The 72089-nt window shown below is 48.0% G+C and overlaps 1 protein-coding gene across 1 annotated transcript; it reads left to right on the top strand.

Annotated features, from left to right (window-relative positions):
* Positions 1–20220: 20220 nt before the first annotated feature.
* Positions 20221–34004, top strand: LOC143781323 (uncharacterized). The gene is made up of 3 exons (XM_077267869.1): positions 20221–20358; positions 33257–33407; positions 33612–34004. The coding sequence occupies exons 1-3, from the start codon at positions 20303–20305 to the stop codon at positions 33843–33845; spliced, it is 441 nt and encodes a 146-aa protein (XP_077123984.1). The 5' UTR covers positions 20221–20302; the 3' UTR covers positions 33846–34004.
* The last annotated feature ends 38085 nt before the right edge of the window (positions 34005–72089 follow it).

The raw sequence follows: 72089 nt of genomic DNA on the forward strand, positions 1-72089 counted from the left end.
ACAGGATTGAGAATTTCAGAAATCTTATAAGGACCAATGAAACGAGGTTTAAACTTAGGAGAAGAAACCTTCATAGGGACATAACGAGACAACAACCAAACCAAATCCCCAACACGAAGTCGGGGACCAACACGGCGACGGCGGTTGGCGAAACGTTGAGCCTTCTCCTGGGACAATGTCAAATTGTCCACTACATGAGTCCAAATTTGCTGCAACCTATCCACCACAGAATCCACACCAGGACAGTCCGAAGGCTCAACCTGCCCCGAAGAAAAACGAGGATGAAAACCAGAATTACAAAAAAAAGGCGAAACCAAAGTAGCCGAACTGGCCCGATTATTAAGGGCGAACTCAGCCAATGGCAAGAAGGTCACCCAATCATCCTGATCAGCAGAAACAAAGCATCTCAGATAGGTCTCCAAAGTCTGATTAGTTCGTTCGGTTTGGCCTTTTGTCTGAGGATGGAAAGCCGAAGAAAAAGACAAATCAATGCCCATCTTAGCACAAAAGGACCGCCAAAACCTTGAAACAAACTGAGAACCTCTGTCCGACACGATGTTCTCCGGAATGCCATGCAAACGAACCACATGCTGGAAAAATAATGGAACCAAATCAGAGGAGGAGGGCAATTTAGGCAAGGGTACCAAATGGACCATCTTAGAGAAGCGATCACAAACCACCCAGATGACCGACATCCTTTGAGAGACAGGGAGATCTGAAATAAAATCCATGGAAACATGCGTCCAAGGCCTCTTCGGGACTGGAAAGGGCAAAAGTAACCCACTGGCACGAGAACAGCAGGGCTTGGCCCGAGCACAAGTCCCACAGGACTGCACAAAAGAACGCACATCCCGTGACAAGGAAGGCCACCAAAAGGACCTAGCCACCAAATCTCTGGTACCAAAAATCCCAGGATGACCAGCCAACACCGAACAATGAACCTCAGAGATAACTCTACTAGTCCATCTATCAGGGACAAACAGTTTCTCCGCTGGACAACGGTCAGGTCTATCAGCCTGAAACTCCTGCAGCGCCCGCCGCAAATCAGGTGAGATGGCAGACAAAATTACCCCCTCTTTGAGAATACCAGCCGGCTCAGGAACTCCCAGAGAATCAGGCACAAAACTCCTTGAAAGGGCATCGGCCTTCACATTCTTAGAACCCGGAAGGTATGAAACCACAAAATTGAAACGGGAGAAAAACAGCGACCATCGAGCCTGTCTAGGATTCAACCGCTTGGCAGACTCGAGATAAGTCAGATTCTTGTGATCCGTTAAGACCACCACGCGATGCTTGGCTCCCTCAAGCCAATGTCGCCACTCCTCGAATGCCCACTTCATAGCCAACAACTCCCGATTGCCAACATCATAATTACGCTCAGCAGGCGAAAACTTTCTAGAAAAGAAAGCACATGGCTTCATCACAGAGCCATCAGAACTCCTTTGAGACAAAACAGCCCCTGCTCCAATCTCAGAAGCATCAACCTCGACCTGAAAAGGGAGCGAAACATCTGGCTGACACAACACAGGGGCCGAAGAAAAACGACGTTTCAACTCCCGAAAAGCCTCAACGGCCGCAGAGGACCAATTCACATCAGCACCTTTCTTGGTCAAATCCGTCAACGGTTTAACAACACTAGAAAAATTAGCGATGAAGCGACGGTAAAAATTAGCAAAGCCCAGGAATTTCTGAAGGCTTTTCACAGATGTAGGCTGAGTCCAATCAAAAATGGCTTGAACTTTAACAGGATCCATCTCGATAGTAGAAGGGGAAAAAATGAAGCCCAAAAAGGAAACCTTCTGAACTCCGAAGAGACATTTAGACCCCTTCACAAATAAAGAATTAGCACGAAGGACCTGGAACACCATTCTGACCTGCTTCACATGAGACTCCCAATCATCCGAAAAGACCAAAATATCATCCAAATATACAATCATGAATCTATCCAAATACTTTCGGAAGATGTCATGCATAAAGGACTGAAACACAGATGGAGCATTAGAAAGCCCGAATGGCATCACCAGGTACTCAAAATGGCCCTCGGGCGTATTAAATGCTGTTTTCCATTCATCGCCCTGTTTAATACGCACAAGATTATACGCCCCTCGAAGATCTATGTTGGTGAACCAACTAGCCCCCTTAATCCGAGCAAACAAATCAGACAGTAGAGGTAAAGGGTACTGAAATTTGACCGTGATTTTATTAAGAAGGCGGTAATCTATACAAGGTCTCAGAGAACCATCCTTCTTGGCCACAAAAAAGAACCCTGCACCCAACGGTGACGACGACGGGCGAATATGCCCTTTCTCCAAGGACTCCTTTATATAACTCCGCATAGCGGCGTGTTCCAGCACAGATAAATTGAAAAGTCGTCCCTTAGGAAATTTACTACCAGGGATCAAATTAATAGCACAATCGCAATCCCTATGAGGAGGTAGGGCACTGGATTTGGGCTCATCAAATACATCTCGGTAATCCGACAAAAACTCAGGGACTTCAGAAGGAGTAGAGGAAGAAATTGACAACAACGGAACATCACCATGTACCCCTTGACAACCCCAACTGGACACAGACATCGATTTCCAATCCAATACTGGATTATGGACCTGTAGCCATGGCAAACCCAACACGACCACATCATGCAAATTATGCAACACCAAAAAGCGAATATCTTCCTGATGTGCAGGAGCCATGCACATGGTCAACTGAGTCCAATACTGAGGTTTATTCTTGGCCAAAGGCGTAGCATCAATTCCCCTTAATGGAATAGGATACTGCAAGGGCTCCAAGAAAAAACCACAGCGCCTGGCAAACTCCAAGTCCATCAAATTCAGGGCAGCGCCTGAATCCACAAATGTCATAACAGAGTAGGACGACAAAGAGCAAATCAGAGTAACGGACAAAAGAAATTTAGGCTGTACAGTACCAATGGTGACAGACCTAGCGAACCGCTTAGTGCGCTTAGGACAATCAGAGATAGCATGAGTGGAGTCACCACAGTAAAAACACAGCCTATTCTGACGTCTGTGTTCTTGCCGTTCAGCTCTGGTCAAAGTCCTATCACATTGCATAGGCTCAGGCCTCTGCTCAGAGGATACCGCCAAATGGTGCACAACTTTGCGCTCACGCAAGCGCCGATCGATCTGAATGGCCAAGGACATTGACTCATTCAGACCAGCAGGCGTGGGGAACCCCACCATAACATCCTTAAGGGCTTCAGAAAGACCCTTTCTGAAAATTGCTGCAAGGGCGCACTCATTCCATTGAGTAAGCACAGACCACTTTCTAAACTTCTGGCAATATACCTCCGCTTCATCCTGACCCTGACACAAAGCCAGCAAGATTCTCTCTGCCTGATCCACAGAATTAGGTTCATCATAAAGCAATCCAAGCGCCAGAAAAAACGCATCTACATTAAGCAATGCAGGATCTCCTGGCGCAAGGGAGAATGCCCAGTCTTGAGGGTCGCCACGTAACAAAGAAATAATGATTTTCACTTGCTGAATGGGGTCACCAGAGGAGCGGGGTTTCAAAGCAAGAAACAGTCTACAATTATTTTTGAAATTCAGAAATTTAGATCTATCCCCAGAAAACAAATCAGGAATTGGAATTCTAGGCTCTAACATCGGATTCTGAACTACATAATCTTGAATGCTTTGTACCCTTGCAGTGAGTTGATCAACACTAGAGAACAGACCTTGAATGTCCATCTCTACACCTGAGTCCTGAACCACCCAGAGGTTAAGGGGAAAAGAAAGACAAAACACACTGCAGAGAAAAAAAAATGGTCTCAGAACTTCTCTTATCCCTCTATTGAGATGCATTAACACTCTGTTGGCCAGCTGTACTGTTATGACCTGGTGGTTAGGAGCACCTGGAATGACCTGATGGTTAAACTAGACGACAGGACAAGCTCTGGGGAGTGGGATCTCTGCTGACAGCAAACTCTAATCCTATCACACACACTAGAAATAGCCGTGGAGCGTACCTAACTCTCCCTAGACGCCTCTTCACAGCCTAAGAGCTAACTACCCCTAAAGATAGAAAATAAAGCCTTACCTTGCCTCAGAGAAATTCCCCAAAGGAAAAGGCAGCCCCCCACAAATATTGACTGTGAGTTAAGAGGAAAGTCACAAACACAGGAATGAAACAGGTTTCAGCAAAGGAGGCCAGACTTACTAAATAGACTGAGGATAGGAAAGGGATCTATGCGGTCAGCACAAAAAACTACAAAAAGCCACGCAGAGTGTGCAAAAAGACCCCCGCACCAACTCACGGTGCGGAGGTGCCACTCCGCACCCCAGAGCTTCCAGCTAGCAAGGAAATATCATGTTAGCAAGCTGGACTAGAACTTAGCAAGTACTAATAAATATATTCAGTACAAAATGAACAACAAATGAACTAGCAGGAACTTAGCTTCTGCTGAAGTAGACAGGTCATCAGAAAGATCCGAGAGAGATCTGAACCAGTGCCGATACATTGACAGCTGGCATGAAGTAATGATCTGAGTGGAGTTAAATAGAGAAACCAGCCTAGCCGCAAACGAGGGCAGCTGAGGAAGCAGCCTCAGAACCAGCAGTTCCACTCACAGCCACCAGAGGGAGTCCACGGACAGAACTCGCCGAAGTACCATTCATGACCACAGGAGGGAGTTCGAGAACGGAATTCACAACAGGGCCGGCACTAATGCCACACGGTCTCCAGAGCGCGCTGATCGGTCAAACCAGACCGATCAGCTTGCTTATTTTTCACCAGGCCTGACATACCCCTGGCAGATGCAGCACTGATGCCTGCACTGGGGTATCAGGGGTCAGGCCGTAGATGTGACAGGTCAGCTGAAGAGCGCATTGTTCGGTCCAATAGGACCGATCAATGCGCTCAACAGCTGCACAGCGGGAATCACTGTGTAATATTATTAAACACACCAAACACGGACACATTTACACCTCCCCCCACGGCCCAAATTCCTAATAAAAATTTTCCGTTAACCGCCGCCCCGCCAAATCCCAGCAATGGGGCTGAATACAGTTACCTCCTAACCCCCCCTTCTAAGTAGCACTGCGGGACTGTACACTGACAGTAATCCCCTTAGTAATAATGTTAGAATCCCCCCCATTACACTGCTAAGTAACGGCGGACGAAGGCGTAGACGCCAAACGTCCTCCCAATCTTCCTCTGATAACTCCCGTCGCCATTCGCGCTATCCCTTTAAACGCCCCTCCCGTCACCGTCGCAGACGCAGCTCCCATAGGAGCCGCCGCAGATCACGGCCCTCAGGATGGCTGTCATCAGCATCATCCGAGGGGTCCGATGCATCGCAGAGCCCGGATAGGAGTCATCGTGCACGAGACAAATCCTCTAAATCACGGGCACCCGCTAGGGCTTTCAGCCGGGGAGAACAATCCCCCGCGGCTTCCAGCCACAACAACCACCACGTAGTCGCTGAAGACAGAGCCATTAATCCGCCACGATGTGGTTGTAATCGGGCTCCAACGCACGATACTCAGTGCATCAGCCAGCACATCGGACAGTCCCTCGCTGTAGCGGGAGACAGAGTTTCCCCGTCCTGCGACATCACCCTGTCAACATCTGCGGGGGTTCCTCCAGGATCGGAGTACACTCGTCCAGAGTCACACAGCGGTGAGTGTTCCAAGGGTAGCGAGGAAATTTTACATTGCGGGGTTAACTTAAAGGAAATGGAGCTAACCTCAGCGTTAAAGGAGATAATCCTACAGCTATCACATTCGAGCGAAAAAGTGGTGAACAATACAACACCACAGTCCACTAATCTACATAAAGACGCCTTCTTTTGCGGGATCAGCCCGCTGGGCGCCCATATAGATCAGGAAACTAGACAGAAAATATGGAACGATTACATTGATATATGGTCACTGTTATCAGCGGACCAACTAACAGTGGATAAAGCCAACGATAGGGGTTTCAATAGGGGGAGATCGAAAATCGGATTAACAATGAATAATTGGCTCCAGGCCTTCGCAGTATTGGGCTGTATCATGGGCCAGAAACATCCGGAACGCTGCTCCGAATTGTTTATATATCAGGACATGATATATAGTTCATACAAGTCGCATGGCGGTTCAGCCTGGACGAGGAGTTCCGCAGGCGTCTGGCCCTACAGCCCGATCTAGGCTGGGGGGTTAAAGCGACAGACGTGTGGTTGTGACCGATGCTGTCCCAAAAGCAACCCCCCTTTTCAGCCACGACCACTAATTACTCCGCAGCCGCAGGTCAGAACTCAGTGGTCGTGCGAAAACCCGGGGCCCGCTGGTTATTCAACGAGGGAAACTGCCGACTCCACGCGCTATGCAAATTCAGACACGATTGCTCCGCTTGCGGGGGGGACACCCAGCGTCAAGGTGCACTCGTCAGCCATACAAAGCGCCTACACGGCAGAACCCCAGTGAGCGTAACCACGATGGCCCCCTGGCTAAAGCTCTACCCCAATAAGAAAGCGGCTCAGCAGCTGCAGGCAGGATTCTCCGACGGGTTCTTTATTCCCTTTAGGCTAACAAGAACGCCAACCCTATCCGATAACCTAAAATCGGCTCGCGAATTCCCCCAAATTCTTAGACAAAAAATTGAAAAGGAGGTAGAATTGGGCCCCTTTAAGTCGCTCCCCTTCAAAAACATTAAAATATCTCCGTTAGGCATCATACCAAAAAAGGAACCCGGTAAATACCGCTTAATCCATCATTTATCTCACCCAAAGGGCGATTCGGTTAACGACGCAATTTCCCCAGAAGAAGCTTCGGTCTCATACATGTTTTTCAATAAGGTGGTAGAGTTAGTCCGGGCAGCCGGACCCGGTGCCCTGCTAGCCAAATCCGACATAGAATCGGCATTCCGTTTACTACCCGTGCACCCCGAATGTTTCCACCTTCTGGGCTGCAAAGTGGACCAGCTCTATTACTTCGACATGTGCCTCCCGATGGGATGTTCCATCTCATGTCACTATTTCGAGCTATTCAGCACCTTCCTAGATTGGGTAGTTCGGTACGAAACGGGCAGTAAATCCCTAATTCACTACCTCGACGATTTCCTGTTCGTCGGCCCCAGAAATTCTAATCTCTGCTCCGATTTACTAGAAAAATTCAAACCTATCTCACACACATTCGGCGTGCCATTGTCACCGGAGAAAACGGAGGGACCATGTAATGTGTTGCCCTTTTTGGGCATCGAAATAGATACCAATTCGATGGTTTTCCGCTTACCAGAGGATAAAATACTAAAAACCCAGCAAATGTTGAAAGGCTTCCGCGTGGTTAACAAGGTAACCCTACAGCAAATGCAAGCATTATTGGGCCTACTGACGTTCACCTGCCGCGTAATGCCGGTTGGCAGAGCATTCTCGCGCAGACTATCTTTAGCAACAAAAGGTGCTTCGCAGCCCGGCCATAGAATTAGGCTCACTCGTTCGCTGAAAGCTGATCTGCTAGTATGGCTGACGTTCCTACAATCGTACAACGGTCACACGTGCGTCATGGCTAGAGAGATCACAAGCAAGGAACTAGATGGGTATTTCCTGAAGGAACTACAGATAGTGCTTTGGAATGGTGCCCGGGCTGCCCCTGCAAGACTTTCACACTTGGGTGCCCCTCAGGCGGTCCGATTTGGTGGGTTGGGTCAATCTGGGTCTGATTTTGTGGGCGGGGTAAATCTAGGTCCGATTCGGTGGGCGGGGTCACTTTTGGTCCGATTCTGTGGGCGCGGTCACTCTGGGTCCGATTTGGTGGGCGGGGTCACTCGGTCCGATTCGGTGGGCGGGGTCAATCTGGGTCTGATTTTGTGGGCGGGGTAAATCTAGGTCCGATTCGGTGGGCGGGGTCACTTTGGGTCCGATTCGGTGGGCGGGGTCACTTTGGGTCCGATTCGGTGGGCGGAGCCACTCTGGGTCCGATTTGTTGGGCGGGGCACCTCAGAGACCGATTTGGTGGGTGGGGTCACTCAGGGTCCGATTTGGTGGGCTGGACACCTCAGGGTCCGATTTGGTGGGCTGGGCACCTCAGGGTCCGATTTGGTGGGCGGGGTTACTCTGGGTCCGATTTGGTGGGCGGGGTTACTCTGGGTCCGATTTGGTGGGCGGGGTCACTCTGGGTCCGATTTGGTGGGCGGGGTCACTCTGGGTCCGATTTGGTGGGCGGGGTCACTCTGGGTCCGATTTGGTGGGCGGGGTCACTCTGGGTCCGATTTGGTGGGCGGGGTCACTCTGGGTCCGATTTGGTGGGCGGGGCCCCTGGGGGTCCGATTTGGTGGGCGGGTCCCCTGGGGGTCCGATTTGATTTGCGGGGCCCCTCTGGGTCCGATTTGGTGGGCGGGGCCCCTCTGGGTCCGATTTGGTGGGCGGGACCCCTGGGGGTCCGATTTGGTGGGTGGGTCCCCTCGGTGTCCGAATTGGTGGGCGGGGCCCCTCGGGGTCTGATTTGGTGGGCGGGGCCACTCGGGTCCGATTTGGTGGGCGGGGCCCCTTGGGGGTCCGATTTGGTGTGCGGGGCCCCTCGGGTCCGATTTGGGGGCGGGGCCCCTTGGGGTACGATTTGGTGGGTGGGGCCACTCGCGGTCCGAATTGGTGAGCGGGGTAATCTACTATATAATTGTTTAAGGGCGCTTCCGTCTTTCTGTCACCGTTATTCGTTCGCTGATTGGTCTCGGCAGCTGCCTGTCATAGCTGCCGCGACCAATCAGCGACGCGCACAGTACGGAAGAAAATGGCCGCTCCTTACTCCCCGCACTCACTGCCCGGCACCCGCATACTCCCCTCCGGTCAGCGCTCACACAGGGTTAATGGCAGCGTTGACCGCGGTGTAACGCACTCGGTTAACGCTGCTATTAACCCTGTGTGACCACCTTTTTACTATTAATGCTGCTTATGCAGCATGAATAGTAAAAATATCTAATGTTAACAATAATAAAAAAAATAAAAAATAGTTACATACTCATCCTCCGGTGGACCCTCCGGATCAGGAACCGGCCTTTCCCGCTCCGCGCAATGCCCCAGTCACCGCTGCATGCATTGCGGTCTCGCGAGATGATGACGTGCGGTCTCACGACACCGCTACGTCATCATCTCATGAGACCGCAATGCACTCTTGGGACCGGAGCGCGCAACAAGCATCGGGTACCGGCCGCTCCAGGAGGTGCAACAAGCATCGTGTACCGGCCGCTCTAGGAGGTGCAACAAGCATCAGGTACCGGCCGCTCCAGGAGGTGCAACAAGCATCGTGTACCGGCCGCTCTAGGAGGTGCAACAAGCATCAGGTACCGGCCGCTCCAGGAGGTGCAACAAGCATCGTGTACCGGCCGCTCTAGGAGGTGCAACAAGCATCAGGTACCGGCCGCTCCAGGAGGTGCAACAAGCATCATGTACCGGCCGCTCCAGTAGGTGAGTATGTAACTATTTTTTATTTTAATTCTTTTTTTTTTTTAACAGGGATATGCAGTATACTATGTGACTGGCAGGGCCGGTTTTAGGCAAAGTGGGGCCCTAGGCAAAAGTTTAAAATGGGGCCCCAAATACTAACATATTGCACATCACACAGAAATAGTAAAAAGATCTAATGTTAAAAATAATAAAAAAAACAAAAAACCTGCTATTCTCACCTTCCGTCATCCGCCAGTGTGCGCGGCTGCCGCCAGCTTCCGTTCCCAGAGATGCATTGCGAAATTACCCAGAAGACTTAGCGGTCTCGCAAGACCGCTAGGTCATCTGGGTAATTTCGCAATGCATCTCTGGGAACGGAAGCTGGCGGCAGCAGCGCGTGCATCGGGACAGCTTCGCTGGACGCCGGAGGTGAGTATATAACTATTTTTTATTTTAATTATTTTTTATGGTGCCCACACTGCTATATACTACGTGGGCTATGTTATATACTGCGTCGCTGCTATATACTACGTGGCCAGTGTTATATACTGCGTGGGCTGTGCTATATATTACGTGGGCTGTTATATACTGCGTGGCTGCTATATACTACGAGGGCAGTGTTATATACTATGTGGGCTGTGTTATACACTGCGTGGCCACTGTTATATACTGCGTGGCCTGTATTATATACTGCGTGGGCTGTGTCATATACTGCGTGGACTGTGTTATATACTGCGTGTCTGCTACAGTATATACTATGTGGCTGCTATATACACACATACATACATATTCTAGAATACCCGATGCGTTCGAATCGGGCCACCATCTAGTAGATTACATAACCACGATATGTCTGGTATCTGCTCTACATATACCATACATACATACAGATACACATATAAATACAGTATATGCAAACACATACATATACCATACGTAAAAAAAAGGGAAAAAAGTCGGACCGCACCAACAGTCTGGGAGAGATGTGGTGGGAACCGCTCACCTGCACGCTGCTGGCCAAGGCATCGAGTCCTGGGTGCCGAGTTCCACAGAAGAAATCCAATGGTAAATGTCAGTGAACGTAGAAAAGGAACGCACTCACTAGACGTCCGATGCAGGTGACTTTATTGATACATGAAACACATCTTCACGGCCGGGGGTGCTGGATGGGGAGTGCGGCGAAGCTGGACAACAGCTGTTTCGCGCCTGGCTGGCGCTTCAACAGGTCAGTGCATACATATACCATACATACACACAGATACACATACATATACTGTCATACATACACATAGCGTACATACACATGCATAAACCGTACATTCACACACATACCGTACATACATATACCGTACATACACAGATACACATACATATACCGAACATACATATACATGCTTATACCGTACATACCTACACACATACCGTACATACATATACACGTACTGTACATACACACATACAGTTATGTACACATATTGTATACACATACCGTACATACATATACCATACATACACGCATATACACATAAATACAGTATACCGTACATACATACACATACCGTACAGAGATACACCGTGCATACACAGATGCACACATATACCGTACATACAGATACACATACATGTACCGTACATACACACAGTATATACACATATAGTATAAACATACAGCACACATATACATACTGTATGTACATGCACATAAACAAACATATACCATATATACATACAAATTTATTGCACATACACAGATACACATACATATACTGTGCATACATACACATACTGTACATGCATACACACAGCCATACAAATATACCATACATACACACATATACCGTACATATATACACAGATACACACAGATAGAAACATACACATAGACACACACACATACAAGCATATACATACACACATACCAATCTGTGATATCAGCTCACAGGTGATCAGAGGAGCCCTGGATGAGGTCACATAGTTCAGCAGGAGAGGGCTGCAGAACCCACTACTGTAGGGGATGGGGCACAGAGCAGGCAGGACTGATATCAGCCCCCTGGTGCTGCCGTGTTGTGTGTTGTCCCGTGCACTGAGCCTCCTCCCCCATCTCTTCTCTGTGAGGTGCAGCCTGCTCTGATAAGAACAGTGGAGGGAGCAGAAGACACACACTAAGTCCTGCTCTTCCTCCATGATGGCTCTATGTGCTGTGCTGTGGGGCCCCTGACTGTAGGTGAGCTGTTATGACCCCAATGGCGAGGGTCTCAGAGGAACGTGGAAGTCTGCAGAATACAAAAATCCAGCTCATAGGGCAGTGGTAACTGGGTTGACCATATATCTACTCCTAACGCCAACACTAGAAGTAGCCGGGGATCATTCCTACGTTGATTCTAGATGACACGCGCCAGCCGGAGAATCTAGCTACCCCTAGTAGAGGAAAACAAAGACCTTTCTTGCCTCCAGAGAAGGGGACCCCAAAGCTGGATAGAAGCCCCCCACAAATAATGACGGTGAGGTAAGAGGAAATGACAAACACAGAAATGAACCAGGTTTAGCACAGAGAGGCCCGCTTACTGATAGCAGAATAAAGAAAGGTAACTTATATGGTCAACAAAAACCCTATCAAAATCCACACTGGAAATTCAAGAACCCCCGAACCGTCTAACGGTCCGGGGGGAGAACACCAGCCCCCTAGAGCTTCCAGCAAAGGTCAGGATGTAGATTTGGAACAAGCTGGACAAAAATACAAAACCAAAACAAATAGCAAAAAGCAAAAGGCAGACTTAGCTGATATAACTGGAACCAGGATCAGTAGACAAGAGCACAGCAGACTAGCTCTGATAACTACGTTGCCAGGCATTGAACTGAAGGTCCAGGGAGCTTATATAGCAACACCCCTAACTAACGACCCAGGTGCGGATAAAAGGAATGACAGAAAAACCAGAGTCAAAAAATTAGTAACCACTAGAGGGAGCAAAAAGCAAATTCACAACAGTACCCCCCCCTTAGTGAGGGGTCACCGAACCCTCACCACAACCACCAGGGCGATCAGGATGAGCGGCATGAAAGGCACGAACTAAATCGGCCGCATGAACATCAGAGGCGACCACCCAGGAATTATCCTCCTGACCATAGCCCTTCCACTTGACCAGGTACTGAAGCCTCCGCCTGGAGAGGCGAGAATCCAAGATCTTCTCCACCACGTACTCCAACTCGCCCTCAACCAACACCGGAGCAGGAGGCTCAGCAGAAGGAACTACAGGCACAATGTACCGCCGCAACAAGGACCTATGAAATACATTGTGAATAGCAAACGACACAGGAAGATCCAGACGAAAAGATACAGGATTAAGGATTTCCAATATCTTGTAAGGCCCAATAAAACGAGGTTTAAATTTGGGAGAGGAGACCTTCATAGGAACAAAGCGGGAAGAAAGCCATACCAAATCCCCAACGCGTAGTCGGGGACCCACACCGCGGCGGCGGTTGGCAAAGCGCTGAGCCTTCTCCTGTGACAACTTCAAGTTGTCCACCACATGATTCCAGATCTGCTGCAACCTATCCACCACAGAATCCACCCCAGGACAGTCAGAAGGCTCCACATGACCCGAAGAAAAGCGAGGATGGAAACCAGAGTTGCAGAAAAAAGGCGAAACCAAGGTGGCGGAACTAGCCCGATTATTAAGGGCAAACTCAGCCAACGGCAAGAATGTCACCCAATCGTCCTGATCAGCAGAGACAAAACACCTCAAATAAGCCTCCAAAGTCTGATTGGTTCGCTCCGTCTGTCCATTAGTCTGAGGATGGAAAGCCGACGAAAACGACAAATCAATGCCCATCCTACTACAAAAGGATCGCCAGAACCTGGAAACGAACTGGGATCCTCTGTCTGACACAATATTCTCAGGGATGCCGTGCAAACGAACCACGTTCTGGAAAAACACAGGAACCAGATCGGAAGAGGAAGGCAGCTTAGGCAAAGGAACCAAATGGACCATCTTGGAGAAGCGATCACATATCACCCAGATAACGGACATGCCCTGAGATAGCGGAAGATCAGAAATGAAATCCATGGAGATATGTGTCCAAGGTCTCTTCGGGACAGGCAAGGGCAAGAGCAAACCGCTGGCACGAGAACAGCAAGGCTTAGCTCGAGCACAAGTCCCACAGGACTGCACAAATGACCGCACATCCCTTGACAAGGAAGGCCACCAAAAGGACCTGGCCACCAGATCTCTGGTGCCAAAAATTCCCGGGTGACCTGCCAACACCGAGGAATGAACCTCGGAAATGACTCTGCTGGTCCACTTATCCGGGACAAACAGTCTGTCAGGTGGACAAGACTCAGGCCTATCAGCCTGAAATCTCTGCAACACACGTCGCAGATCCGGAGAAATAGCTGACAAGATAACTCCATCTTTAAGAATACCAACAGGATCAGCGACTCCAGGAGCATCAGGCACAAAGCTCCTAGAAAGAGCATCGGCCTTCACATTCTTTGAACCTGGTAAATACGAGACAACAAAATCAAAGCGGGAGAAAAACAATGACCAGCGGGCCTGTCTCGGATTAAGGCGTTTAGCAGACTCGAGATACATCAGATTTTTGTGATCAGTCAAGACCACCACACGATGCTTAGCACCCTCGAGCCAATGACGCCACTCCTCAAATGCCCATTTCATGGCCAACAACTCCCGATTGCCCACATCATAATTTCGCTCGGCAGGCGAAAACTTCCTAGAGAAAAAGGCACACGAGTAGCCAGCTGGTCCACACTTGTAATCAAGGTCTGGACATTCATGTCTGCAGCAAGCATAGCCACTCTGAGGTAAAGGGGAAGAAGAAAAAAAAAAAAAAAAAAAACTCAGAATCTTCTTTCTTATAATCCCTCTTCTGCAATGCATTAAACATTTAAAATACTGGCCTGGCAAACTGTTATGACCCCAATGGCGAGGGTCTCAGAGGAACGTGGAAGTCTGCAGAATACAAAAATCCAGCTCATAGGGCAGTGGTAACTGGGTTGACCATATATCTACTCCTAACGCCAACACTAGAAGTAGCCGGGGATCATTCCTACGTTGATTCTAGATGACACGCGCCAGCCGGAGAATCTAGCTACCCCTAGTAGAGGAAAACAAAGACCTTTCTTGCCTCCAGAGAAGGGGACCCCAAAGCTGGATAGAAGCCCCCCACAAATAATGACGGTGAGGTAAGAGGAAATGACAAACACAGAAATGAACCAGGTTTAGCACAGAGAGGCCCGCTTACTGATAGCAGAATAAAGAAAGGTAACTTATATGGTCAACAAAAACCCTATAAAAATCCACACTGGAAATTCAAGAGAACACCAGCCCCCTAGAGCTTCCAGCAAAGGTCAGGATGTAGATTTGGAACAAGCTGGACAAAAATACAAAACCAAAACAAATAGCAAAAAGCAAAAGGCAGACTTAGCTGATATAACTGGAACCAGGATCAGTAGACAAGAGCACAGCAGACTAGCTCTGATAACTACGTTGCCAGGCATTGAACTGAAGGTCCAGGGAGCTTATATAGCAACACCCCTAACTAACGACCCAGGTGCGGATAAAAGGAATGACAGAAAAACCAGAGTCAAAAAATTAGTAACCACTAGAGGGAGCAAAAAGCAAATTCACAACAGTGAGCACTCACCATTAGGACACGCCATGCAGGAGGACAGACGGCAGCCAGTGAGCGCTCTCCGTCCTCAGTCTGGTCACTGTGAGGTAAGGAAAGCGTTCATTGGCCAGCGTCTCTCCCTGCATGACACGCCCCCTTTTTGATCTCCTGCACTTCGCGCCCCGCTCTCTGATTACAGGAGGGAGTGAGAGGGGCCCGATCCTGCATGATACCGGGCCTGCCTCCAGGGCCCCCCCTCCACCTCTGGGCCCCGGAGCAGTGCCATCAGCAGTATGTCCAACCCTGGCTGGGGGCCCCTAGGCAGTTGCCTAGTCTGCCTGCCCCTAATGCCGGCCCTGGTGACTGGACAATATACTACGTGACTGGGCAGTATAACTACGTGGCTCTGCGCTGTATGCTGCGCAGCTCTGCGCTGTATACTGGGCGGCTCTGCGCTGTATGCTGCGCGGCTCTGCGCTGTATGCTGCGCGGCTCTGCGCTGTATACTGCGCTGCTCTGCGCTGTATACTGCGCGGCTCTGCGCTGTATACTGCGCGGCTCTGCGCTCCATACTGCGCGGCTCTGCGCTGCATACTGCGCGGCTCTGAGCTGTATACTGCGCGGCTCTGCGCTGTATACTGCGCGGCTCTGCGCTGTATACTGCGCGGCTCTGCGCTGTATACTGCGCGGCTCTGCGCTCCATACTGCGCGGCTCTGCGCTGTATACTGCGCGGCTCCGCGCTGCATACTGCGGAGCTCTGCGCTGTATACTCCGTGGCTGTGCAATATACTACGTGGACATACATATTCTAGAATGCCCGATGCGTTAGAATCGGGCCACCATCTAGTAATAATAATAATATGACTACAGATAGTGCTTTGGAATTGTGCTGTACTGTCACTTTAAGAGCTGATATTATCTGACAAAAGCTGTGACCTGGTGGGCTGATGTAGAGTTGATAGGCGTTGGCATAGTAACTGTGTCTGACTGCGCATATCAATGAGCTAATCAGCCAGGTGGCAGTTGGCAGATATTTTTAGAAATTGCCTCAGAAATCAGGCCCATTATAAACGTATGGGGAAATTTCCCTATTGAAATGCATTGAGACACTTTTTTCAAACGCAAGTTGCGCCAAAACTACAAATCCGATCGACACGAAAAATACTTAGCACACCTCTTGGGGACGCTGGCTTCGAAATGCCACCTCACTGGACTCTGTGAGTGAAGCGGTTCGGGCCGCATTAACTGCGGACTGAATAATAATAATAAGAAGAAGTTATCCACGATGGAATAACAATATAGTGCTTTGTGCCAAAGCACTATAATTAGGGCTGACAATAGGGTGGAACAAAAAAGAGGGTTTTGCAGCAATCTACAAAAACCAATGGTGCAAATCTGGTTGGCCAGAGAAATGGACGACAACAAAGTGGGGGCAAGATCCAGCCCTATGGGAATTGTTTGAGGTAGTAGCAGCGTTGGAGTTATGGGCCGATCTGTTGAGAAACATGAACATTCGTTTCCAAACAAAAAATGCCAAAACGGCGAAGAGTTTAAATCACATGTCATCTTCATCCCTGCCCATACTCGCTCTCTTGCGCCGGCTAGCGCTGATATGCCTAGAAAACAATATCTGGTGTAGAGCCACCGTAGTGGCGGACGTAGATGATAATATCATTAACCCACTGTTATTTTCCAATTGGCAGGCTTTCAGAATCCCGCAGCCCGACGCGCAACCCCGGGGTATTCTGTGTCCACTGTCCCTGTGGGACACAGTGGCCAATCATTGATGCCCTTAATCCGGGCCTCCGTTTCGCCAGCTACCTGGCAGGTGTATGGTAAGGCTTGGGAGGAGTGGTGCTCACTAATTCAGGGTAGGCCAGTCGATGAATGCGACGGAGCACGAAGCGCGGTGACAACTGATTTTCTATTACGGATGAGGGAAGGCGGGGCGTCGGGCACCTCGGCACAACGGAAGTTATCGGGGCTAGCATTTTTCTTTCAATTATTGGGATGGGTAGACGTAACTAAATCCTTCTGCATAAGACAAGCCATAAAAGGTTGGAAAAGGCTTCAGCCAAGCCAAGAATGTCGCCGCCCCATTTCTCTGAAACTATTGCAGGACCTGATTGCGATATCCCCGTCAGTCTGCTCATCGCAATACGAGGCGGCCCTCATGTCGGCAGCTTTTGCGACCGTCTTTTTCGGAGCACTGCGTATCAGTGAATTGCTTCCGCGGTCAAAGAACGCGTCGGAAGGAGGTCTAATTAATGAGGACATAGTTATATGCAGCAATGCCCTGCGCATCAGGGTTAGAAAATCCAAATGCGATCCCACCGGTAGGGGCACATGGGTCCTGGTTAACTCTACAGATGGCCCAGCTTGCCCGCTAAAAATGGTTAAAAGATACGCCGTAATAAGACAAGCTGGTAGATTTTTCTTCACTCATACAGACGGGTCCCCTCTGACCAAGTACCAATTCCAGGCAATGTTCAAGCGATGCTTGGAAAAAACCGGCGCAAATCCAAAGGAGTACGGAACACATTCGTTCCGGATAGGGGCGGCCACAGAGGCAGCTAAGGCAGGAGTGTCAGAGGCCGAAGTGCAGAGAATGGGTCGTTGGAAGTCCACATGCTTCGCCAGATACATCAGACCCGACTTGCTTAATTAACATATGTTGTCTCTTACAGGGGTTGAAGTTTGGGTTGTAGGAGATTCCTACGTATACTGGGCCAAAGAGAGGGCCAAACTGCGGCCAGGAGGAACAAATCTTTACCTCCCAGCCCCAGGCATAAAAGTTAACTGGAGGGAGATCAGAGGCCTCCAGTGGAAACAGGTGTTCAAGGAGATGGTTGGCATAGCAAGGATGGCGGAACGCCCTGTGATAATGGTGTTACACGCGGGTGGCAATGACCTGGGCAAACAAAAGGTGTCCGAGCTGTACAAATGGGTGACAACGGATATGGAGCGGTTCAGCTGTCTTTTCAGGAACATGATACTGGTGTGGTCGGATATAACACCGCGGTCCGTTTGGCGAGGCGCAAGAGATAAAAGAGCCATAGAGCGGACAAGGAGTAAATTCAATGCTCGGATCGGAAAATATGTGAGAGGAAGAGGCGGTGTCGTGATTCGTCACCGCCACCTACAAGGGGATAACACGCCACAATTAAGACCGGATGGAGTTCACCTAATGGACATTGGACTCGATATTTTTTTGTTGGGTTTACAGGATGGGGTTGAACAGGCCCTAACATCGATAGGTGGGGTCGGAGTCCCGCGTAGGTAATACACGGGACCCTCAGTGGCGGAATAAGCGGAGGAGGGCAAAGGTCGTAACCGCTCGTTGGGCCAATTCCCCTGTCGATCACGGACAGGAGCTCGGCGCGAGCGCCTGTTGCAATATGTAATTGTCCTTTCTCTGCTTATTTAATTAATAAACTGTGACCGACCTGTTCAACACACCTAGGACTGTGTGTGTTTCATTACGGGATTGATGGGAGGGGGGAAGGCACTGGTTATGACACCCAGGTCTCCACAGTCTGGCAGACGCGGTACTGAATAAGGTGCGCGTCTCTGACTGGGGAGCACCTAGATAGAGCAGCACAGAAAGGTTGTCAGTGCCAGTTCCCCCCTAGCATCACTCCCCCTTAGTGATGCACTAATTAGAAGACCCCCAGCCGGCCAGTGGTTACTGGAGGGGAGGGGTCCTACGGCCACTCCTACAGGGGTTAAATCCAGGTGTCCGGCCGGGAACTTCCTCTTTTCCTCCCGGCGGACACCTGGAAGCTTTTGTCCCACTCTCCCTCCCTTTTTAAAGGCTAATGATGATATTAACCTGTGGGATGATGTAAATTTGTAAATGGTATTGTAATATTTTATAAAAAAAATGTATACACGTATGTGATATAACTAACCCTAGTAACCTCTATTAAGTCACAGCGGAAGAAGCGGAGGAGGGCAAAGGTCGTAACCGCTCTATGGGCCAATTCCTCTGTCAATCACGGACAGGAGCTCGGCACGAGCCGCTCGTTACGATATGTAATTGTGTGAAGGAGAAAATGTCTAATGAAATCAATTATTAAACCTTATATAAGTCAGTTCAGATATTGTGTAGCAAAATGGAGTCTATTTCCTGATCAGCAGCACACTGGAAGGAACTTCTGGAATGTGAAGACGTTACTGAATATCGGATAAAGAAACTGAATACCATATATGGAAGTGAAGTTGAAAATGAAACTTGGAATGAACCAATCAGAGTGACACTAACTATTCTGAAGTTGTGCGACCTCCCCCATTTCCTGTGTTCAGTATGTTCCTTTGTTCAGAATAAAGCAGCAGTTTGAATAAGCCATCGCTGAGAGAGGCTGTGTGTGTATCGTCTCTGTGAATCTGATACATTCTGGGCCTCTAAGCTAGCACTCAGCTTATATTTGGTCAGGTACAAGCAATCATATAGATCTCACTTTAAGGGTACTGTCACACAGTGCAATTTTCGTCGCTACGACGGCACGATCCGTGACGTCGCAGCGTCGTATGATTATCGCTCCAGCGTCGTAGACTGCGGTCACACTTTGCAATCACGGCGCTGGAGCGATGCCGAAGTCCCCGGGTAACCAGGGTAAACATCGGGTAACTAAGCGCAGGGCCGCGCTTAGTAACCCGATGTTTACCCTGGTTACCAGCGTAAATGTTAAAAAAACAAACAGTACATACTCACATTCCGGTGTCTGTCCCCGGCGTTCTGCTTCTCTCCACTGTGTAAGCGCCATAGCCGGCAAGCACAGCGGTGACGTCAGACGTCACCGCTGTGCTCGCTTTCCGGCCGGCAGGCGCTCACAGTGCAGAGAAGCTGAGACGCCGGGGACAGACACCGGAATGTAAGTATGTACTGTTTGTTTTTTTAACGTTTACGCTGGTAACCAGGGTAAACATCGGGTTACTAAGCGCGGCCCTGCGCTTAGTTACCCGATGTTTACCCTGGTTACAAGCGAACACATCGCTGGATCGCTGTCACACACAACGATCCAGCGATGTCAGCGGGTGATCAAGCGACGAAAGAAAGTTCCAAACGATGTGCTACGACGTACGATTCTCAGCGTGATGTCTGATTGCAGTAGCGTGTCAGACACAGTGATATCGTAACGATATCGCTAGAACGTCACGAATCGTACCGTCGTAGCGATCAAAATTGCACTGTGTGACAGTACCCTAAGAGATCACCCTCACATCTTTGGCGTCCCAATGTACGGCTCATTGAGGATGTACACTCGCCAGACATTGACACCCGGAATGGATCGATGAAGATCATCCAGAGTGGTTCGACTAGGAGACTGATCACCTCCATAAAAACACGGTAAGTCTGCTGATTCCTTTATGAATCTGTAGTACTTGCCTGTGTTTCTCGAACCATTCTGTGTGTTCTGTACTTGTGTTTGCCGAGTGTCTGTGCCGCCCTGACACGGTGGGTGTGGGATACGTACACCTGGTGGCCTTAAAAGAACCCACGGCTACTGGCTGTGAGGAACACAAACTGTGATTGATTACTTGTAACCTGCATGTCATGTGTCATACCAGCACTGTGTTCTGTGGTATTGAGTCTGCTGCCTGTGTGTAGCAGGCAGGGGGACAGGAGGTCGTCTATGATACAATGAGCGCAAAGTTGCTCCTAGTCTCGGGTGCGGAGCACGGCGTGATAGAATCACGGGTGGTCGAACCACGTAGTGCAAAAAACGATAGAAACCTCTTTGAACCCTAGTGCAGCGCCCCAGAGTCCTGGTCGTTGCAGTACTGTGGCTCCGCCACTATGGGGAGCCATGGTGCGTTCGATGGCACTGAAGGAGTTCATCTGATCAGGTATCACAGACACCAATACATTTCACCGCAGGGCCTCCGGGGGGAGCTAAGGGTGCTATTCATTAGGCCACTCCCCACCATAGTGGGTAAACCGGGGGTCAGGCAGGAAGTTAGATCAGAAAGCTGACTGGATTGAACGAAGCAACACTCAGTGGCAGGGGGTGTTGTGGAGGAAGAGACAGTAGGGTCTCTGCCAGGGGTGGGATCCTGACAGAGGCTTGGCATTGGAAAGAACGTAACGGGACCATGCCTGCTCAGAATAGCGGCGGTGCCCTAAGAAAGGACTAGAAGTGAGATAGATTGTGCTGAGTGAGAAACGAGATCAAGCAATAGGAGAATTCCAGTAGGGGTCGTGCTGTAAGACCGAAGCAACACCCTACTGAGGCGCACTACCGGTGGCCGGAACGCCGAGGGAGTAGAATAACATTCAGCTTCAAGCAATACTCCAAACAGCGGCAGGACAGTCAGTTTAAGGCGGGCTGTCTAACACATATCACCTATGAAGTCTTGGGAGGCAATTGCGGGAGAGGGGCGTCTCTAGGGTCCCGGAAGAACTCCAGGCCTACCCGACAAACGGGTGCCGTTCTAACCGTAACATCAGGGAGGGACGGACGATTAGAAGAACATCATTTAATCGAGTTGTGAGGGAACTTAAGAAACAGACACAACAGTTGTGGGGACTTTCCGTAAGCACAGCAGGGGAGGACTACAACACATAGCGCTAAGAAGGAAGGCACCGATTTCCACCTGTGAAGAGAACTCTGGAGGTGCCATTGGACCGGCCGGACTTGCGCAGCCTGGTGAACCGTATTCTGGACTGAGGACTCAGAGATCTCCAGTAAAGAGGTAAAGAGACTGCAACCTGGTGTCCTCGTTATTTACCGCGACCTGCACCCCACAACTGCACCGACATCCACACCGATCATTCACTGTGCGCCCCACGGCAGGGTCACGGACCGGGGCCTAGTCGCCGTGACAACCCCAGAAGCAGAGACTCAGAGGCCCGGTACCGGGTACCCCTCGGCCCTGCGGCAGTGGGGGCGCTACACTAGCATTGTGCACAAGGTCTGAGATAGAAATCCCAGTTACAGAGGACGGTCAGTTTTGTGTTTGTCCGTCTGTCTGGTTATGTGTGTCTGAGAGTGTTGCCCCTCTTCCAGAATTAGCCGTCCTATCTGTGACCGCACGTGACATATACGAGATTAGTGTTAGCGCTGGAGTGTGAGCAAATTCTGTGTGGTACCAGGTAACTCGGCACGGTCAAAGGGGAGACACAGCGTACAGCAAACACGACTCATTCTCTGTGTGGTTCATAGATTTGGGCTGGGACTTCTGGTGACTGGACAACAACTCCGTCTTTTTGTTTGTCTAAAGCCAGCAGAAAATGGAGAAGGTTTTGCAGTTCCGTAAAAGAGAAGGGAATGTGATGATGGCAGATAAGACTGCTGTATGATAGTGTTTGCCAGAGGGGGGAAGAAGTGTATATACAGGTCCTTCTCAAAAAATTAGCATATAGTGTTAAATTTCATTATTTACCATAATGTAATGATTACAATTAAACTTTCATATATTATAGATTCATTATCCACCAACTGAAATTTGTCAGGTCTTTTATTGTTTTAATACTGATGAATTTGGCCTACAACTCCTGATAACCCAAAAAACCTGTCTCAATAAATTAGCATATTTCACCCGTCCAATCAAATAAAAGTGTTTTTTAATAACAAACAAAAAACCCATCAAATAATAATGTTCAGTTATGCACTCAATACTTGGTCGGGAATCCTTTGGCAGAAATGACTGCTTCAATGCGGCGTGGCATGGAGGCAATCAGCCTGTGACACTGCTGAGATGTTATGGAGGCCCAGGATGCTTCAATAGCGGCCTTAAGCTCATCCAGAGTGTTGGGTCTTGCGTCTCTCAACTTTCTCTTCACAATATCCCACAGATTCTCTATGGGGTTCAGGTCAGGAGAGTTGGCAGGCCAATTGAGCACAGTAATACCATGGTCAGTAAACCATTTACCAGTGGTTTTGGCACTGTGAGCAGGTGCCAGGTCGTGCTGAAAAATGAAATCTTCATCTCCATAAAGCATTTCAGCCGATGGAAGCATGAAGTGCTCCAAAATCTCCTGATAGCTAGCTGCATTGACCCTGCCCTTGATGAAACACAGTGGACCAACACCAGCAGCTGACATGGCACCCCACACCATCACTGACTGTGGGTACTTGACACTGGACTTCAGGCATTTTGGCATTTCCTTCTCCCCAGTCTTCCTCCAGACTCTGGCACCTTGATTTCCGAATGACATGCAAAATTTGCTTTCATCAGAAAAAAGTACCAGGTCAGGCGCTTCTGCCGCTGTTTATGGTTCAAAAGTGGCTTTACCTGGGGAATGCGGCACCTGTAGCCCATTTCCTGCACACGCCTGTGCACGGTGGCTCTGGATGTTTCCACACCAGACTCAGTCCACTGCTTCCTCAGGTTCCCCAAGGTCTGGAATCGGTCCTTCTCCACAATCTTCCTCAGGGTCCGGTCACCTCTTCTCGTTGTACAGCGTTTTCTGCCACATTGTTTCCTTCCAACAGACTTACCATTGAGGTGCCTTGATACAGCACTCTGGGAACAGCCTATTTGTTGAGAAATTTCTTTCTGGGTCTTACCCTCTTGCTTGAGGGTGTCTATGATGGCCTTCTTGACATCTGTCAGGTTGCTAGTCTTACCCATGATGGGGGTTTTGAGTAATGAACCAGGCAGGGAGTTTTTAAAAGCCTCAGGTATCTTTTGCATGTGTTTAGAGTTAATTAGTTGATTCAGAAGATTAGGGTAATAGGTCGTTTAGAGAACCTTTTCTTGATATGCTAATTTATTGAGACAGGTTTTTTGGGTTATCAGGAGTTGTAGGCCAAAATCATCAGTATTAAAACAATAAAAGACCTGACAAATTTCAGTTGGTGGATAATGAATCTATAATATATGAAAGTTTAATTGTAATCATTACATTATGGTAAATAATGAAATTTAACACTATATGCTAATTTTTTGAGAAGGACCTGTATAGAATATGAGGTGATTTGATGAAAATATGTGTATTCCCCGAGAAAGGCAGATTACAGTAGTTAGAATGGCAGGGAGTTATTAAAGAAAAGAAAGGAAGTTGGAAGATGAGGAATTGCTGCAAGTAAGTTTAGAAAGGTGCAGAACCACAACAGAAAATCTGTCTGTCTAAGGAAAGTTGGGTGACTGACTTAATGAGGGTTTTCAGGAAAAGTGTTGAAGTAAAAAAAGAGGATCTTTAAATGATGCTGGCTTGTTAGATCAGTCTGAGATATTATGGAAAAAACCTGTGTAATTAGAGGTGATGTGCAGGAAGAAAAACATGGTGATAAGTTTTAGTATAAGAAAGTATGAAACAAAGATGGTGCTGAACGCCATGCTGCTCCCAGTTTGTCTCCACCCCTTTCATTGTCTCTAGGGGATGAACATGTTGTGTATGTAGGAACTAGAATTTAGTTTGAGTGGAGACCTGTCCTGTATGTGGTGCCCCCTGTTGGCACATAGGAACTATTAAACCTATTTCTAAGCTAGGATTGTATCCTTTGTTATGCCCCCCCACCATTCATGTGCATAGTGTGCCTCTTGTCCAGTGCCCCAAATGCTACGCCCCCATAAGTCTTGGCCATGCCCTCAATGAGTATTATTCCTGCACTGGATAGCACCAGCACCCTCTTCAGGCCCTTTTCTTGATAAAATCCAAATGGATGCAGCAGTTATTAATACGTCTGTCTTTTACTGCCATCTGAGACTCACTTGGACGATTACTCGGCCAGGATGGGCAGACGATTACTCGGCCAGGATGGGCAGACGATTACTCGGCCAGGATGGGCAGACGATTACTCGGCCAGGATGGGCAGACGATTACTCGGCCAGGATGGGCAGACGATTACTCGGCCAGGATGGGCAGACGATTACTCGGCCAGGATGGGCAGACGATTACTCGGCCAGAGTGGGCAGCCCACCTCAACCCCCTGCCGTTCTCTTGCAGTGTTTATCTGGGTTATAGCCACGAGACCTTACATCTCAGCGTAGGGGATCAGTTATGGTGGAGCCCCAGGAGAGTGTATGGCATCCCTGCGATCCTAGTGAAATGCTGGCCATAATGAGTAGAATGAAAGACCCTGGAATATTTCCCATGTCATTTGTTACAGAGGATAAAAAGAAAAAAAAAGAGAGAAAAAATGGTAATGCTTTCTGCTGTTGCTGGTGAGATTTAGAGGAACAGATTAGCCTCCAGGATAGTCATCCTTCATGATATGCAACAGGATTCTACTGAATCAGGAGAAAATATTATACCCGGCTCTGGCAAAGTTAAAGGTTTAAAGTCTGTGATTATAGAGCCACTAATAATGTCCCACTTAGAGTATTAAAGTCATATTCCCAGCTCTGATAACTTAGAAACCTGGTCTAGAACCCCTCTTACATAGACCAGGCAAGGGCAAAGCAATTTAATGTGTAAAGTAGAAAAATATTTAGAACTGAGAGTCCTCAGTGGTTGATATATATCGTTCCTATATGTGTAAAGTATGCACACAGACAGGGGGATAGCCCCCTCCTTCTCCCCTTTTCAGTCTCTAACTCAAATCTGTGTAAATATTAGCGACTTTACCTGCAGCGGCTCTACACGTCTCAGTGAGTGCCTTCAACTCTGCCTCCTGCACCGACATGTGAGGAGCGAGTGGTTCAGCTCAGATTACCTCATGTGAGGATACTACCACATTTATGGCTTCATGGACCAACAGCATATTTGGCGTAGAACTGGTCATCCACACAATACTGCAATCCATCCACAAAGAGCTCACTATACCTATATATTATTATTAGGGTCAGTCAGGGTCATGAAGCTGTGCTGCTGGGATAGCCCCCCTCCCTCTCTCCCCCTTCTCTCAGTGCTGAGATCGCAAGTTTCACTGTGTCTGATAACATCAGCATTCATGGCGCACTACTGATCTCAGCAATCCTGCTCCCTCTGGGGGGAAGAGGAGGGAAGTGGGCGGTAGTGGAACCTGCCTGACCTGCTAGTTGTACTATAACAAGACCATGACTGTGTACACATAATGTCCCACAGGGGGGTTTCAGTCATGGTGCCGATGTCCCACTAGATTACCCAGTCCATGAGCTCTTTGTGGATGGATTGCAGTATTGTGTGGATGACCAGTTCTACGCCGAATATGCTGTTGGTCCTTGAAACCATAAATGTGGAACCGTTGCCCCCACACATGGCGGTCCAGAAAGAGTACTCTGACGTGACGCACTAACATGACTGCATAGATGAGTCAGGAGACAGTGGGTTTTGCACATGTCTATGATAAACCTGATCCTAATGCAGATTTTGAGTTTTTTCTTGTAGATGGCTGCAGATACCACCAGGATGGGCGATTCTACATTGGACATGCAGTAGTATCCTCACATGAGGTAATCCGAGTTGAACCACTCCCTCCTCACATGTCGGTGCAGGAGGCAGAGTGGAAGGCACTCACTGAGACGTGTAGAGCTGCTGCAGGTAAAGTCGCTAATATTTACACAGATTTGAGTTATGGATGGGAAATGATTATGGCCCTATCTGGAGAAGCAGAGCGTTTCTTACATCAGCCGGTAAGCACATTAACAATGCAGAGCTGGTGGAACAATTAGTGGAGGCATTGATGTTACCAGTCCAGGTTGGCATAATCAAGGTGAAAGCACACACAAATGGTGACTCCGTGGAGGTAGAGGGCAACAGAAGGGCGGACGAGGCTGCTAAAGTAGCAGCAAGGCGGCCTAGGGAGCAGTGGACGGTGGCGAGGAGTCAGCGTATTCCAGCCACACTGAGCCTAGATGTCCTGAAATCCCTCCAGCTGCCCAAACAGAGAAGGAACACGGGGGAGAATGGGAGCTGAACTCGAAATGAGTATGGGAGAATAAGGATAAATTGTATATACCAAGGTCCCTGTTCCTAATCATGGCGCAAGCAACACATGGCCCTAGTCACACCTCAAAATGTCACATGTGTACCATGGTAAATGCCTTCTGGATCACTCCTGGTTTCAGTTACGTAGCGGCGAAACTCATACAGTCATGCCTCATCTGTGCACAGCACAATCTAGGTAAAAAAAAAAAAAAATCCATAGAAATATGCGTCCAGGGCCTCTCAGGGACCGGCAAAGGCAAAAGCAACCCACTGGCGCGGGAGCAGCAAGGTTTGGCCCGCGCACAAGTCCCACAGGACTGCACAAAAGAACGCACATCCCGTGACAAAGGAGGCCACCAAAAGGACCTACTAACCAAATCTCTGGTACCAAAAATCCCAGGATGGCCAGCCAACACAGAACAGTGAACCTCAGAAATCACTCTACTAGTCCATCTGTCAGGAACAAACAGTTTCCCCGCTGGACAGCGATCTAGGATTCAGCCGTTTGGCAGACTCGAGGTAAATCAGATTCTTATGATCGGTCAAGACTACAATACGGTGCATGGCCCCCTCAAGCCAATGTCGCCACTCCTCAAATGCCCACTTCATAGCCAACAACTCATGATTGCCGACATCATAATTGCGTTCCGCAGGCAAAAACTTTCGAGAAAAGAAGGCACACGGTTTCATCATGGAACCATCAGAATTCCTCTGAGACAAAACGGCCCCTGCCCCAATCTCAGAAGCGTCAACCTCAACCTGAAAAGGAAGAGAAACATCCGTCTGACGCAATACAGGGGCAGAAGTAAATCGGCGCTTAAGCTCCTGAAAGGCAAAAACGGCCTCAGAGGACCAATTGCTACATCAGCGCCCTTCCTCGTCAAATCGGTCAGGGGTTTAACCACACTGGAGAAGTTGGCAATGAAACGGCGATAAAAATTAGCAAAGCCCAAAAATTTCTGAAGGCTCTTCACGGATGTGGGCTGGATCCAATCATGAATGGCCTGAACCTTAGCCGGATCCATTTCTATAGATGATGGAGAAAAAATGAAGCCCAAAAAAGAAACCTTCTGTACTCCAAAGAGGCACTTAGGCCCCTTCACAAACAAGGCATTATCACGACGGATCTGAAATACCATCCTGACTTGTTTCACATGAGACTCCCAATCATCTGAAAAAATCAAAATATCATCCAAATATACAATCATGAATTTATCAAGATAATTCCGAAAAATATCATGCATGAAGGACTGAAACACAGATGGGGCATTAGAGAGTCCGAATGGCATCACAAGATACTCAAAATGGCCTTCGGGCGTATTGAACGCAGTTTTCCATTCGTCACCCTGCTTAATACGAACAAGATTATATGCCCCTCGAAGGTCAATCTTAGTAAACCAACTAGCCCCCTTAATTCTGGCAAACAAATCAGAAAGCAAAGGCAAAGGGTATTGGAATTTGACCGTGATCTTATTCAAGAGGCGATAATCAATACAGGGTCTCAAGGAGCCATCCTTCTTGGCAACAATAAAAAACACTGCTCCTAATGGAGAAGAAGATGGCCGAATATGCCCCTTCTCCAAAGACTCCCTTACATAGCTCCCCATGGCGGCATGTTCTGGCACAGACAGGTTGAAAAGTCGGCCCTTAGGGAACTTACAGCCTGGAATCAAGTCAATAGCACAATCACAGTCCCTGTGCGGTGGAAGGGAACTGGACTTGGGCTCATCGAAAACATCCTGGAAATCTGACAGAAACTCAGGAATTTCAGAAGAGGGGGAGGAGGAAATTGACATCAGAGGAACGTCATCGTGAACCCCCTGACAACCCCAACTAGTCACAGACATAGATTTCCCATCCAACACCGGATTATGTACCTGTAACCATGGAAACCCCAGCACAACAGCATCATGCAAATTATGTAACACCAGGAAGCGACAATCTTCCTGATGGGCTGGCGCCATGCACATGGTCAGCTGTGTCCAAAACTGAGGTTTATTTTTAGCCAATGGTGTAGCATCAATACCCCTCAAAGGGATAGGACTCCGCAAAGGCTGTAAGGGGAAACCACAACGTCTGGCAAATTCTAAGTCCATTAAATTTAAAGCGGCGCCTGAATCCACAAATGCCATGACAGAAAATGACGATAATGAGCAGATCAGGGTCACAGATAACAGAAATTTAGGTTGTACAGTACTGATAGTAACGGAATTAGCGATTCTCTTGGCACGCTTAGGGCAATCAGAAATAACATGAGCAGAATCGCCGCAGTAAAAGCACAACCTATTCTGACGTCTGAATCCTTGGCGTTCAGCTCTAGACACAATCCTATCACGCTGCATAGGCTCAGGACTCCGCTCGGAAGACAACGCCATAGTGTGTACAACTCTGCGCTCGCGTAAGCGCCGATCAATTTGAATGGCCAGAGACATAGAATCACTCAGACCAGCAGGCGTGGAGAACCCCACCATAACATCTTTAACAGATTCAGAAAGACCCTTTCTGAAAATTGCCACCAAAGCATCCTCATTCCACTTAGTAAGCACAGACCATTTTCTGAATTTCTGGCAATATGACTCTCCCGCTTCTTGACCCTGACACAGGGCCAAAAGTGTTTTCTCAGCATGCTCTACAGAGTTAGATTCATCATACAATAACCCAAGCGCCTGAAAAAAGGTGTCTACATTAAGCAAGGCCGGATTCCCAGATTCCAGGGAAAATGCCCAATCCTGCGGGTCACCACGCAACAGAGAAATGACAATTTTTACCTGCTGGATGGGATCACCAGAGGAACGGGGCTTAAGAGCAAAAAACAGTTTACAGTTATTTTTAAAGCTCAAAAATTTGGACCTGTCCCCGAAGAACAGATCGGGGGTAGGAATTCTAGGCTCTAAAACAGGAGTCTGCACGATATAATCAGAAATACCCTGTACTCTAGCAGCAAGTTGATCCACCCGAGAAGTCCCTGAACATACATGTCAACGCCTAACTCCTGAACCACCCAGAAGTGAAGAGGGAAAAAGAAACACAACAGACTACAGAAAAAAAATGGCTCAGCACTTTCTTTCCCTTCTTCTGAGATGCGGTTAACTCATTGTTGGCCAGTTGTACTGTTATGAACTGGTGGCCTAGGAGCAGCATGGACGAGCTCTGGAGTAGGTGGCCTCTATACTGACCGCAGACCCTGAACTTAACACATCAACTAGAAGTAGCCGTGGGATGTTCCTGTCACTCCCTAGACACCTCGTCACGGCCGGAGGACTAATTACACCTAAAGAAAGAAACAGGAATACTATCTTGCCTCAGAGAAAATTCCCAAAGGAAAGGCAGCCCCCCACAAATATTGACTTTGAGAGGAGAGGGAAATTACAAACGAAGACTGAAAACAGAATTTAGCAAAGGAGGCCATGCTACCTAGAAAGAAAAGACAGGAAAGAGTACTGTGCGGTCAGTATAAAAAATACTACAAAATCCACCACAGAGAATACAAAAATCTCCACACCTAACTAAAGGCATGGAGGGTAACTCTGTGACTCCAGAGCTTCCAACTTGGCTGAGTAAATCTTAACACAGACAAAGCTGGACAAGAAAAAACATAGCAATTCACAGAACTATTAAGTCCACTGCATGTGGACTGCAAAAACAGAGCCAGGACTTATCTTTGATGATTTGGACAATCCAGAAGGAGAAACCAAGCAGAGATGTAGATCCCTAGAAAACAATGGACAACTGGCACTCAGTAAAGGAAGGAGCCAGACTAAATAGCCCCGTCCAAAGTGGAAGCAGCTGATGACTGTTGTGAAGGACAAACAGCAGCACTACCACTTATAACCACCGGAGGGAGCCTAAGAGCAGAACCCACAACAGAATTCACAACAGTTCAGGACAGTGGATTTCCAGTGCAGCTATGATTGACTCTGGTGCAGGTGGCAATTTCATGGATATCGCATTTGCCAAGGAACATGGTATTGAAATTCAGCAAAGAGCCTCTCCAATTACCATGGAAACAGTGGATGGGTCACCTTTAATCTCTGGGCCTGTGGATCAGGAGATCGTACCCCTTGAAATTTTGTTGGAGCCTAATCATCAGGAGCAACTTTCTTTCTTGCTAATTTCTTCTCATTTTCCTGTGATTTTAGGCATTCCTTGGTTGCGCTCTCAGAACCCAATTATCAACTGGGAGACCAAGGAGATTATCTTTCCAACAAGGAGCAACTCAGCATTAACTGAAGCTGTCCCAGAGTCCACGGCTACGGAACCACATGTACAGGTATTTAATTTACCTTCAGCATATAAAGAGTTCTCTGACATCTGTGACAAGAAGAATGCAGATCAGCTTCCTCCACACAGGCATTATGACTGTCCCATTGAGCTGCTTCCTGGGGCAGGTATTCCTTTTGGTAACGTATACCCTTTGGCGGCACCTGAGCTTCAAGCCTTAAAGGAGTATATTGATGAAAATCTGGCCAAAGGCTTCATACATCCTTCTTCCTCACCAGCAGGGGCACCTATCTTTTTTGTAAAGAAGAAGGATGGGACCCTGAGACCCTGTGTTGACTATCGGGAACTCAATAAGGTAACCGTATGAAACCGTGACCCTTTGCCTCTGATTCCCGAATTACTGGAAAGAGTCCGCCATGCTAAGGTGTTCTCTAAACTGGATCTTCGTGGGGCTTATAATTTGGTGCATATTCGTCCAGGGGATGAGTGGAAGACAGCATTCAGATGCCGGTATGGACACTTTGAATATCTTGTGACGCCCTTCGGGCTTTGTAACGCCCCTGCAACGTTTCAACACCTTGCTAGTGACATTTTCAACCATCTGTATATTAAGCCGGAGAAATGCGAGTTCGATCGTTCTGAGATACAGTTCTTGGGTTATATCATCTCTCCCCAGGGGCTGAACATGGAATCTGGTAAGATTCAAGCTATCCTTGACTGGCCGGTACCCAAGAACGTTAAGGAGGTCCAACGTTTTATTGGTTTTGCAAATTTCTACAGACGCTTCATTCGAAATTTTTCTGATATTGTCCGTCCCATTACTTCATTGACAAAGAAGGAAAAGCCCTTTAAGTGGTCATCACAGGCTCAAGAAGCTTTTGATCGGCTTAAGATCTGTTTCACCTCAGCACCGCTGTTGATACACCCAGATCCAACACTTTCTTTCATTGTGGTGGTGGACGCTTCTGATAATGCTTTGGGGGCTATTCTCTCCCAATCTCCCAAAGAACTGGAAAGAGGGGTCTGCTACATCCTTGTGCTTTCTTTTCCCGTAGACTAACCTCAGCAGAGAAGAATTACGTGGGAGACAAGGAATTGCTGGCTATTATTGCGGCTTTCAAAGAATTGAGGCATCATCTGCAAGGAGCTGCACAACAGATCATAGTGCTAACTGACCATCGCAATTTAGAGTTCCTTAGATCCGCTAGATGTCTTTCCCTCGTCAGGCTCATTGGAACTTCTTTTTAAATCAATTTAACTTTGTTATCTCGTACCGTCCAGGTTCTCGTAATGGGAAGGCTGATGCTTTATCCCGAATCCATGCTGCGGATTCCATACCTGGAGCCCCGTCCAAGACCATTCTATCTGATGCCAATTTCATCGGAGTTATCCACGATCAGGACTTGTGGAAGGAGTGCAGGGAGGCCTATGATGGTGATGTATTTCTGGCCAACCCACCTGTGGATATTAATCTTGTCTTTAAAGGTGGCATGTGGTTCAGAGATCGACATATCTACGTCCCTGAGGTTGTCCGTCTGCAGATCCTCAAAATGGTACATGACCCCAAGTTGGCTGGTCACAGGGGGGTACAGAAGACACAAGAGTTCCTGAGCCGATTCTTCTGGTGGCCAACTTGCCTGAAGGATACCAAGGATTATGTTCTCTCTTGCGAGGTATGTGCTCGATTCAAGACTCCTCATGTGGCACCTACGGGTCTTCTACAACCATTACATGTTCCGTCCCGCCCTTGGGGGTCTATATCAATGGACTTTATTGTGGAGCTGCCTACATCGGGGGGTATAAATACAATCATGGTGGTAGTTGATCGCCTGACTAAAGCTGCTCATTTTGTTCCGTGCACCGGCCTCCCCTCAGCTAAAGATACAGTGAACTTGGTTATACAGAATGTCTTTCGGTTGCATGGGGTTCCGGATGAGATCATCTCTGACCGTGGAGTACAGTTCACTTCAAGATTCTGGAAGGGGTTTTGCTCTGCACTCAATATTAATGTCTGTCTCTCTTCCGCTTACCATCCCCAGACAAATGGTCAGACTGAGCGTACCAACCAGACGCTTGAACAATATCTAAGATGCTATGTCAGCCATCTCCAGGATGATTGGTTGGAGTTGCTGCCGTTAGCCGAATTTTCATATAACAATTCTCAGAGCGCCTCCACTAAATTTACACCTTTCTTTGCCAATCTGGGTTATCATCCGTGTATCTTACCTAGGTCTCCAATTAATCCTCCGGTTCCGGCAGTGGAGGAAAGGCTGACTGCGATGAGACAAAATCTGGAGGTTCTGAAGGAATCCCTGACCACAGCTCAAGAACGTTATAAGAGATCGGCTGATAGATTCCGTAAACCTGCACCCATGTTCAAGGTAGGAGATTCCGTGTGGTTAGCAACTAAGAATCTGAAGTTAAACGCTCCTTCACAAAAACTTGGACAGAAATTAATTGGCCCTTTCAACATCAACGGTATTGTGAGCTCTGTGGCCTGCCGGCTGAAGCTGCCTAGGACAATGAAGTTACACCCAGTTTTCCATGTATCTTTACTAAAGCCTGTATCTCCTAATACCTTCCAGGGACTTGTTGTGCCACCTCCACAGCCTGTGGTGATTGATGGGCAAGAACAATTTGTGGTGGAGGAAATTATTGATTCCAGGATTCGCAGGAATCGGCTCCAATATCTGATAGGATGGCAGGGATATTCCCCTGAGGAAGACTCTTGGGAACCTGTGGAAAACATCAATACCCAACAGAAGATTTCTCGTTTTCATCAGAGATTCCCTGAGAAACCAGGTCCAGGATCGTTCTGAGGCCGCTTCTAAGGAGGGAGTAATGTCAGGTCTTATGTGCACTGTGTCTTCCTGCTATAAAACTCCACCCCAGCCTTCAGTCTGTGCTAGAGTATTCTGCCTTGCATCCAGCTCCTGACCTCTGGTGACTCCCTGGCTTTGCACCTGCACCTGCTCCTGTGAACCTGTGGGGTTATCCTGCTACTCTGCTCTGAGTTCCTGCTGCATACACCAGTTTCCAGTAATCCTCCTTCTTCTGCTGCTCGTGTTTACTTCCATCTGCATTTGCTGGACATGTAAGCTTTTGCTGCTCTGCTTAAACCTGAGATTATAACTCAGGTCTTCCTGGTTGAGATAAGACTTTGCTTGAACTGCCTTATAAGCATATCTATCTGTGTTTGGACTAAAACAAGGACTTATTCGTGTCAAGTATCCTCAAGAATAACTGTGCTTCATAGACTTTCTGCGTGATTGCATTTTCCTCTGAAGTTCCCTATAGACTGCTAAGCTGCATTTAATATTTACACCAAGTGTTGTGGACTTGAGTTTCTCTCTGCACCTGTTTGAATCACCGTGTAATAATATAGACTTTACCACTTATAAAACTGTGTCCTGTAGTTGTCTTGTTCCACGCAAAGAGTCTCCTGAGTTATCCCCTATAATTATTACAAATATAACTACTATAATACAGCTCCTATTTACAAGAATATAAATACTATAATACTGCTCCTGTGTACAAGAGTATAACTACTATAATACTGCTCCCTATGTACAAGAATATAAATACTATAATACTGTTCATATGAACAAGAATATAACTACTATAATACTGCCCCTATGTACAAGAATATAACTACTATAATACTGCTCCTATGTACAAGAATATAACTACTATAATACTGCTCCTATGTACAAGAATATAGCTACTATAATACTGCCCCTATGTACAAGAATATAACTACTATAATACTGCCCCTATGTACAAGAATATAACTACTATCATACTGCCCCTATGTATAAGAATATAACTACTATAATACTGCCCCCTATGTACAAGAATATAACTACTATAATACTGCCCCTATATACAAGAATATATCTACTATAATACTGCTCCTATGTACAAGAATATAACTACTATAATACTGCTCCCTATGTACAAGAATATAAATACTATAATACTGCTCCCTATGTACAAGAATATAACTACTATAATACTCCTCCTATGTACAAGAATATAACTACTATAATACTGCCCCCTATGTACAAGAATATAACTACTATAATACTGCCCCCTATGTACAAGAATATAACTACTATAATACTGCCCCCTATGTACAAGAGTATAACTACTATAATACTGCCCCCTATGTACAAGAGTATAACTACTATAATACTGCTCCTATGTAGTAGAATATAACTTTTAATACCGCCTTATTTGCTCAGTAATATGCTAGTTATCAGGGAGGGGATATGATCCATATAATTTGGGGTTTTGCTGTAACTGATCCTTTAAATGGAGTTTACTTTTTTGCGCCTAATGATTTTGTTAATATAAAATGTCAACATTGGGTTTGTACAAATATAATCTAATCTTTAGCGTTGGACGTCACTTCCATGAGTGCCGTCTGGACGTTACCGAGTCCCCAATGGGTACACCGCTGATTTATGTCTTCTGGCTACAGAGCTGTATGGCGATATTTCTCCCTGTAGATGACGACGTTTTCTCTGGTGATGCTTCCCCTGAAAATCGGACTGTAGCGGGGTCAGTGGATGAGGATGAATATGGCGGTGCCCCCCTGGACCTGGTAATTATCATTATTACTATAGATACATTGTGTGCTGCAATTCTTATGTTAACCCTATAAATGCCCAGTGCAGGCGTGTAAAGCGTTCAGTGCTGCCTCTTCCCACTTATCTATAGTGACAGCTGGCTATAAGCACCATAGAAGCCCCTGATACATTGTGTCTGCGCCATAGAAGCCCCTGATACATTGTGTCTGCGGCATGGAGCGCACACTCAGCCATGACTGATCTGGCGATAGGTGGGAGTCCCGCTGTCCGGACCCTCCCAATCCAGCAATTACCATGTGTACCCCGGAGAGGTGGCCACTTGTATACCCCTGACCAGCACTTCTAGCCCCTTCACTGCCAAAGAATACAAGGTTTGCTCTTATTAACCCCTTCCCTGCTCTGGTCACCACAAATAGCATTGTTAACCCTTTGAGTATCCTATGCCACCTGTTATATTTTTAGCAACCTTTTCACCAATCTAGATCACCAGATATCTCAAAGTTGTCACCTAGTTACTGGATAAGTGATCCATTACCTGGACCGGAGTACCCCCCCTAATAGCATGTCTGGTGGGGTACAGACCAGTAGTGATGGGGCACTTGTACCCTTCCTGGTACTTCAGGGCAGTGACAAGGTTAGTGATAGCCTAGGGAAGTGAAGGTGCTAATAACATTACCCCTGGTGGGCTAGGGTAGTCGAGGAGTTAACTTTACCTAGAAGATTGAGGAGAAAAGAATGAACCCCTTCAATATCTTAGACCAATAAGGAAACTACCATCATCATCCACCATAAACTGTGAGGGAGACCACCATTACCCCATCCATCGTCCTAGACCATGAGGAGAGCAGAAAGGTCTCCACAACCCCAGACCAGCAGAGACATTGGCGCTCAGTCCTCCTCAGCCCCGACCACTGCTGAACTCTGAATCAGACACCTCACTCTCCTTCTTTCAATTCATAACAGATTAAAGTTGTAGGAAATAAATCTGTGACTTTGAGGTTTTCAATATTTTTTTTTTTGCACCAGATCCCAGACAACGAAGCAGGAGAGGAAAGTGGAGATCTAATCCCAGAAGACAGCGAAGAGCAAGTGACAGCTGAACTGACAGCAGCCCAAGTGCCCATCATGTCCTCCAGGAGCTGCGTGCAGTGTATATTCCGGTGGCTGCAGAGGAGGTGACAGCTGGAAGCCCGATGTAGGAAGAAGCAGAACCCTAGGGGTCAACACTGAAAATGTCCTTACTGCAAAGTCTGCAATAAATGTTTGTTTCTTCTGACTATTTCCCCAATTATAATTACTCTTGTGTATCAGAATAATTAGTGCAATTCACCATACACCAGTCCAATAATGCGGAAGATTATTAATACCGCCACTAACCACACAATGACGCATTTCTAGGCATAATACCAATCTGATACAATGTATCAAACTAACTGTTGTACCACGTCCAAGTATTACCATAGTGTGCCACATAATGATTAATACTGTAATAAAACTATAATACTGACATACCATGAAAACCAGTAATCACTCTATAAAATGTAACATCATGACTACATATTGCTTCTATAAAATGAAAGCATAAAACTACACAACGTGCCCAATTATTACAGCTATACAGTGACTGAATAATGCCGCCATACTACGAAAGAATAATACTGCCATACCTTTGCAGCGCCCCCACTGTCGCAGGGCCGAGGGGTACCCAGTACCGGGCCTCTGAGTCTCTGTTCTGGGGTTGTCACGGTGGCTAGACCCGGTCCGTGACCCTGCTGAGGGACGCACAATGAAAGGTGGTGGTATGGTGCTGATGTTACGGTGCAGTGTAGTGCCGGTCGCGGTCAATAACGAGGACACCAGGTTGCAGTCTCTTTACCTCTTTACTGAAGGCTTCTGAGTCCTCAATCCGGAATACGGTTAACCGGGCTGCGCAAGTCCGGCCGGTCCGATGGCTCCTCCAGAGTTCTCTTTGCAGGTGGAAATCTGTGCCTACCTTCCTGCGCCTGTGTGTTGTGGTCCTCCCCTGCTGTGCTTACGGGATAGTACCCCACAACTGTTGTGTCTGTTTCTCGTGTTCCCTCACAACTCGATTCTGATGTTCTCCCTCTACGTCCCCCTGATCTTACGGTTAGGACGCACCCGTATGACGGGGAGGCTCGGAGCTCTTCCGGGACTCTAGCGTCGCCCCACTCCTGTTGTAACCCCCCTGTGTCTTCCTAGGTCAATTGGGTGAGACAGCCCGCCTGTAACTGACTGTCCTGCCATAGGTTTGAAGTTTGGCTTGGAGCTCTATACTTCCTCGGCGTTCCGGTCACCGGTTATGCGCCTCAGTAGGATGTTGCCTCGTCTTACAGCACGACTCCTACTGGTGTTTCTCCTTGTTGCGTTGATCTCGTTTCTCACTCAGCACAATAAACCTCGCTTCTTATCCTTTCTTGGGGTACCGCCGCTATATCGTGCAGGTACGGTCCCGTAACGTTCTCTCTGGTTGCTAGGCCTCTGTCAGGATCCCACCCCTGACAGGGACCCTTCCGAATCTTCCCCTACAACACCCTCTGCCACAAGGTGTTGCCTGGTTCCAACCCAGTCAGCTTTCTCTCTAACTTCCTGCCTAACCCCCAGTTTTACCAGATTGTGAGGAGTGGCCTAATAAATAGAACCCTTAGCTCCCCCTGGAGGCCAGACTGTGAAATGTATTGGTGTCTGTGATACCTGGTCAGATGAACTCCTTCAGTGCCATCAGACGTACCATTGCCCCCCTTAGCGGCGGAGCAACAGTACTGCAACGACCAGGACTCTGGGGCGCTGCACTCCCCCCCGGTTAACTCCAGTACTCCTGGACTGGGAAGAAAACAACAATACATGTCAGCAAAAAGACATACAATTTTGAAAATGCAAGTACAAGTAAACTTTTTAACAGAGCTTCCCTTTATGGGAGGTGAGGACACTTGAACGTTACAAACATGGTTAAATACTTTAAATAACAGACTATAAATAACTTCTTTTACCCAACCGGGTATTCTACTCAGTGCAAAACTTGTGAACAATAATTTAACATTGCCTTTAAGGACGTACTCGCTAAATCCACTAAAGACCTTCTTATAAGACATTATAAGGCTACTCAACATTTTTCCATTCTCCTACTTTACGTCTGCAGGACCGCCTGTCCTAACTGCTCCAGACCTACTGCCTCTCCTTTCTGTACAGGACCGCCCCTTTCCGCCCGGGCCTACTGTCCTTCCACTACTATACACAGTATAGAACATATCATTTTTCTTTCAGTTCAAGATCACTGAGCCATCTCTGTATGGCTCCTAGGAGGACTCACTAACTAACCCCGTACGGGTTCACTTCCTGTCCTCGTTCTTCTATCAACATCATTAAACATTTCTTACAATCAACTAGTTAGCTACATTTAACTCACATATCAGCATTATTACTTTTCCTTTTAGAGCATCATCATTCTCTAAGTACTATCAATGAACATCCCCTTTAAGAGGGGACCAAGTCTCTATGAGGTAGTGCAACTTCTCAAGCTGCAAGTCCGTATGCAGCAAGGACTCTGGTACTGCTTCCAGGAACAGTTTCTTCGCAAAGAGTCCTTTCTTTTATAAAACCAGTAGAGAGCACCTTTAAGAAGGTGCAAACTATTTACAACATTAGTTTTTGAATCATTCACCGTCCATGATTCGGCAGTCCTTTGATAACTGTGCAAAAGTAGAAAACAAACAAAAAAACAATAGGGATCCCGGGTCAACAAAGGGATCCCTTTAAGAGTTAACCCTGGATGGGTTTTAGCAGCAAAACAGCAGAGAAAACAATTAACTATGTACATTCAATAAAGCATTCTTGCTTACTTAGTCTTCTTGTAGTGTAGGGGGTGGTCTCCGATCCGCGGCTGATGCGGTATCGGTACCGGTGGTTGATCTCTCAGGTGCCGTCAGATCACCCGGTGTCTGGATCTGAAGGCTAACCCTGTTTGCAAGTTCGGTAGCCGCCACAAGGCGGACGGTGGTGAGAGTAACAAGATCTGTCAAGCCCGGATCCCTCATGGTCGGGGCAACAGGTGACGCCCCTTCAGGCTCGCAGCGTTGGACATTCCGAGCGCACCACCCTTGCGCACTCCGGTGGCGGGTGTAGGTCACCTGATCCCCCCTTTGCAATGGGTCACCATATTGGTTACAGCAGGGAGTTTTCACGTTGTAACTAGTAACAAAGACGTCAGTCGGTAGTCCCGGTTCCTGTATGGAGCCCCAACCCCTCTTCGGGTGGAAGGCCAGCACAGTTCCCCGCTTTACCACGTCTTTCCTGCCGTGCGCAGACTTTCTGCGTTGCGTTTGTGGCGTGTCAGGTTGTTCCGTCTCGTCTCGGTGTCTCCAATGCAAGATTAAACATTGTTTATACTGTTCCCAAGTGAGCACAGCAAGGGTGAGGCCGTCCTCCCGGGCTCCATCTGGCCCGGTCCAGGGGGTGTCCCACCGGAGGACCACCCCGTCTGGGCCCACGTCTATGGGTTCTCCCATCTTGGTCGGTAGTGGAGGTACCAGCTTCCCCATCGCGTCGGAAGTGAGGATCACCCGCTCCACCGAGAAGAAACAGTTATTGCTGGGGTGGGGAGCGGTCACGGGAGCGGGATCGGTCAGGAGAGCTGGATCGGTCGGGTGAGCAGAATCGGCCGGGGGAGTAGGGGCGCCGTCCATACCTGCGCCTGATGTGATTCCACCGATGTCGATCTGTTCCGTTGACGAGGACACTGGAATCGGCCGCAGCCCGGACTGCGGTTCCTCCGAGGTGGCCTCTTGATGTGGTTCCGCCCTCCATGGCTCCGTGATCGGGACAGGTAGGCTCGGCTCCTCCGTCGGCGGCTCCAGGGAGTTCAGATCCTTCACCGGCGGTGGACGCGAGTCCGCCTCTGATGGGTGAGGGCAAGCCGGGATCGCTTCGCCGCTGCTCGGGCACTTGCTGTTCATCATCGCTGTCCGGCATTCGGCGGCAACGCATGCACCTGGCTCCGCCATTTCTCCGGGGTCGAGCTCTCTCTTCACCTCGTTCCCGCCGTTGCAAATCAAGGGGTGGTTCTCCTCTGCTGCTGGGCAAGTCGTCATCTCGCAGCAGAAGTCGGAGGGGGCGGTCGCTACTTCTGGCGCCGCTTTGGTAGTCTCCTCCCATGGCACGCCCTCCTTCTCCTTCTGCGTTCCTTGTGGTGCTGCAATGGCGGCGGGTTTTGGCGGGAACTTTTGGCGGCAAGTAGCAATCCACAGTCTTTGCAATAAGTCACAGTCCAACTATAATAAATCACAGTTCCAAGGCACACATGACCTGATTCTTCAGGCTTAAGTAGATCCTGTTCGTGACGCCAAAATTGCAGCGCCCCCACTGTCGCAGGGCCGAGGGGTACCCGGTACCGGGCCTCTGAGTCTCTGTTCTGGGGTTCTCATGGTGGCTAGACCCGGTCCGTGACCCTGCTGAGGGGTGCACAATGAAAGGTGGTGGTATGGTGCTGATGTTATGGTGCGGTGTAGTGCCGGTCGCGGTCAATAACGAGGACACCAGGTTGCAGTCTCTTTACCTCTTTACTGAAGGCTTCTGAGTCCTCAATCCGGAATACGGTTAACCGGGCTGCGCAAGTCCGGTCGGTCCGATGGCACCTCCAGAGTTCCCATTGCAGGTGGAAATCTGTGCCTACCTTCCTGCGCTTGTGTGTTGTGGTCCTCCCCTGCTGTGCTTACGGGATAGTACCCACAACTGTTGTGTCTGTTTCTCGTGTTCCCTCACAACTCGATTCTGATGTTCTCCCTCTACGTCCCCCTGATCTTACGGTTAGGACGCACCCGTATGACGGGGAGGCTCGGAGCTCTTCCGGGACTCCAGCGTCGCCCCACTCCTGTTGTTACCCCCCTGTGTCTTCCTGGGTCTGGGTGAGACAGCCCGCTTCTTATCCTTTCTTGGGGTACCGCCGCTATATCGTGCAGGCACGGTCCCGTAACGTTCTCTCTGGTTGCTAGGCCTCTGTCAGGATCCCACCCCTGACAGGGACCCCTCTGAATCTTCCCCTACAACACCCTCTGCCACAAGGTGTTGCCTGGTTCCAACCCAGTCAGCTTTCTCTCTAACTTCCTGCCTAACCCCCAGTTTTACCAGATTGTGAGGAGTGGCCTAATAAATAGCACCCTTAGCTCCCCCTGGAGGCCAGACTGTGAAATGTATTGGTGTCTGTGATACCTGGTCAGATGAACTCCTTCAGTGCCATCAGACGTACCATAGCCCCCCCTTAGCGGCGGAGCAACAGTACTGCAACGACCAGGACTCTGGGGCGCTGCACCTTCATCAATTAATACTAGGCAACAGTGACCAAACAATGCCGACATATTGTATCTGAATAATTCTGCAATACCAGGACAGAGCACCACCATACCATGCTGCAATGTTACCATTATGTCATTATGAAGCAAATGAGCATTAGCACAAACAAATCTATATATATAATTGTCTAAGGTTTTTACTGTCTGTCCTGGAAATCGCGTGCCTCTGATTGTCGAGGCCGCCAGGCGTCGACCAATCAGCGACGGGCACAGTATCAACGTAGATGTCATAATGGTTGCCATGGCAACGATGATGTCATAAAGGTTGCCTTGACCAATCAGCGACGGACACAGTCTGCCGCGAATTCTGGAATCATCATTGTCCATATACTACGGGGACATGCATATTCTAGAATACCCGATGCATTAGAATCGGACCACAGCCTAGTAATACTATAATGTGCTATATAAGGTAACCAGTAGTGTAACGAGAGTCCAATGGGCCCCAGTGCCAGATATAGACTGGTGCCTCCGCCATCCTGGTGTGTGCATGTATACATGTCCCTTATCCTGGGCCCCATTCTGGTATATATATGCGCCATACTGGTATGTCCCTTATCCTGTTATATGTACATGTTCCCCATCCTGGTGTATATATATATATATATATATATATATATATATATATATATATATACGCCCCTCCCAGGTGTATGTCACTTATCCTGGACCCCACCCTGATTTATATATCCCCCATCTTGGTATATACAGCTCTGGCAAACATGAAGAGACCACTGCAGAATGTTCAGTTCTGATTTTCCTCTTTATAATTTTGAGTAAAATGTAAATTGTTCTTTTATTCTATAAACTACTGACAACATGTCTCCGAAGTTCCAAGCAATAAATGTTGTATTTATTTTCTGAAAATGAGAAATGGTCAAAATAACAAAAAATGCATTGCTTGCAGACCTCAAATAATGCAAAAAAACAAATTCATAATCATTTAAAATCAACAATACTAATTGTTTAACTCAGGAAGAGTTCAGAAATCAATATTTTGTGGAATAACCATGATTGTTAATCACAGCTTTTCTGCGTCTTGGCAGCTTTCCACCAGTCTCTCACATGACTCCTGGGTGACCTTATGCCACTCCTGGTACAATAATGTCAGCAGTTCTTCTTTGTTTGGTGGCTTGTGACTATCCATCTTCCTCCTGATTACATTCCAGAGGTTTGAAGTGGGGTTCAGGTCTGGAGATTGGGCGGCCATGACAGGGATTTGATGTGGTGGTCCTTCATCCACACCTTGATTGACCTGGCTGTGTGGCATGGCGCATTGTCCTGCTGGAAAAACCAGTCCTCAAAGTTGGGGAACATTGCCTGAGCAGAAGGAAGCAACTGTTTTTCCAGAATAACCTTGTATGCGGCTTGATTCATACGTCCTTCGCAAAGACCAACCTGCCCAATTCCAGCCTTGCTGAAGTATCCCCAGATCATCACCGATCCTCCACCAAATTTCACAGTGGGTGCAGACTCTGTGGTTTGGTCGCCTCTCCAGGTCTCCGTCTAACCATTAGACGACCAGGTGTTGGGCAAAGCTGAAAAATAGACTCATCAGTGAAGATTACCTTACTCCAGTCCTCTATGGTCCAATCCTTATGGTCTTTGGCAAACTTCAGCCTGGCTATCCTTTGCTTCTCATTGATGAAAGGCCTGAGGGCTGCCTCTAGGAGCCTGTTATGAACTGTTCTTGCCGTGTGCTTCACCCCAGCTGCCATTCCTTTTATAGGTCACTTGATGTCATCCTGCGGTTGCTGAGTGACATTAGAATAAGATGACGGTCATCCCGGTCAGTGGAGAGTCGTTTTCGCCCTCTGCCGGTCTGTAGCTTCGTTGTCCCCAATGTCTGCTGCTTGACCTTGTTGTAATGGACTGCCATCTTAGAAATTTTAAGGATAGAGGCAACATGACGCTCACTGTTTCCCTCTGCTAGTAAAGCAGGAATTGAGCACTTATTTTCCTTACTCAAGACTTTTCTTTTCAACTCCTTTGGCATGGTTAAAAGTTATGTTTTCATTCCCATTACTTTTGTGCTATTCCTAGCACTTGTTTTGCCATCCAGCTTGTCCTATTGCAGGAGGATTGTGAAGACCACAACAGGGTTTTCATACTTTCCTTCATTAAATAAGATTTAGTTCAGGTGATCACCTAATCAGAAGCACATTAAGTTCAAAGAGGTGTAATCTGGTTGGAATTCAACTGATACTGGAATGGAATGGCTGTCAGACATGGAGAGAAGCGGATTTTTATAAAACTGGGCAGTGGTCTCTTCATTTTTTGCCAGAGCTGTATGTACCCATCTGCTACAGTCTAATACAAATTTATTAATCCCACCCACAAAACTCTCCACGGTTCAGCAGCATCCTACATTTCCTCCTCATCTCTGTCTGCCACCTACCTGTCCTCTTCACAATGCTGCACCTGCCTACCTCTCCTCATCCCTATCTACCACCTAACCATCTTCTCCACAGTGCTGCACCTCCTTACCTCTCCTCCTCATCTCTGTCTTCCACTCTACCCATCCTCTCCACAGTGCTGCACCTCCCTACCTCCCCTCCTCATATCTGTCTACCACCTACCCATCCTCTCCACAGTGCTGCACCTCCCTACCTCTCCTCCTCATCTCTGTCTACCACCTAACCATCTTCTCCGCAGTGCTGCAACTCCTTACCTCTCCTCCTCATCTCTGTCTACCACCTACCCATCTTCTCCACAGTGCTGCCCCTCCCTACCTCTCCTCCTCATCTCTGTCTTCCACTCTACCCATCCTCTCCACAGTGCTGCACCTCCCTACCTCCCCTCCTCATATCTGTCTACCACCTACCCATCCTCTCTACAGTGCTGCACCTCCCTACCTCTCCTCCTCATCTCTGTCTACCACCTACCCATCCTCTCCACAGTGCTGCACCTCCCTACCTTCCCTCCTCATATCTGTCTACCACCTACCCATCCTCTCTACAGTGCTGCACCTCCCTACCTCTCCTCCTCATCTCTGTCTACCACCTACCCATCCTCTCCACAGTGCTGCACCTCCCTACCTTCCCTCCCCATATCTGTCTACCACCTACCCATCCTCTCTACAGTGCTGCACCTCCCTACCTCTCCTCCTCATCTCTGTCTACCACCTACCCATCATCTCCACAGTGCTGCACCTCTCTACCTCCCCTCCTCATATCTGTCTACCACCTACCCATCCTCTCCACAGTGCTGCACCTCCCTACCTCCCCTCCTCATCTCTGTCTACCACCTACCCATCCTCTTCACAGTGCTGCACCTCCCTACCTCCCCTCCTCATCTCTGTCTACCACCTACCCATCATTTCCACAGTGCTGCATCTCCCTACCTCTCCTCCTCATCTCTTTCTACCTTCTACCCATCCTCTGCACAGTGCTGCACCTCCCTAGCTCTCCTCCTCATCTCTTTCTACCATCTACCCATCCTCTGCACAGTGCTGCATCTCCCTACCTCTCCTCCTCATCTCTGTCTACCACCTACCCATCATCTCCACAGTGCTGCACCTCCCTACCTCCCCTCCTCATATCTGTCTACCACCTACCCATCCTCTCTACAGTGCTGCATCTCCCTATCTCTCCTCCTCATCTCTTTCTACCTTCTACCATCCTCTGCACAGTGCTGCACCTCCCTAGCTCTCCTCTTCATCTCTGTCTACCATCTACCCATCCTCTGCACAGTGCTTCACCTCCCTACCTCTCCTCCTCATCTCTGTCTATCATCTACCCATCCTCTGCACAGTGCTGCATCTCCCTACCTCTCCTCCTCATCTCTGTCTACCATCTACCCATCCTCTGCACAGTGCTGCACCTCCCTACCTCTCCTCCTCATCTCTGTCTACCATCTACCCATCCTCTGCACAGTGCTGCACCTCCCTACCTTTCCTCTTCATCTCTACCACCTACCCATCATCTCCACAGTGCTGCACCTCCCTACCTCTCCTCCTCATCTCTGTCTACCATCTACCCATCCTCTGCACAGTGCTGCATCTCCCTACCTCTCCTCCTCATCTCTGTCTACCATCTACCCATCCTCTGCACAGTGCTGCACCTCCCTACCTCTCCTCCTCATCTCTGTCTACCACCTACCCATCCTCTCTACAGTGCTGCACCTCCCTACCTCTCCTCCTCATCTCTGTCTACCACCTACCCATCATCTCCACAGTGCTGCACCTCCCTACCTCCCCTCCTCATATCTGTCTACCACCTACCCATCCTCTCCACAGTGCTGCACCTCCCTACCTCCCCTCCTCATCTCTGTCTACCACCTACCCATCATTTCCACAGTGCTGCACCTCCCTACCTCCCCTCCTCATATCTGTCTACCACCTACCCATCCTCTCTACAGTGCTGCATCTCCCTACCTCTCCTCTTCATCTCTTTCTACCTTCTACCCATCCTCTGCACAGTGCTGCTCCTCCCTACCTCTCCTCCTCATCTCTACCACCTACCCATCATTTCCACAGTGCTGCACGTCCCTACCTCCCCTCCTCATATCTGTCTACCACCTACCCATCCTCTCTACAGTGCTGCATCTCCCTACCTCTCCTCCTCATCTCTTTCTACCTTCTACCCATCCTCTGCACAGTGCTGCACCTCCCTAGCTCTCCTCTTCATCTCTGTCTACCATCTACCCATCCTCTGCACAGTGCTGCACCTCCCTACCTCTCCTCCTCATCTCTGTCTACCATCTACCCATCCTCTGCACAGTGCTGCATCTCCCTACCTCTCCTCCTCATTTCTGTCTACCATCTACCCATCCTCTGCACAGTGCTGCATCTCCCTACCTCTCCTCCTCATTTCTGTCTACCATCTACCCATCCTCTGCATAGTGCTGCACCTCCCTACCTCTCCTCCTCATCTCTGTCTACCATCTACCCATCCTCTGCACAGCGCTGCACCTCCCTACCTTTCCTCTTCATCTCTGTCTACCACCTACCCATCATCTCCACAGTGCTGCACCTCCCTACCTCCCCTCCTCATATCTGTCTACCACCTACCCATCCTCTCTACAGTGCTGCATCTCCCTACCTCTCCTCTTCATCTCTTTCTACCTTCTACCCATCCTCTGCACAGTGCTGCTCCTCCCTACCTCTCCTCCTCATCTCTACCACCTACCCATCCTCTCCACAGTGCTGCACCTCCCTACCTTCCCTCCCCATATCTGTCTACCACCTACCCATCCTCTCTACAGTGCTGCACCTCCCTACCTCTCCTCCTCATCTCTGTCTACCACCTACCCATCATCTCCACAGTGCTGCACCTCCCTACCTCCCCTCCTCATATCTGTCTACCACCTACCCATCCTCTCCACAGTGCTGCACCTCCCTACCTCCCCTCCTCATCTCTGTCTACCACCTACCCATCATTTCCACAGTGCTGCACCTCCCTACCTCCCCTCCTCATATCTGTCTACCACCTACCCATCCTCTCTACAGTGCTGCATCTCCCTACCTCTCCTCTTCATCTCTTTCTACCTTCTACCCATCCTCTGCACAGTGCTGCTCCTCCCTACCTCTCCTCCTCATCTCTACCACCTACCCATCATTTCCACAGTGCTGCACGTCCCTACCTCCCCTCCTCATATCTGTCTACCACCTACCCATCCTCTCTACAGTGCTGCATCTCCCTACCTCTCCTCCTCATCTCTTTCTACCTTCTACCCATCCTCTGCACAGTGCTGCTCCTCCCTACCTCTCCTCCTCATCTCTACCACCTACCCATCATTTCCACAGTGCTGCACGTCCCTACCTCCCCTCCTCATATCTGTCTACCACCTACCCATCCTCTCTACAGTGCTGCATCTCCCTACCTCTCCTCCTCATCTCTTTCTACCTTCTACCCATCCTCTGCACAGTGCTGCACCTCCATAGCTCTCCTCTTCATCTCTGTCTACCATCTACCCATCCTCTGCACAGTGCTGCACCTCCCTACCTCTCCTCCTCATCTCTTTCTACCATCTACCCATCCTCTGCACAGTGCTGCATCTCCCTACCTCTCCTCCTCATCTCTGTCTACCACCTACCCATCATCTCCACAGTGCTGCACCTCCCTACCTCCCCTCCTCATATCTGTCTACCACCTACCCATCCTCTCTACAGTGCTGCATCTCCCTACCTCTCCTCCTCATCTCTTTCTACCTTCTACCCATCCTCTGCACAGTGCTGCACCTCCCTAGCTCTCCTCTTCATCTCTGTCTACCATCTACCCATCCTCTGCACAGTGCTGCACCTCCCTACCTCTCCTCCTCATCTCTGTCTACCATCTACCCATCCTCTGCACAGCGCTGCACCTCCCTACCTTTCCTCTTCATCTCTGTCTACCACCTACCCATCATCTCCACAGTGCTGCACCTCCCTACCTCCCCTCCTCATATCTGTCTACCACCTACCCATCCTCTCTACAGTGCTGCATCTCCCTACCTCTCCTCCTCATCTCTTTCTACCTTCTACCCATCCTCTGCACAGTGCTGCACCTCCCTAGCTCTCCTCTTCATCTCTGTCTACCATCTACCCATCCTCTGCACAGTGCTGCACCTCCCTACCTCCCCTCCTCATATCTGTCTACCACCTACCCATCCTCTCTACAGTGCTGCATCTCCCTACCTCTCCTCCTCATCTCTTTCTACCTTCTACCCATCCTCTGCACAGTGCTGCACCTCCATAGTTACATAGTTACATAGTTACATAGTTAGTAAGGCCGAAAAAAGACATTTGTCCATCCAGTTCAGCCTATATTCCATCATAATAAATCCCCAGATCTACGTCCTTCTACAGAACCTAATAATTGTATGATACAATATTGTTCTGCTCCAGGAAGACATCCAGGCCTCTCTTGAACCCCTCAACTGAGTTCGCCATCACCACCTCCTCAGGGAAGCAATTCCAGATTCTCACTGCCCTAACAGTAAAGAATCCTCTTCTATTTTGGTGGAAAAACCTTCTCTCCTCCAGACGCAAAGAATGCCCCCTTGTGCCCGTCACCTTCCTTGGTATAAACAGATCCTCAGCGAGATATTTGTATTGTCCCCTTATATACTTATACATGGTTATTAGATCGCCCCTCAGTCGTCTTTTTTCTAGACTAAATAATCCTAATTTCGCTAATCTATCTGGGTATTGTAGTTCTCCCATCCCCTTTATTAATTTTGTTGCCCTCCTTTGTACTCTCTCTAGTTCCATTATATCCTTCTTGAGCACCGGTGCCCAAAACTGGACACAGTACTCCATGTGCGGTCTAACTAGGGATTTGTACAGAGGCAGTATAATGCTCTCATCATGTGTATCCAGACCTCTTTTAATGCACCCCATGATCCTATTTGCCTTGGCAGCTGCTGCCTGGCACTGGCTGCTCCAGGTAAGTTTATCATTAACTAGGATCCCCAAGTCCTTCTCCATGTCAGATTTACATAGCTCTCCTCTTCATCTCTGTCTACCATCTACCCGTCCTCTGCACAGTGCTGCATCTCTGTTATGAACTGGAGGCCTAGGAGCAGCATGGACGAGCTCTGGAGTAGGTGGCCTCTACACTGACCGCAGACCCTGAACTTAACACCGCAACTAGAAGTAGCCATGGGATGTTCCTGTCACTCCCTAGACACCTCGTCACAGCCGGAGGACTAATTACCCCTAAAGAAAGAAACAGGAAAACTATCTTGCCTCAGAGAAATTGCCCAAAGGAAAGACAGCCCCCCACAAATATTGACTATGAGAGGAGAGGGAAATTACAAACGCAGACTGAAAACAGAATTTAGCAAAGGAGGCCACGCTACCTAGAAAGAAAAGACAGGGCAGAGTACTGTGCGGTCAGTATTAAAATACTGCAAAAATCCACCACAGAGCATACAAAAATCTCCACACCTAACTAAAGGCATGGAGGGTAACTCTGCAACTCCAGAACTTCCATCTAGGCTGAATAACTCCTTACACAGACAAAGCTGGACAAGAAAAACACATAGCAATTCACTGAACTATAAAGTCCACGGCATGTGGACTGCAAAAACAAAGCCAGGACTTATCTTTGATGATTTGGACAATCCAGCAGGAGAAACCAAGCAGAGATGTGAATTCTCCAGAAAACAATGAACAACTGGCACTCACCAAAGGGTGAGGCCAGACTAAATAGCCCCGTCCAAAGTGGTAGCACCTGATGACTGCTGTGATGGACAAACAGCAGCACTACCACTTATAACCACAGGAGGGAGCCCAAGAGCAGAACCCACAACAGAATTCACAACACATCTCCCTACCTCTCCTCCTCATCTCTGTCTACCACCTACCCATCATCTCCACAGTGCTGCACCTCCCTACCTCCCCTCCTCATATCTGTCTACCACCTACCCATCCTCTCTACAGTGCTGCATCTCCCTACCTCTCCTCCTCATCTCTTTCTACCTTCTACCCATCCTCTGCACAGTGCTGCACCTCCCTACCTCTCCTCTTCATCTCTGTCTACCATCTACCCATCCTCTGCACAGTGCTGCACCTCCCTACCTTTCCTCTTCATCTCTGTCTACCACCTACCCATCATCTCCACAGTGCTGCACCTCCCTACCTCTCCTCCTCATCTCTGTCTACCATCTACCCATCCTCTGCACAGTGCTGCACCTCCCTACCTCTCCTCATCTCTGTCTACCATCTACCCATCCTCTGCACAGTGCTGCACCTCCCTACCTTTCCTCTTCATCTCTGTCTACCACCTACCCATCATCTCCACAGTGCTGCACCTCCCTACCTCTCCTCCTCATCTCTGTCTACCATCTACCCATCCTCTGCACAGTGCTGCATCTCCCTACCTCTCCTCCTCATCTCTGTCTACCATCTACCCATCCTCTGCACAGTGCTGCACCTCCCTACCTTTCCTCTTCATCTCTGTCTACCACCTAACCATCATCTCCACAGTGCTGTACCTCCCTACCTCTCCTCCTCATCTCTGTCTACCATCTACCCATCCTCTGCACAGTGCTGCACCTCCCTACTTCTCCTCCTATCTGTCTACCACCTACCCATCCTCTGCACAGTGCTGCACCTCCCTACCTCTCCTCCTCATCTCTGTCTACCATCTACCCATCCTCTGCACAGTGCTGCATCTCCCTACCTCTCCTCCTCATCTCTGTCTACCATCTACCCATCCTCTGCACAGTGCTGCACCTCCTTACCTCTCCTCCTCATCTCTGTCTACCATCTACCCATCCTCTGCACAGTGCTGCACCTCCCTACCTCTCCTCATCTCTGTCTACCATCTACCCATCCTCTGCACAGTGCTGCACCTCCCTACCTTTCCTCTTCATCTCTGTCTACCACCTACCCATCATCTCCACAGTGCTGCACCTCCATACCTCTCCTCCTCATCTCTGTCTACCATCTACCCATCCTCTGCACAGTGCTGCACCTCCCTACCTTTCCTCTTCATCTCTGTCTACCACCTAACCATCATCTCCACAGTGCTGCATCTCCCTACCTCTCCTCCTCATCTCTGTCTACCATCTCACCATCCCCTGCACAGTACTGCACCTCCCTACCTTTCCTCTTCATCTCTGTCTACCACCTACCCATCATCTCCACAGTGCTGCACCTCCCTACCTCTCCTCCTCATCTCTGTCTACCATCTACCCATCCTCTGCACAGTGCTGCATCTCCCTACCTCTCCTCCTCATCTCTGTCTACCATCTACCCATCCTCTGCACAGTGCTGCACCTCCCTACTTCTCCTCCTATCTGTCTACCACCTACCCATCCTCTGCACAGTGCTGCACCTCCCTACCTCTCCTCCTCATCTCTGTCTACCATCTACCCATCCTCTGCACAGTGCTGCATCTCCCTACCTCTCCTCCTCATCTCTGTCTACCATCTACCCATCCTCTGCACAGTGCTGCACCTCCCTACTTCTCCTCCTATCTGTCTACCACCTACCCATCCTCTGCACAGTGCTGCACCTCCTTACCTCTCCTCCTCATCTCTGTCTACCATCTACCCATCCTCTGCACAGTGCTGCATCTCCCTACCTCTCCTCCTCATCTCTGTCTACCATCTACCCATCCTCTGCACAGTGCTGCACCTCCCTACCTCTCCTCCTCATCTCTGTCTACCATCTACCCATCCTCTGCACAGTGCTGCACCTCCCTACCTCTCCTCCTCATCTCTGTCTACCATCTACCCATCCTCTGCACAGTGCTGCACCTCCCTACCTTTCCTCTTCATCTCTGTTTACCACCTACCCATCATCTCCACAGTGCTGCACCTCCCTACCTCTCCTCCTCATCTCTGTCTACCATCTACCCATCCTCTGCACAGTGCTGCACCTCCCTACCTTTCCTCTTCATCTCTTTCTACCACCTACCCATCATCTCCAGTGCTGTACCTCCCTACCTCTCCTCCTCATATCTGTCTACCATCTACCCATCCTCTGCACAGTGCTGTACCTCCCTACCTCTCCTCCTCATATCTGTCTACCATCTACCCATCCTCTGCACAGTGCTGCACCTCCATACCTCTCCTCCTCATCTCTGTCTACCATCTACCCATCCTCTGCACAGTGCTGCACCTCCATACCTCTCCTCCTCATCTCTGTCTACCATCTACCCATCCTCTGCACGGTGCTGTACCTCCCTACCTCTCCTCCTCATATCTGTCTACCATCTACCCATCCTCTGCACAGTGCTGCACGTCCCTACTTCTCCTCCTCATATCTGTCTACCATCTACCCATCCTCTGCACAGTGCTGCACCTCCCTACCTCTCCACTTCTCTTCATCTCTGTCTACCATCTACCCATCCTCTCCACAGTGCTGCACCTACCTACTTCTCCTCCTCATCTCTGTCTACCATCTACCCATCCTCTTCACAGTGCTGCACCTCCCTACCTCTCCACTTCTCTTCATCTCTGTCTACCATCTACCCATCCTCTGCACAGTGCTGCACCTCCCTACCTCTCCTCCTCATCTCTGTCTACCATCTACCCATCCTCTGCACAGTGCTGCACCTCCCTACCTCTCCTCCTCATCTCTGTCTACCATCTACCCATCCTCTGCACAGTGCTGCACCTCCCTACCTCTCCTCCTCATCTCTGTCTACCATCTACCCATCCTCTCCACAGTGCTGCACCTCCCTACCTCTCCACTTCTCTTCATCTCTGTCTACCATCTACCTATCATCCCGGTCAGACGCTTCTCAATCAGCCAAACCAGATCTCCACTTTGCACTGACGAGGGGTAGTACCCCGAAACACAGTGTTTGCAAATTGAGATTCCGGTTTGGCTTTTATCCTAAGTCATGTGACAAGGTTCGTTAAAGGGTCGACATTGACTGTTAGGATGGCTACTTCCAATAAGTGACACTAGAGTTCTAGTCCTCTTCCTATCTGAAGAGACAATTTGCATATTTCCCAGAGGAGCATTGCGGCTTTAAGTCTCCTCACCTCGACATGCTTAACATGTCCCTCTCCACAAGGAGAAACGATACTTCTTGGATCCCCCTCCATGCACTCAGTAGCACTTTGCATCAGTACGTATTCGGGTATTGGGCTGATGACCAGTTCTCACAGCGTGATTTGGTTTATTACACTCTTGTCTGGACCTTACACAACCAGCACTTTCTGCATTTTCTGTCTCTAGGACCCTCACTCCTTGTGGTCTCTGTTGCACGAGATGTTATTCTGTAATGTCTTCATTGTACTTGTTCCCTCTGAATTGTAAAGTGCTGCCGAATTTGTTAATGCTACATAAATAAAAATGACTATTATGATCAGTAGGTCGGTGGGAGATTTGTTTTACTGCTCCTCGGATCCTTTAAAAGGCGTTCACCGTCCTGAGATCTTAGGTAATCTGGGACTATAATCTCAGATATTAGAGGCTGCAGCGCTCAGTGCAGGGGAGCTGTGTACATGGACAGATGGGCGTCCTCCTGATTTTCTTCCTATGTCTTCAGACTTGTTTGGTGTTCTCAGCCCCCAGACATGGAGACGTCTCCTCTGCTGATCAAGGAACTGAGGATGAAAACTATACAGAATCCCTGGAGGCCGAAGACATGAGGAGCACAGAACACAACCTGGTAACATCCCTTCCATCAGCACTTGTCAGTCCGCGAGGTTTCACTAGAGAAGTACAGACAACGTGGGGACATAGGATCAGAATATGTCATGTGTAATGGTTTCTAACCTGTCATGTCAGGTCACTGTCCAGAACAGCCCGTCCTGAGATACTACATGAGCATGAGCAATATTTCTGGTCTTTGTATGATTTGTATTCTGCCTTTTTACGAGTTTTCCCTCTGCAGGCTCCATCTCTATTTTTCAGTTGTCTCAGATCTCATTAGTAGAAGCTAGCTTCTATGATGTCTACCATACATAGCGTACACAGACATGAGGTATGTCTGCTCTCTTGTCTTTATGTTGCCCATGTTCAGAAGTCTCAGCAAAATGGATTACAGCATACAGCAGTTCTGAACGTTGTAGCTGTGAATCCAGGTGTAGAATGAGAAAAACACCTACTAGAAAGAACAACAGATAATGAGCACTGTAGCTGTGCAACTTGCACTTGGGTGAAAAAAGACACATACTAGTAGAAGCAGCATGGTGGGCATTATACTGAAATACTGAGCAGTGTAGCTGTGAATCCAGTTGTAAATTGAGGAAAAATCACATACTAGAAAGCAGCACCATGGAGGACATTATACAGCAATAAAGAGCATTGTAGATGTGTAACTTGCACTGCAGTGAAAAAAACACTAGCATAGTTGCATGGCAGGCATTATACTGAAATACTGAGCAGTGTAGCTGTAAATCCAGTTGTAGCATGAAGAAAAATTACCTACTAGAAAGCAGCAGCATGAAGGACATTGTACTCAGATACTGAGCATTGTAGTTTTGTAACTTGCACTAGGGTGAAATAAAATGCTTAGTAGAAGTAGCAGCATGGAGATGTTATACAGTGATAAAAAGCACTGTAGCTGTACAGATTGCAATGGAGTGAAGTAAAACACTTACTAGAAGCAGCAGCTTGGCAGACATTATACTGAAATGCTGAGCAGTGAAGCTGTGAATCCAGTTGTAGAGTGAGGAAAAATCACCTGCTAGAAAGCAGCACGGAGGACATTATAATCAGATACTTGGCATTGTAGCTGTGCAACTTTCACTTGGGTGGAATAAAACACTTACTAGAAGCAGCAGCATGGAGGACATTATATAGACTCTGTGCAGTGTAGCTATTAATCTAGTTGTACAGTGAGGAATATGACCAACAAAAAAGCAGCAGCATGAAGGACATTACACTGAAATACTGAGTAGTGTAACTGATTCTATTTGTAAAATGAGAAAAAAACACTAGAAAGCAGCAGCATGGATAACATTATTATCCAATACTGCACAGTGTAGCTGTGAATCCAGCTATATAGTGATGACAAATCATCCACTAGAAGGCAGCAGCATGGAGGACATTAAACAGCAATATTGAGTTGTGTGGCTGTGAATCCAGCCATAGAAATGATAAAAACCTTACAAGAAAGCATCAGAAACTCAATCTGTCTGTGTTTTGTGCCTCTGTCATGCTCCTAATAATTTCCATCCTCTTTATATAGAATTAAATCTGTCACGAGAGATAGCAAATTAATGTTGAATAACGGATATATCCATCATGCTGATCGGACACGTACTGCCGCAGCATCCACTTAATCAGCTGCTAGAGGCCAGTTATTATACATAGTCAGGATCACTGTGAACACCGATCCCTCAGTTTAATCCCCTCGATGCTGGGGTCAATAGTAACAAGGGCTTCAACCTGGTTAGACAAAGTGAGAGATCAAGATCATCAAAGTTCAAGTTCCCAACTGGGACTAAAATAAAAAAGTATTAAAAAGTTATAAAAATTGAAAGTAAATGAAAAAAAAAATTAAATCAAACAATTATGTATATTTCTTAAAATTAAAATCATCTTATCAGCTTCTTTATTCGATAAGTAGATCAAATAATAAAAAGAGACGCACAAGATTGTTATCTCCAGCTCGTAATGACGCCAGCAATAAAAAGAAGGTCACATTACTAAACACTTACAGATAGCAAATACAAAATGGCACCAATGAAAACATGGAGTCATCTTGCAATCGTACTAATCCATAGGAACAAATCAACTTGTCCCTTGTCACTGGTGAACATGCAGATTGTTTCTCATTCTATTTTAGGAGGGAATAGAAATAAATAGCATAATATTACATGTGTTTTATTCCATTTCCTTATACCCCCCCCCAAAAAAAAAATGTCAACATGTGTTCCTCATATTTTTACCAAAAATCAAGCCCCCACATGGCTCACGCAGCCGAAAAATTACAGAACTATGGGTCTTAGAACTCAGTAATAAAAAAAAATCAACAACATTGGTGCAGCCCGAAGACCCAAACTAGGAATTAATAGTCAGCTGTAATGTGGCCCCCGTTGTCCGCAGCCTGACTTGTGAATGATGAGGAAGCTGGAGGGGGGAAAGTGGAGGTTACAATCTCTGTAATGAGATACATTATTACAAAGCTTCTTATATTTGCTTTATTATTTATGTATGTAAAGTTTGTGGCAACTGCAACTATTTAATAAAAAATATATATTTGGAAAAAAGCTGCACTGTTTTTGCATTTTTTTTGTTTTGCAGCATGAAGTTTTGTTGTTTATTAAATATTACATTAAATGATTAATATGATTAATGATTAATTGTCATCAGAAATAACATTATTTTATTGCATTGTATTACAAATATTATATGTTATTACTAATAACATACTTAGCTTTATCTTTAGCCTTTTCTTTCCCCAGATCCCTATGGTTGTAGCTGCTAAGAAAGACTTGAGAATGAAACCTACTAAATCCATGCAGGTGGCGATGGGCAGCTGCGTAGCTTGTTTCTTTCACTTGCTGACCTGAAGATTATTGATTCATGAGGGTATAACATCCACTCCCATTATTTTACTAATATTCTGTATTATGTTATTGGTAAAAATAAAAACTTTGAAGTAATAAAGAAGTAATAAAATATTCGACTTCCCTCCCTCTTTTGAGGATCTGACACTTCCGCACATCCTATATGTCCCTTGTGGGGGCGCTGTAGAGGGATTGAACACTTGCTGTCAGGTTTCTGCAGGTTACAATTCAGCATTGAAGTGTCGTGCATAAAACTAGATTTGCATTTTTCTTTCGAATTGATGTTACTCGTTACTCACTCGAGCATCATTGTGCTCAGGTTGGTCGTTACTCGGCGAATATTTTTGAATGCTCGAATGGGAGCTTGACCCCCCCTATATGTTTGTAGACAACTAATAAACATGTGTGGATTGCCTGACAGTCACTGTAATGCCGTAGCCATCTTGGTTGTGGCATCACTGTGCTTGGCTGGCCGCAGAGCGTCATTGGGTCTATATAAGACCCGGGACGCCATGGTCGGCACAGTGTACCCCTGACACAGGCAGCGTAGGGAGAGGCGCTGGTGAGAGAGGGACAGGACTGTAGCTGCGTATAAGTCGGGATACAACCATATTTATATCTCTGTGAAGTATAACAAGCGCCCTTCTTAGGGATAATGATAACCAATTAGTAATTATGCTGTTATCAGCACTTAGGGAGAGATTGTGCTGAAGGGATCGTGTAGGACAGGATAGGGTGGACTGTACGTCCTTCATGCTGCAACTCCATTTATACTGAGGCAGTTGTGTGTCAAAAGCTACAGTCAGACGGTTGGATCTCAACACCATCGCTATATTGATTCGGCAGTCTTATACGTCCATCTGAGGTGTGCAAATTTGCCTGGCATTGTAACACTGCATTTTTTTTGTAGCACTGATATTTTATACAGCATTTATCGTCCTTCAGTTGGGATTCATACACCCCCCTAAGAAATTGTTAAAAAAAATTGCATTGCTATATTGATACTGCAGTCTCATACGTCCATCTGAAGTGGGCACATTTTGCTGGTACTGTAATGCTATAATTTTTTCTGCAGCAAAATTTTATACAGCATTCATTGAGCTATATTTGGGCCTCAGAATCCCCCCCAAAATAAACAAAAGGTTGATAGTGAGCACAGAGGTCGTGTTAGAATCTGTTTAGTTTGTTACTATCCGCCATTTTCTTGTGGAGTTCTGGCTGCTGGTCTTTTTCCTCGGGTGCTGGGTTTGTCTTGGGTCAGGTGTTTGTTTCGCTATTTATTAACCAGCACCTGCCTCCCAGTCCTTGCTGGACAACAGTGTTAATCTGCTTGAGCTCTAGTTTGGTGCTTTGCTTTATGTTCTGTGTGTGCTATTTGTGCAGTACTGGTATCTCTAGTTCTGCTAGCCTCAGGTTCTGTTTTCTATTGGTTTCTGCAGTCTTCTCTGTGTTTTATACTAGGAGGTGACCCTTTTTTTACCCAGTCCTTAGTTCTTTTAGGGAACCCCTTCCCCTTATCTATAGGTCTTCGCTTGAGATTAACCTAGGATCGTTGGTGGGTCTATTCACAAGGAATGGGTCGCCCACTCCATTGTAGGGTTTCAGCCTAGTCATAGTACAGGGTCAGTTTTCCCCCTTCTACCTTAGTCCTGTGTTGCAGATCCGTAACAGGTTGAGGCCGTGGGCAAGGTGAAACTGTACCTGCCACGGGAGCACAACAAACACACTCATGACGTCGATCTAGCTTCCTGTCCTTCTTTGTTGGGGGGCACGGAACAACACTGTTGAAGCCAGACCGGTGTGAAAAGGTTGTTGGATGGATAGCAGATAATGCATCCAGTCACTTTGCCAGCACCACCCTGTCTTCCACACGGTCCAGTCTCAGTAGCCATGATTATTATTATTATATTTATTCCAAGATGCTTTACATGTGATTCTGGCCCACATAATCCTCACCCTGAAGGTGACATGCAGAGAGAGGACAGCAGCACACTGGGTAGGGATCTGCAGCATCACAACAGGCAGAAGAGACAGTGGGGTGGCCAGAGACACAAGGCAGGCAACTGTTCCCCCAGAACACCAACACAGGTGAAGTTGCCAAGTGTTAGGTGTTCACGAGTCTGGCACTTTTTTAAAGACAGTCCAGTTAACCCAAAAAAGGCCATTTGCAACATCTGCAATGTCAGCATTAGCAGGGGCAGCACAACTACCAGCCTGACCACCACCATCATGCTCAGGCACATGCAAGTGAGTCGTCCACCAGGGCAGCGGGATACTCGGTACCGGGTCCGGTCTTAAAGGGGATGTCACGGTGGCTGCGACCCGGTCCATGGCCCTGCGACTCACTGTAAAGGGGAACAGTCTTTAAAGGGAATTTGTGATAAAATCTGCCATGACGACACCTGTGGTGTTTGGTCAGTGGGCACCCGGTCTCTGCGCTCCGGCTCCTCGGAGGCCCACTCACAGCCTCCTTGAGCCCTATTCTCTCCTCTGTGCTCCTTTCCCTTCACTGTCTGCTCCAGACTAAACTAGCTCCTCCTCCAGACCAGGATCTTTATTCAGGGAAGCTGCCCTAAAACTGGGTTTTGAGCTCCCCCTCCTGGCCTGGATTCAGATGGTGTTGTGTGTGAGGTTACCGGCCAAAGAGATCCCTTGTTTCCAGGCATAGCACTACCCTCCCCGAGAGGAAGGCAGCACTACTGTGGTACCCGAACTCCTGGGGTGCCACACAAGCTAAGCACCCGACTACTTGGGCCAAACACCAGGCTCTAAAACAGTGTCTGCGGGTACATGACAGCCTCTTCCCCTATTCTACATGCACTCTAAACCCCTGTCCATGACGTAGGCGAAGATGCCTCCCACCCAGCACCTGTCATTACACACTTGCAACCGCTGTCAGCATCCACGCCCTTGATAAAAATTAAAAAGAAGGACAGCGCCACACTGGGAAGTGACAGACAGCAACACACTTTATTCTGCCTCCTGTGGCAACGTTTCGGTCCGAGGACCTTTCTCAAGCACAGTACAGTCACATTTCAACCACCATTATATATCATTAAGACCACCCCCTTAGTTTAGCAATCAACCAATAGGGGTGTTATATTCAAATAGAAAAAACCAACAGTATTAGAAACTCCATAGAAATACATAAAAATATTACAAAATATACAGCAATCCATATCCACCCCATCTACCTCTAAGTAATCACCCCTTGATCGCTCCCCTTATCTCCTCACGCCTCATAAATACAATACACACGCACCCGGCTTCCTAAATGTAAACAAACCCCATCAACCTATTAGGGCAATGCATCGGCGGTTGCTATGGCTCTGTGGGCGTGTGCAGGATAAGCGCAGCCCAATCGGGCAACAGCGCTGATCCCATGTGACCGCACTGTACCCAGCATGCAGCGCCCACCACCGCACAGGCCCACAGACGCCACCACCACCGCGCATGTCCCAATGGAGGATCCGCCCACTAAAGTCCCAATCAAAGCTTCTCCACACGCCGCCGTAGAGGAGATCAGTGCGAGGGCTATGTTCCACAGCGCTCATCATTGCGCAGGTCCGGATACAGCCTCCCATCATAGTCCAGGAACGGCACTTCAGTGCGCATGTCCGCAATGCCATAGTCTCAAGTGAGCTCAGTGCACAGGTCCTAGCTCCCATTCCACAGAAGTTTCCAGTGCATGATGTGTTACGTCCATAACTATATCATTTCGGCTTCATGCACAAATTCAATAATGGAGCCACCGAAGGCATATTATTCCTCCAAAGTCACATGATGCAGAGGTGCATTTAAATAAACATCGCACCAAATCCATTGTAGAAGGTACATATTGTTCATATTTTAGCATAGACATAGTGTCCTCTTATTCCTTGGACCTTATTCAGACCCTGCAATGATACATTAAGAAAGGAAAGAAGGGGGGGCTGTTCCGATCGCGCGATGTACATAATAAAAACAAACACAAATTACGTGCAAAAATGACAGAGCATATATCATATGTCACATCTGACTGTACATGTTATATGTTACCACACAACATGACACGGACATCTATAAATCCCTCCATTCTAACAAACATACTAACATGAGTGGATATATAATACACCATGTATATCAGAACAGATGACAACACTCAAAATACCCATCACATATACCACTAGTGTCATTCACCTTATATCAGGGAGATACAGTGATGCCCAATCTCACATGTCACACATAACAAGAGGAGGTAGAAATACCTAGTCATAGAGGGGATTATATCAAATATCACCAATATAAAAAACCAAAACAATAATATGGTTAAAAACAATGCACCAATGAGGACCCGCAACCGACCCCACGAACGCTAAAGGAGACAGCTCTGTTGGTACTCAATATTCATGCCCCTTGGAAAGAGCGTATCGAGCTCAAATATCCATTTAAGCTCCTTCTTTTTCAAAATGGCAACCCGGTCTCCACCTCGCCTGGGTACAGGAACATCATCTATAATCCTATATCTTAGCTGATTGACTGAATGTCCCATTTCATGGAAATGCCTAGGTACTGGAAGTTCAATGCGTTTAGTTCTGATAGTACTCTTGTGTTTGCTGATCCTAGCCCTAACCTCCATCGTGGTCTCCCCAACATAGTAGAGACCACATGGACAGCTAAGGACATAGACCGCAAAACTACTCGTACAGGTATACCGTCTCCGTATCTCATACTTTCTACCCGTATGTGGATGGCAAAAAGACGCTCCCTTCACCATGTTATTACAACATGCGCAATTGAGACAAGGAAAATTCCCAAGACTCGGACGACTCAAAGTGGTCTGTAAATCCTTTTTAGAGCTGCCAACATCCGACACCACCAACTCTTCTTTAAGATTTCTATTTCTCCTATAGGAGAGTAGAGGGGGTAACTGGAATTCATGGACATTGGCATGACCTCTACTAAGTAGTGGCCAATGTCTCCGTATAACCTCTGAGATTCGGTTGCTAAAGCCATTATATGCCGTAACAAACGGAATTCTCTTATTGGTTACCACCGCCACCTTAGGATTAAGGAGCTCACCACGCTCTTTGGACAAGGCCCTGGCTCTAAATTTATCCAGATCCAACTTAGGGTACCCTCTAGCTAGAAACTTTCCTTTCCTTTCTTAATGTATCATTGCAGGGTCTGAATAAGGTCCAAGGAATAAGAGGACACTATGTCTATGCTAAAATATGAACAATATGTACCTTCTACAATGGATGTGGTGCGATGTTTATTTAAATGCACCTCTGCATCATCTGACTTTGGAGGAATAATATGCCTTCGGTGGCTCCATTATTGAATTTGTGCATGAAGCCGAAATGATATAGTTATGGACGTAACACATCATGCACTGGAAACTTCTGTGGAATGGGAGCTAGGACCTGTGCACTGAGCTCACTTGAGACTATGGCATTGCGGACATGCGCACTGAAGTGCCGTGCCTGGACTATGATGGGAGGCTGTATCCGGACCTGCGCAATGATGAGCGCTGTGGAACATAGCCCTCGCACTGATCTCCTCTACGGCGGCGTGTGGAGAAGCTTTGATTGGGACTTTAGTGGGCGGATCCTCCATTGGGACATGCGCGGTGGTGGTGGCGTCTGTGGGCCTGTGCGGTGGTGGGCGCTGCATGCTGGGTACAGTGCGGTCACATGGGATCAGCGCTGTTGCCCGATTGGGCTGCGCTTATCCTGCACACGCCCACAGAGCCATAGCAACCGCCGATGCATTGCCCTAATAGGTTGATGGGGTTTGTTTACATTTAGGAAGCCGGGTGCGTGTGTATTGTATTTATGAGGTGTGAGGAGATAAGGGGAGCGATCAAGGGGTGATTACTTAGAGGTAGATGGGGTGGATATGGATTGCTGTATATTTTGTAATATTTTTATGTATTTCTATGGAGTTTCTAATACTGTTGTTTTTTTCTATTTGAATATAACACCCCTATTGGTTGATTGCTAAACTAAGGGGGTGGTCTTAATGATATATAATGGTGGTTGAAATGTGACTGTACTGTGCTTGAGAAAGGTCCTTGGACCGAAACGTTGCCGCAGGAGGCAGAATAAAGTGTGTTGCTGTCTGTCACTTCCCAGTGTGGCGCTGTCCTTCTTTATAATTTTTATCGTGGACTTTTCTACTGGGATGGACCCCCTGGTGTGGACGTGCGCCCCGATGTCCATGGAGACAATGTCAGTATTGGGTGCGGTTTGACTTATTTTTTGGGATTCTAGCATCCACGCCCTTGTCCCAAGCACAACATTCAGTTGTCCCTACCCCAGTCCTTGGAACGCAAGCGTAAATATGCAGCCACCGACCCACGGCCTACAATACTAAATGGCCACATTTCCAGACTGCCTAGCCTTGAAATGTTGCAGTCTAGGCTTGTGGAGACACAACCATTCCGCAACTTCATTACAGCGACCGTCACTCAGTACTCGGTCCCCAACCGCCACTATTTCTCCTGGTGTGACGTCCTCACCTTAAACAAGAACGTTTCCCATAACATCAGCCATGCCCTGACCAACTTTATAACTGGGATGATCACTTAACCACAAACACTTGGACAAGTGCTGGCGTGCTTGTGGCCAAGGATGCTACATTTCCCTGACAACGCACTGGGTGAACATTGTGGAAGCCTGGACCCAGTCGTACCTGAAGATTGCGGACCCTGGTTAAGTTAGAGTTACCCCCACCTTCTATAGCAGTCCCTTCACTTCCTCACCCTCCATCTCATAAACATCAACATGAGTCGCAAGCTGGGAGCACTGCAGCACTGCGGCGGCCAAGTGTCAACAGGCTCTGCTGAAGCTAATCTGCTTAAGTGATAAACTGCACACCGCTGCATAGTTGTTGAAAGGACTAACAGACCAGACTGATCTGTGTCTCTCGCCCCTGAACCTACAAACAGGCATGGTCTTGTTTGACAATAGCCGTAACCTGGTGGTGGCTCTGAAGTTTGGCAACCTCTTATAGGTACTATGTCTGGGCCATGTGATCAACTTAATGGTTCAGCAGTTTCTCAAGACCTACCCAGATCTGGCTGAGCTACTTGTGAACATATGCCGCGTGTGTGCCCATTTCCACAAGTCGGCTACAGCTGCCGCCGCCCTGGCAGTGCCACAGTAGCGTTTTCAACTTCCAGCTCAACGACTGGTGTGGAATCTCACAGCGCATTGGAACTCAACATTGGAACTCAATGTTGGCAAGGCTTTATGAGCAGCAGACCAGCTACACCATGCCCATCAGTATTCCGATCAGCTGACGCACATAAGAGCTGATGAGTGGACATGGATGTCTGACATCGGTGCGGTTCTCCAAAACTTTGAGGACTGACTATGATGGTGAGAAGCGATTGCACCATAATCAGCATCACCATCCTGCTTCTCTGTCTACGCTCGCTGCTCACAATTAAAGAGGAGGCTTTGCAGGCAGAGCAAGTTGAGATGGAGCAAGAAGCTATACAGGGTGATGCTACACAGCCCAGCCTCATCTCATCTTCTCAACGTGGATTGGGTGATAATGAGGAAGAGGAACACTAGCTGGTTGCCTGTGCTACAGATGGTACTACCCACACCACCTTCATCCCGTCTGTTCAGCGTAGATGGCCTGAAGATGAGGAGAAGAGGCAAGACAAGGAGGAGGACAACATGAACAGTTGTCCTCTTGATGGGCACAGGGAAGTCTTGGCTGTTTGCCATCTGGCACACAAGGCTGAGTTTATGTTCCGCTGTCTTTTTCTTGTGTTGTATGCATTTTGGCCAGAACTTATTTCTGGTTGGTCACTCTTCTAGACCGACATTATAAGGAGAACTTGCCATCTCTCCTTCCTGTTGCGGAGCGGTTTAATAAAATGTTGCAGTACCAGAAGACCCTAGTTGAAGAATTATTACAAAAACTCCCATCTGACAACGCTGGCGGCAGAGGTCACAGTTCCTTAGACAACCAAGGAGTTGAGACGAGGGATACACACACCAGATGCAGCAGAGGCAGGGGAATACTATAAAAGGTCTGGGACAGTTTTCTCAGACCCTTCCAGTGCCCAGGCCCTGATGCACAGTGTACTCTGACAAGGAGGAAAAGTTTTGGTAGATGCTGAAGGACTACCTTGCAGACTGTACCAGCGTCCCCCGTGATTCCTATGTGCTCTACAACTATTGGGTATCCAAGCTAGACACAAGGCATGAACTGTCTCTACGCCTTGAAGGTCCTGGCCTGCGCTGCCGCTAGCGTTTTGTTAGAGCGGGTTTTTAGTGGCGTCGGTGGCATTATAACCCATAGGCGCATCCGCCTGTCAACTGAAAATGCTGACAGGCTGACTCTTATCAAAATGAACAAGGGCTGGAATGGCCCAGACTTCTCTACACCACTGGATGAGATGACAGTAGCGGAATATAAACTCAAAAACAAAGTTTGTTTTTGTGTTTTTTTTCTGGTCTATTCCCATGCACCCCTTACCACCCAAACATGGGTGTACACTTCAGGATTTTATCTTTTTTGGTTCGTCCTCCTACTCCTCCTACCCCATTGAAACAGGGTGATCGTGCTACTATCGCTATATATTTTTAACGGTGTTTATGATGCCCGTATTGACAATTTTTAGAGGCCTACTTCGAACATTCTTTTATAAATGTTTTTCAGCTCATGCAAATGCAGCGCCCCCACTGTCGCAGGGCCGAGGGGTACCCGGTACCGGGCCTCTGAGTCTCTGCTCTGGGGTTGTCACGGTGGCTGGACCCGGTCCGTGACCCTGCTGAGGGGCGCACAATGAAAGGTGGTGGAATGGTGCTGATGTTATGGTGCGGTGTAGTGCCGGTCGCAGTCAATAACGAGGACACCAGGTTGCAGTCTCTTTACCTCTTTACTGAAGGCTTCTGAGTCCTCAATCCGGAATACGGTTAACAGGGCTGCGCAAGTCCGGCCGGTCCGATGGCACCTCCAGAGTTCCCTTTGCAGGTGGAAATCTGTGCCTACCTTCCTGCGCTTGTGTTGTGGTCCTCCCCTGCTGTGCTTACAGGATAGTACCCCACAACTGTTGTGTCTGTTTCTCGCGTTCCCTCACAACTCGATCTGATGTTCTCCCTCTACGTCCCCCTGATCTTACGGTTAGGACGCACCCGTATGACGGGAGGCTCGGAGCTCTTCCGGGACTCTTGCGTCGCCCCACTCCTGTTGTTACCCCCCCGTGTCTTCCTGGGTCTGGGTGAGACAGCCCGCCTGTAACTGACTGTCCTGCCGTAGGTTTGAAGTTTGGCTTGGAGCTCTATACTTCCTCGGCGTTCTGGCCACCGGTTATGCGCCTCAATAGGATGTTGCCTCGTCTTACAGCAAGACTCCTACTGGTATTCTCCTTGTTGCGTTGATCTCGTTTCTCACTCAGCACAATAAACCTCGCTTCTTGTCCTTTCTTGGGGTACCGCCGCTATATCGTGCAGGCGCGGTCCCGTAACGTTCTCTCTGGTTGCTAGGCCTCTGTCAGGATCCCACCCCTGACAGGGACCTCTCTGAATCTTCCCCCACAACACCCTCTGCCACAAGGTGTTGCCTGGTTCCAACCCAGTCAGCTTCTGTCTAACTTTCTGCCTAACCCCCAGTTTTACCAGACTGTCAGGAGTGGCCTAATAAATAGAACCCTTAGCTCCCCCTGGAGGCCAGACTGTGAAATGTATTGGTGTCTGTGATACCTGGTCAGATGAACTCCTTCAGTGCCATCAGACGTACCATAGCCCCCCTTAGTGGCGGAGCTACAGTACTGCAACGACCAGGACTCTGGGGCGCTGCACTCCCCCCGGTTAAATCCAGTACTCCTGGACTGGGAAGAAAACAACAATACATGTCAGCAAAAAGACATACAATTTTGAAAATGCAAGTACAAGTAAACTTTTTAACAGAGCTTCCCTTTATGGGAGGTGAGGACACTTGAACGTTACAAACATGGTTCAATACTTTAAACAACAGACTATAAATAACTTTTCTTACCCAACCGGGTATTCTACTAAGTGCAAAATCTTTGAACAATAATTTAACATTGCCTTTAAGGACGTACTCGCTAAATCCACTAAAGACCTTCTTATAAGACATTATAAGGCTACTCAACGTTTTTGCATTCTCCTACTTTATGTCTGCAGGACCGCCTGTCCTAACTGCTCCAGACCTACTGCCTCTCCTTTCTATACAGGACCGCCCCTTTCTGCCCGGGCCTACTGTCCTTCCACTACTATACACAGTATAGAACATATCATTTTTCTTTCAGTTCAAGATCACCGAGCCATCTCTATATGGCTCCTAGGAGGACTCACTAACTAACCCCTACGGGTTCACTTCCTGTCCTCGTTCTTCCATCAACATCATTAAACATTTCTTACAATCAACTAGTTAGTTACATTCAACTTTCACATATCAGCATTATTACTTTCTCTTTTAGAGCATCATCATTCTCTAAGTACTATCAATGAACATCCCCTTTAAGAGGGGACCAAGTCTCTCTCAGGTACTGCAACTCCTCAAGCTGCAAGTCTGTTCGCAATAAGGACTCTGGTAATGTTTTCAAAAACAGTATCTTCACAAAGTGTCCTTTCTTTATGTAAAACCAGTAGAGAGCACCTTTAAGAAGGTGCAAACTATTTACAACATCAGTTTTTGAATCATTCACCGTCCATGATTCGGTAGTCTTTATAACATGGGTGAACAGGGAGCAAAAAGGAAAATAAGAGCAAAAATAAAAGCAATAGGGATCCCGGGTAAACAAAGGGATCCCTTTAAGAATAACCCTAGTCGGGTTTAAAGCAGCAAAAAGCAGGGAGACAAACAGTTAACTATTTATATATCCATGGCATCGAGGTTTACTCTCGCTCTGGCGGCCGTAGCTCCGCATAGACCTCGCTCGGCAAGGTGATCGGCGAGATCGGGGCCTTTAAGAAGTGCTCCATACCCGGGGCCTGATCCCAGGGTGTAAGGCGCTGGAGTCTATAGGTCCCAGGGAGAGGGGGTGCCGCAACGGGGCCTTTCAGCAGGTCCTCTGCTGGCGGGGCAGGGTCGTTCTTCATACCTGCTTCAGATGCGGTCCCTCCGGTGCCGATCTGCTCTGTCTCCGCTGGGATCTGGAACGCTGGTTGCAGGGCCTTGCGCTGCGGCGTTGTCATCTCCGTTTGCAGCATCTCGCTTTCCGGCAGGGCCTTGCTTTCTGGCTTCGGAGCGCTGGAACTTCTTTCCCGCTCCGGACCAGACGAGGCTGCCGACAGATGTCTGGTGAGGCTCCCGATGATGGTCTTCTTCCACCCGGCCTCAGGGCTCAGCTGCGTCCGCAGGAGTTGGTCGCTGAGCTCATCCACTCCGGCCGGCAGAAAGTCAGTATCAGCGGTGGGGGCCTGGTCATGGTGTCCCTCCGGGTAGCTGGGGGAGTCCTCTGCTCCGACCCCACGCTCCGGCCCCTGGCGGCTGGCCATGGCGTCCTCCATGTCGCTGCCTTCTTCTTCCTGGTCCTTTTCCCGCTCTCTCCTTCGTGGGCGGTTTCTTTTTCTCTGTCTCCGCCCACCATTGAGGATCAGGAGGCGGATCTCGGCTGCTGACGGACACGTCCTCAAGGTACAGAAATATTTAGACTGGGCGGCCATTGTCTTTCGCGCTCTCCAGCTCATCTACGCCCACTCCACGCCCTTCTTCTTCTCCTGCGCTCTCCTTAGCGCTGTAATGGCGGCGGTTTTGGCGGGAACTTCTGATGGCAAGTGGCAATACACAGTCTTTGCAATAAGTCACAGTCCAAGCACAATAAATCACAATCCCAAGGCACACATGACCCGATTCTTAAGGCTTACGTAGATCCTGTTCGTGACGCCAAAATTGCAGCGCCCCCACTGTCGCAGGGCCGAGGGGTACCCGGTACCGGGCCTCTGAGTCTCTGCTCTGGGGTTGTCACGGTGGCTAGACCCGGTCCGTGACCCTGCTGAGGGGCGCACAATGAAAGGTGGTGGAATGGTGCTGATGTTATGGTGCGGTGTAGTGCCGTCACAGTAAATAACGAGGACACCAGGTTGCAGTCTCTTTACCTCTTTACTGAAGGCTTCTGAGTCCTCAATCCGGAATACGGTTAACAGGGCTGCGCAAGTCCGGCCGGTCCGATGGCACCTCCAGAGTTCCCTTTGCAGGTGGAAATCTGTGCCTACCTTCCTGCGCTTGTGTTGTGGTCCTCCCCTGCTGTGCTTACGGGATAGTACCCCACAACTGTTGTGTCTGTTTCTCGTGTTCCCTCACAACTCGATCTGATGTTCTCCCTCTACGTCCCCCTGATCTTACGGTTAGGACGCACCCGTATGACGGGGAGGCTCGGAGCTCTTCCGGGACTCCAGCGTCGCCCACTCCTTTGTTACCCCCCTGTGTCTTCCTGGGTCTGGGTGAGACAGCCCGCCTGTAACTGACTGTCCTGCCGTAGGTTCGAAGTTTGGCTTGGAGCTCTGTACTCCCTCGGCGTTCCGGCCACTGGTTATGCGCCTCAATAGGATGTTGCCTCGTCTTACAGCACGACTCCTACTGGTATTCTCCTTGTTGCGTTGATCTCGTTTCTCACTCAGCACAATAAACCTCGCTTCTTATCCTTTCTTGGGGTACCGCCGCTATATCGTGCAGGCGCGGTCCCGTCTCTGGTTGCTAGGCCTCTGTCAGGATCCCACCCCTGACAGGGACCTCTCTGAATCTTCCCCCACAACACCCTCTGCCACAGGATGTTGCCTGGTTCCAACCCAGTCAGCTTTCTCTCTAACTTCCTGCCTAACCCCCAGTTTTACCAGACTGTGAGGAGTGGCCTAATACATAGCACCCTTAGCTCCCCCTGGAGGCCAGACTGTGAAATGTATTGGTGTCTGTGATACCTGGTCAGATGAACTCCTTCAGTGCCATGAGACGTACCATAGCCCCCCTTAGCGGCGGAGCCACAGTACTGCAACGACCAGGACTCTGGGGCGCTGCACAAAATGTTGTAAATGTTTTTCAGCCCATGCACTTAGAGCATGCACATTACCAGTCTAGGATAGCCGCTTCTTAATAATGGTAAAAAAATATTTTCTGAGGCCCTCCACTATGTCTCTTCAAAGGGTGATTGTAGTTCCTCCTTCTAATTTTCGGCATCCCTTGCACATATGCTTTACCAGTGTAGGAGACGCACTTCTTAGTAATAGGAAAAAATGCTTTTCTGTGGATGCACCTTCTAGTTGAGGGAATTTTTTTTTAAACTAAGGAGACGGTGGTTCTATTAGTATATGATCCAGTGCCTTGTTGTGGGATGTCAGGTGGTCGTCACATAGGGAGTTCTCACACTGCATACAGGATTTCACAGCCGGGACAAGGGAGTTGTATAGTAAGTACAGAAGATCCTGGTCTCCGCCATATCAGGATGAGTAGATGCGAAATGTTCCACTATAATCCCCAGCAGGGGTGATGAAATAACAGCCCTTGATGCTGCTACATTAAACTAATCACTTTTTTCAGGGCTAATTCACATAGATTCTATTCTCTAATAATACCTCTCTCATCTGCAATGCGTGTAGGGTGAGGTGAGCCTGTAGGGATAGCGTATTACAGGCATCTAGTCAGAGATTATTGCCTTATAAATTATAAGCTTTGCTTGTGCTTTTTTCCATACACTCATTGACCGCTTAATGTTTTTTACAGTAATCTGTACTCAAAAATTCATCAAAGCTGGTAGTGTACTTGCGTTCCTCCAGACTTTGTGGCTGCCTTGTATAAGAAAAAATCTTTTCAGGGCCAGTTCAAACCACTTCTATATTCTACAATAATACCTTTGCTATCTGCAATTTGTGTGGGGTGAAGTGTGGCTGTAGCTATAGCGTATGACAAGCATCTAGTCCTCGATTATTGCCTTATAAATTCTAAGCCTTCCTGTTGCTTTCTTCCATGGACTCATTGACCAATTCTTGTTTTTTACAGTGTTCTGTATTCAGAAATTCATCAAAGCAGGCAAAATTAACTGATTTAATGTATCCATTTACAGTTTCTCTGTAGCATCTATATGTAAGAGGTAGTGGTGAGACACTTTACAATACTGGAGGTGGAATTACCACTTCTGAACTCTCCAGTGCTTCTTTAAGTATGTTTGAGGTCATTGTCTTGCTGGAAGACCCATGACCTAGGATGTAAACCCAGCTTTTCGACACTGAGCACTACATTGCCACCCAAAATCCCTTTAATATTTAGAATATTTAGATTTCATGATGCTTTGTATACAGACAAGGCAAGGCACCCAGGGCCAGAGGCAGCTAAACAACTTCAACATTTCTTTGACCCTCCATCATATTTGACTGTAGGTACTGTTTTTTTAAGGCTTCATTCCATTTACAGTAAACAGCAGAATTATGTGCTTTACCAAAAAATTGCTATCTTTGTCTCATCTGTTCACGAGATGCCTGCTGTCCCTCTATAAATTCCGAGGGCTGTCTCATGACCCTCCAAGTTTCAAACTTTACAGTATTAATACAAAAAATAAAATGTGCCCACCTCAGATGGATAAATTATATTGCAGTTGCAGTATATGGCCATGCAAAACAAACCCATCTGCTGACCCTCCAAAAAAAGCTTAGTGCGGGCTGGCTGCTGACCCTCTAAAATTAGAGTGAGGGTAGGCTGATGGCCCTCTGAAAATAGTGAGGGCCGACTGCTGGCCCTCTAACAATAGTGATGACCTCCTAATGTTCTTAAAAACAAATTGTGACTTTCAGAGTCCCTCCTTCATAAATTTAACAGAATGTGTCTGATCATGTCTCATACACCACATGGCCAGATAACGAAGTAAAATGATAAAATTACATTTCCTGGTGAATATTTTTTTCACCATTCAAAGCAATGCAAACATGCAAAAACAGTGCGTGTGAATATAGCCCAAGGTGAAGAGGAGCATTTTTTTCCTTATTTATTTTGCCTTATATACAAGTCCTTATCCTGTAAAGAATATTTCTTAACATTTTTTCCAGTAAAATCCATTTTTTTTCAGTTTTGTATGTTTTATTGTCCTGTCAGTCCATAAAAGTGGCAACATTGTTCCCAGCAGCGACCTGAGAGTCAGAGATGCTTCCAGAGGTCTTCCCCATGCTGTTCCCATGCCATTTCAGAGCTGTTTCCATTATTTGCAGCAATTCTTAAACCCCCTCCAGACCTCCGGTGGGTGGAGGGGCAGCCA

This window comes from Ranitomeya variabilis, chromosome 6 (assembly GCF_051348905.1).
Source record: "Ranitomeya variabilis isolate aRanVar5 chromosome 6, aRanVar5.hap1, whole genome shotgun sequence".
In the NCBI taxonomy this organism is placed as follows: Eukaryota; Metazoa; Chordata; class Amphibia; order Anura; family Dendrobatidae; genus Ranitomeya; species Ranitomeya variabilis.

Excerpts from the sequence above, each read along its gene's own strand:
- LOC143781323 (XM_077267869.1), top strand. The coding sequence starts at position 20,303 with ATGAAGATCATCCAGAGTGGTTCGACTAGGAGACTGATCACCTCCATA. Across the intron at positions 20,359-33,256 it reads ATCACCTCCATAAAAACACG|GTCTCCAATTAATCCTCCGG; the intron begins GTAAGTCTGCTG and ends TATCTTACCTAG. Across the intron at positions 33,408-33,611 it reads AACCTGCACCCATGTTCAAG|GGACTTGTTGTGCCACCTCC; the intron begins GTAGGAGATTCC and ends AATACCTTCCAG.